Source organism: Talpa europaea, assembly GCF_964194135.1.
Source record: "Talpa europaea genome assembly, chromosome: 7".
NCBI classification, from domain to species: domain Eukaryota; kingdom Metazoa; phylum Chordata; class Mammalia; order Eulipotyphla; family Talpidae; genus Talpa; species Talpa europaea.
Window position 1 is genome coordinate 79,265,377 of NC_140074.1, and position 70,859 is coordinate 79,336,235.

The 70,859-nt window shown below is 52.8% G+C and overlaps 1 protein-coding gene across 1 annotated transcript; it reads right to left on the minus strand.

The window, feature by feature from the left end:
- Positions 1–6,029: 6,029 nt before the first annotated feature.
- TMEM132E (transmembrane protein 132E) lies at positions 6,030–56,974 on the minus strand (the record flags this gene model as incomplete). The annotated part of the gene is made up of 9 exons (XM_084238190.1): positions 6,030–7,085; positions 7,880–8,071; positions 9,283–9,571; positions 11,845–12,050; positions 14,422–14,565; positions 15,336–15,528; positions 15,792–15,938; positions 17,391–18,321; positions 56,911–56,974. The coding sequence occupies 9 exons, from the start codon at positions 56,972–56,974 to the stop codon at positions 6,030–6,032; spliced, it is 3,222 nt and encodes a 1,073-aa protein (XP_084094316.1).
- Positions 56,975–70,859: the final 13,885 nt, after the last annotated feature.

Here is a 70,859-nt window from a genome sequence, read left to right on the forward strand (position 1 = left end):
CTCCTTCCAGAAGGGACCCTGGTTGGCCTGGCTGGAATGTCCCTATCCTGAGGCACAGTGCCACTAGAGGTCCTGAGATCCAGGCCTGAGAGGAGGACATGAGTGGGAAGGTGAAGTGGGCAGCAGAGGCAGCTGGCCAGACAGTTCTGTCCTCACCAGCCTGTGAGCAGAGCCCAGAGGCGGGCCAGCAAGAGATAAGTACTCTGCCATCAGGCTGAGCCTTATCTTCCCCCTGCAGATACTCATCTCTGCCTGGCTGGATGCTGGCAACCCACAGTGGACTTTTGAACCCCATGTCAGTGCTGGTACTTGCTTGAGAAGCAGAGGCAGGGCGCTGTGTGGCCTGGCAAACCCCTGCCTGCCCTGCCTCAACCCCAGGCCTGCTTCTGTGAGCTGAGCGTTCTTGCCTTCAACTTCAGAGAGCTGCCCTATTGAAGCATTCCTACCTGATATGGTATCACTTGGACCAAGAAGATCAATGTACTGGCCCCTTTACATCTAAGACCCCCAGAAGATTCAGTTCAGGCCTATTAAGTTTAGAATAATTCCAAGGACTCTGCATAATGAATCTATATCAATGAAGATTTTAAATTTTTAGGCAGATGACCCCAGCGTGGAGTCAGATGTCATTTGGGTTGTCTGATTAATTGCTCGAACCTCTCCTGTTCCCAAATTAACAAAACCTCAACATTTTTCTTTGGGCAGCTACCAACCTCTCCTCTAAATCACTGCAGTTTCCCAGAGAGATGACTCAGTCCAAAGAGCATCTAAACACCAAGCCAAAAATAAATAAATAAACAAACAAATAAATAAATAGAATAAATTGGAGCTTCAGCTGGAGAATCAGATCAGATCTGTGTCACATCACTTGAGAAAATTCATCTTTCCTTGGAAAATGATACAATCATAGCTGGCATTTACTAAGGTGAGTTGTGGGCTGGACACTTTCTGTCATTCACATGCAATAACTCATTTAATCCTCACAAGTACCTTATGAGACCAGGGCTATTTTATCTCTGTTTCCTAGACAGGGAACTGAGCTCAGGGAGAAATCAATTCTGCTCCTGCCTTCCACGACCAGGCCAGATGAAGCCTGAGTCACCTGGGGACCTTTCCTTCCAGCCTCAGCCAGGACGCTCTCTCTCCATAGTACAGGTTTTAATACTCCCTCCAGGATCTCTGTCCCTGGCCTCCAGAAATCTTCTCGGTTTCCATGCAAAGAAGGCCAGCCCGGAGACCCAGGGCACACTGCTCCATGAAGACTTCTGGCTCCAGGTTCTACCTCACCAGGCCTGGGTCCAAAATAAATCATTTCATTAGACTTAATAACATAGTCCCTTTAACTGCAAAGTGTTTGCAAATAGTGGGCCCTCCAGTCTGCTTTAATGAACAGATAAGAATCTTTGTAATTAATTCAGAGATGGTTTGCATGTAAATGGGTATTCTTCTGAGTGTTCTGAGACGATTTATTGTTTTATATATGGGATAAATACGCTTCTGACCATCCCTCCCTCCAACAAACTCCTCTGCAATCAACAAGCCCTGAAGATTATTTTAGCAGAAGAATAGCAGCCCCTTTCTGCAGAGACCTCATGGCTATACCAGAGCCAGAGTGCTACCTATCTTACTCCAGCCTCTCTCCACTAGGCCCACCAACCTTCCCTCACAGCTCTGCCTGGACCTCTGCCCTCCCTCCAGAAGCAGAGATGCTGTGAGGCTTCAGCGCCATGTACGTTTCATATGGTATGGGGTGATAGGCCTCCAACTGCAGTGTGCATGCATAGTTTGTGTGCACAGTTGTACACGTGTGTGGGGGTGTAGAAGGGTGTGCCTGCCAGTTTGGCAGGTGTGTGGATGAACAGGGCAGCCCAGGGAGTGTGCATTTATGATGTGTATTCTGCATATGTGTAGGGAGTGTGTACATGTGTCTTCTGCTAGCCCTGGCTGCCCGCCAGAACCCAGTATCTTATCTTCTGACAAAGATGTCACTTTAATCACTGGTTGCACCTGGTGCTTTGTTGTGTTTGTTCCTGCAGTGGGTCTTTCTGGGATAGAGGGTCACCCTGTGGCTCTGGCACATCTGGAGACTTCCTCCAGGAACTGTGCTGCTGTAGTGTTCTTTGCTCCCCCTCACCTCCTCTTTCCCCTTCCTTGAGGGACATGGCTTTTGCCCAGTGGGCTAACCACAGTCCAGCTCCTCCGTCCTGTGCCCACCCCTTCCCTTATGGAGAGCCATCCCCCTAGGGGATGAATCTGGAGCTGTGCCTGGGGGGAGGGGAGCAGAGGGGAAGTGTGTGTCAGGTAGGAGCTCCCAACAGCAATAATGAATTGCATCCACTTTGGGTGGCCTCCGCTTTGCCACTTGGAGGGATGGAGATAGAGGTGGGGGATAAATAATGAAAAACAGAGAGGCCAGAGGAAAAAGGAACCCTTTACTTGCCCCCTCCACCCATCTGCCACCATTGCCCTCCTTCCTTCCTGGGTGTCTGCTGGTGGAATCCGTTTGGGGGACATGAGAGCTGGGTTGCAGTAAAGAGTGGACAGAGGTCCACTCTCCAGGCCTTGTTCACTTTCCCTTGGCTCCTGGTCACCTCTCCTAGCTGGTGAGACTCCTCCTGGTAGGAGAAGCTACAGGTTCATTGCCAGTAGCCTTGGCCTAGTACAAGTGGTAGAAGCCCTGTTGTAAAGGAGAAGAAAGTCATTCTAGAATTGTATATCAGGATGGGAAGGACACTTCCAGTCCCACAGTGGGACCAAAAAGAGGGAGGCTGCTTGAGGTCACACAGGGACCCAGGTCCTGCTGGCCTTATGCTTCCAGAAGGTTCTGTAGCTGTCTGCCCTGCCGGCTGGGAGCTCTACCAGGTGCTGAGGCTCATGCCAACTTCAGCCCTAATCCACACCCTGGGAGGGTTGATTTCTGTACTTGAATCCATGCTGCAGATGGGGTCACAAGTGCACACAGAGGATCAGTCTGAGGAGCACCCCCAGAAAACATCTCGTCTAGATTCACTGTCTCACAGGAAGGTCAGAAACTTATTAAAGTTATACTGGGGGTGTGGGCCTAGAGACCGGGTCTCTTGGCCCCATCTGGGCTCCTTCCTGTGTACTAGATTCCTCCTTCTGGCCTCGCCCATATCTAGACAGCAGAGGCATTTTCCTCTGCAGCCCAGAGACCCAGAACTCCTCAGGTTCACCTTTCCAGTGCTCTAAGCCTAGGGGAGGGTCACTTCCTTTCTCTCCCTATACCTGCTTCTTTCAGCCAGGCCCCTTCAGGGCTCCATTCTTGCTACCCAACCAAAAAAAAAAAAAAAATCCATCCCACCTCCTCAAACCTTTGTTTCTGACATCTCAGCCATCTGGTGGCCTTCCCTAAGGCTTCCCCTTAACACCACCTACAGACCTGTTCCAGCCTGCCTTTCTGGATGAACTGCCTGGCTTCCACATTTATTTCCTCTGCTCTGTGGGCTAAGTGCATACATATATTCTCTGCACTTTGCACTTGTTTATCTGAATGTATGAATGCTGTAGTCTGTCTTCCATCTTCTACATGGCCTAAGCAATAAATAGGGTCTCATAGCCTTGTCCCCATCACTGAGCACATCAAATACTTAGAGACCCTCTCGTTCCCTGTTCCACCACCATGTCTCTCAGCCTCATCCCCCTTTACTTGCTTTCAGTTGCTTCAGGATGTGGCAGGAAACAGGTAGTTTTGGAGCTGCCCACCAGCTCAGTTCTAAGCTGGAAATTGCAAGTTATTTGCCTTTGCTCTGTCCCTGTTCCTCATCTAGCAAATAGGTCTAGAAATTCCTCTCTTTTACTCCTGTTAGCAATACAGATGTTCAAACAGTGGGGCCTCTTCAAGGGTCTGTGGATTCTGCTGAGCAGTGATAATTTCCATGTCTGTATGCCCAGAGCTGCTGAGGTACTGGCTGAAGGTCACACAGCAAGGGCACTGACAGACCCCAGGAATCTCTGCCAACCTGTCGAAGGAAGTTTCAACCCTTTAAATGAGAGTTTCCAGCTCTAATCTATTATTGTATTTTCAATTTTCTCAACTTGGTCTCAAGACCTCTCTCCTCAACCTAGAGGACTTCTTTTAAGGGCAAGTGGAGAGGAGGTGGGGAGGGGACCCAGTGCCTGCATGTAGTAGGCACTTGTCGATATTTGTTGCAGACCAGCATGTAGGTGGATCCAGGGCTGGTGTGGAGAAAGATAGCAGTGTGGGGGTTGGGTCGGGGAGCTGAGCGCTAGGGTAGAGACAGACTCGGGGTGCTTTCTCTGCATCTCTTTGGCTGCCTTCTCCAGCCCTGGCTGTCTGAGACATCTCATTTTGCTAGCAAGCTGATTCATGGGCCTGGTTCCCCCAGTGCTCCCTGAGCAGCTCTCTGTCAATAACTATTCTTTACAAGGTCCCTCGATTCATTTTCGGGGTTGAAGACAAATTTTTAAAGAGGAGTTCAGTGCCAGGGCCATTCCAGAGGGGCTGTTAACTTAATGTCCCGCCTCATTCCTCTAAGCCTGCTCCCTCTTGAACTGCGTGAGGGTCAGGACTTGCCATTTCTAGAATTGCTTCTGAGTTCTTGGATTTGGACAGGAGGTGAGGGATGAAGAGACCAGGATGCAAATTATAGGACAGGGCAGTTGGTGGGATTCTGATTCTGTCATGGGTTTGTGATGTGCCTTTAAATATCACCCCCCCCCCCGCCCCCAAAACTTCCTTCCTTGCTTCCCTTTGTGTAGGCCTGGATGCTGGTGAACACCACCATGATAATATCCATTTCTTCTCTGGCCTGCTCACTGGGTTTTATTTGGAAGAGGCCTCGGCATTGTAGACTAGCATGTCTCCCTCCCCCGGCCTCCACGTGGGATAACACAGTTCTGCAGCTGAGAGCCACTGTCTGCACAGGCCGCTTCAGTGCGCCCACAGTGCAAGGTGTGTGCACACACATGAGGAAGACAGAGTCGGGTGCCATGTATTGTCTGTTCTCCAGGAGCTGCTGCTCCCACCCCATCTGGTCGCCTCCATTTATTTAAGAAAAATCCAACACAGTGGTGGGTAGAACCCGAGAGAGAAAAGTGGCTGTGGGATGGGTAGGGGAGACGCCCAACTCCCTCTGCCTTTGCCCATCCCAAGGTCCTTCACAGCATTCTCTGGTGCCCTCTCCCCCCCTCCCATCCAACAATACCATTTCCTGGGGGGTGGGGGTGGCTGCCCCTGCAGAGAGGGAAGGAGGGATCAGCAGAGTGGGAGGGGCAGCTAAGGCGTAGTGCTGATCTTGCTGTGGGCAGGCAAGAGGCACCCAGCCTCCCTGGGCTGGCCCAGGCCGTGATGCTCTGGAGTGTGGATGGAGGACTCCTGTTTGGCCCTGCCCACAGCCCTTGGAGGCAGAGAAGGGAGTCCTGAGGGCTCAGGAAGTACCTGGCTTGGTGCCAGGCCCCTCTGTAGAGTCAGCTCCCAGGTCCTGGGAAGGGGCAGGGGGCACCCAGAAGCCAACAGAAGCTCTAAGTGTCCCCTACCCCTCCAATGTTTTGTCCACAGCAAGATCCTTGGCAGGGCAGGCAGCCACTACCTCCCCACCCTGCAGGACAGAAATCCCTGAATAGTGGTTTGAGAAAAGTCTTTGTGCAGCTTGTGACACAAGACCCCCCCAGAGTCCCCCACACAGGGGAAAGATGGGGGACAAGGGAGGCAGGGGCGGGGCACAGTGTGGACCCACCTTGCCCCAAGCTTGGCCTCCGTGCCTCACTCTTGGGGTGGAGGGTTGCCTAGGATGGAAGGAGGTTTGGAAAGGGAACGCGGGCTGGGATTGCTCTCCTGCTTGCAGGCCCCAGGAGGAAGGAGCCTCCACCTGCAGGGGCAGGAGAGGGTAAGGTTGAGGCAAAGGGCCAGGAAGGAGCAGACGGGAGGTGGCCGCCTGCACAGAGCAGAGCTGCAGGGCAGGGAGTATAAAATCCACTTCAGCTGCCTGTCAGAGTGAGCAGGGGTCCTGGCTGTGTCCCACACAGAGCCCACCAGTAGGGAGATGCCTCTATGCGATCTCTTTGATTCTGCGCATGTAATTGTGCAGGTCTGGAGGGGGTGTAGGCCTCGTGGCGCCTGCCACATCTGGGCAGCCCCAACCAAGGTCCTCTTCATCCTCCTCATCCTCTTCCCCAGCAGGCACAGAGTCATAGGCCAGCTCCTCTGAGGGCAGTGTGGTGAAGGTGGTAAACTTGACGCGCTTGCGCTTGGACGTGGGAGAGCTGGCCGGGTCCTCTGCCTGGTCCCGGGCAGAGCCTCCGGAGGAGCCATCGCCCCGCCCGTGCACCTGGCTCTGGACGCTGGTCTGCGAGCTGCCACTGCTGTGGTGGTCGCCGTGGCAGCAGGCAGGCACTGTCTCCAGAGGGTTGCCAGTGGGCGGTGACAGCTCCCCCTGTACTCGTAGTGGTTGCCCGTTGCCCAGGAACACCCAGTGGTGAGAGTGGTCCATGCTGGTCTGGCCCTCGGGAGGGATGCGCTTGTGCCGGTAACGCAGCACGAAGACAATGCAGTTGATGAGGAAGACGAGGATGGCGAGGCAGAAGACCCCCAGGAGCGCATACATGCCAATCTCCAGGTCCGTCAGCCCACGCGGCATCTGCAGGAAGCCGGTGGGCAGAGGCAGGAAGTCTTCTGTGGGTGGCATGGCGGGGCTGGCAGTGCCCGGGCCTGGGGCCTCAGGTGGGGATATCGCCGTGCCTGGCGGGCCTGCACCCCGAGCCTCATCCTCACCTCCGCCAGGCCCTGGCTGGCTGGGACCCGGGTAGTCATAAGTGGGGTCCTCCTCATCCCGTCCAAAATGCACCCGGAGGCCCACGGGGGTCGTGGCCAGCACACTCTTGCGCTTGGTCTTCTGACAGCTCTCAGCAATGGTGAGCTCTGCACGGAGCAGCTCCCCGGCACCCTCGGCCTCGGCCACCACCAGGGGGAAGGCCCGATCCTGGGTCACTGTAGCCACCCTCTCATCCAGGCTGCTCACCAGCAGCCCATAGTCCCGTGGGCTGTAGAGGGAGAGTGGGGCCGTCGTGCCATCACTATAGGAGAGCCAGAGGCTCAGGAGGGCTTCCTGGAGGAGGAGAGGACAGGAGTCACAAAGCTAGTCCTGCTGCCTTCTCGGCTTGATCCTGATCTCTGTGAGGTCAAGATACTCTGACACCCTCTTGCGTTCCCAGTGCCAGAACTGTGACCTGTCCACTTCACCCTTCTCCCTTGAGAAGATGGAGGTAGGTTCTGCTACGGGTCTAACTCAAATCCCTCTGTTGCAGGAGTAACCCACATCTCCATGCTTGACCTAGGGTCAGCCCTATCAGACACTTGGAAATCAGGAATACATACCCCACCTCAGCCTTTTCCTCCATCTGTTCAATCCTTCTGAGAACTGCCCTCCCTGCAGAGGAGGGAGTAGGGCCAAGAGAGAAAGAACTGACCTGGGGTCACAGAGCAAGTTAGGGGCAGAGGATTCCCATGTCCTGACTCCTGGCTCCATGTTCCATGCCCGCTTTCTTACTCCCTGTGCTTCCACAGTGTCCTGTAGCCAGTGTCCTAGTGTATCTGTGGGGGGCTGTAGTTGGGCTCCAGAGAGGAGTGAGGATAATTCCTGGGGTGGCAGAGGTGATGGGTCCTCTGGGAATCTGAGAGAGGGAGCCCTCAGCAGGATCTCAGGGCAAGGGTGCAGAAAGCAAGACCTAGGTCAGATTCCCTGAACAGATGGCAGGGAGATGGGGTGGGGCAGGCATGCGGAGCATGAAGGGGAAACCATCCTCCATTATCCAAAATCCACAGATGGGGACGTATAGTGCAAGACCAGTTCTGCAAATTCTTCTTCCACACCTTAATTCCCTAGGCCGGGCATCCAGTTACCTGCTTGAGGAAGCTAAGGGTCTGCTGGGCAGCTGTAGTGGCCAAGATGGTATGGCTGCTCCCAGGGCTGGGTCGCAAAGAGAGGGCAAGACTGGCCACGACCTGGGCCTGTAGCTGTGTGATGCTGACCTTCTCCTCTGTCACTGTCAGCAGCGTCTCCCCTAGCACAGACTCCGTCAGTGGGGATACCACCTGAGGCAGAGCAGAGAAGGGATGGGCGATGGCTTATAAATCAGTACCCCCAGGGTCCCCAACTTGGGAGGAATCCTAATGTGGCCGCAAAAGAGGCTCAGAGGAGTGGGGGAGGCTGGGAGCCTGGATTACTAGGCATTACCTTAGGTCTGCAACCAGGAGTCAAGTTTAAGAGACCAAGCAAGGGCCAGAAGCTCAGGACCCAGGTAGGAGCACAGATAAGAGAGGTAGGTAGATTTTTTTTTTAAAAGATTTATTTATTTATGCATATAAGAACTGGGGTATGGGCCAGAGATGTAGGGGCGGGGTGAGAGGATTCACCAGAGAGAGTGGGGAACAGAACAGGCAGAATAACTGAAATATACTGTTGAGGGGAGCAACAGGTGAGTCAGGAGAGGTCTGCTATGCCATATGGGTAGCTCCCTGGCCAGGGATTGAACTTGTGCTTCAGTGGCTGCAGATAGCTTCATAGGTTGCATCCTAACCCCTTGTGCCACCAGGGAGGCCCAAGAGGTTGGTAGATTTTAAGGAAAACAGCAACCTCCACACAGTGACCAATAGCAACTAATGCTCAGTCTCAATGTCTGGGAGAAAAAAAGGGAGTGGTGGGGAGTATGGCAAATGGGAGTATGGCAAAGGGGGTACTAGTATTAACTTTGGCTGATTATTGCCAAGTGGGAATGTACATATAGTGTTGTCAGATTCATATTTTGTAAACCAGAAATCTAGATTAAAATAAAAATGAGAACATTCCCAATTTTTAAATGTTGACTGAATTATTTCCCAAATAAATACATTTGCAGGAAGATTCCAGCCCATAGGTCACACTATACAATCTCTTAGGTAGGTGATTTCTACTCAGGCACCTGATTATCAAGAAGGTCAAAGGTGAGCCTCCTAGATCCCCAAACCTCTCTTTCCTGGCCTCTATGTTGGCTGACCCCTTTCATCGCTCCCTCCGCTCATCCACACCTGTTCTCACACTGAGCCACATAGGAAAAAGGTTGATAAGTCTTCGAGTGAAACCCTTCACCAAAGTGAAGCTTTGATGGTGGAATTTTAAGCAGAGAGGCAGATTGCAAAGGAAGAATGTTTTGGGATCTAGCTGGACTATTCCCACAGGCTGAGGGCCCTGGGAGTCCTATCATAAAGACATCTGTGTTCTACCCCCACAGGTAAACAAGAATCCCAGCACTGCCCCTAGTGCCTACCTTGAAGGGCGTGGTGCCCGGTTCCAGGCCTGCCAGCGTGCTGCTGTCTACCATGCGCGCCACTCGGGGGTCGCCCACCCGCATGAAGTCACTGACCAGGTCGGTGACCTCCACCAGCCAGTCTGGGCCCAGCATGGTGACCACCTGGTCGGTGCCCTCGGACGAGGTGGTGTGGAACTGGGTGAAGACCTGCAAGGTGGCATGCTGGTACTGCAGGGTGCAGCCCCGGCTGGCGCTCTGCCGCCGCTCCTCCTCCTCCTCGTCATCATCCTCACTCTCCCGGGCAGACCTGGGGTGGGGAGGCACACGTCTTGGCTCCTCAGCCTGGCTCTGACAGGCACAGGTGACTCCATCACCCTTGGCTTGTTCCTCCTCAGTCAAACCCCCTTCTCCACTCCCTTCCGCCCCCAAAGAAGAAGCTGTGCAAAGGGCAAGCCTCCCCCCACCCCCCCACCCTGATTCCTTCCTTCTGTCTCTGACAAGCTTGAAGCCAAGAGTTCAGTCTTTTCTTCCTTAGAAAGGTATTGTCTTGATCTACCCTTGCTCCTGCCCTTCTGTGCTTGGCTTAACCCACGCCTGGCCATGGTTGGCATTGAATCCTAACAAGTGCTGCCTCTTTCAGCACTAAGCATGCACTGGCCCTGTTCTCAGCGCTGAGCTGGAACAAAGGCCATCCTGGTTGGCATGTCAGGAGCTGGGCTGAGCTGTGGCCTATGCTGTGTGACCAGCAGACTTGTAAATGATGAACTTATAAGTGATTAGCAGAGGAGGTTTCCAAAGTATGGTAGGTGCAACCTGGGTTCCTCTTGCTGCTCATAGTAAGATGTGAGATGAGAAAGAGACACATTGAGGGAAGAGGGTAACAAAAGGGAAACTGCCAAAGATCCACTACCAGGGAAGGGTCTCTGGAGAGAGTGAAGTGTGTGGGTTGTGCACTGCTTGAGTCTCAGAAGGACCAAACAACGAGAACATTTATTCACACACAGTGAATAACTGTGTTAACTAGTTGAGCCCTCACAACAATCCTATGAGGTGTTAATGTGCCCATTTTACAGATGAGGAAACTGAGGCACAGAGAGGTCACCCAACGAGTGAGCTGGGATTTAAATCCTGGCTGTCTGGTTTCAGAGTTCACTGTGCCCTCACTACCCAGCATCAGCATCACCTGGGAGCTGGTTGGAAATGCAGAATCAGACTCCATTCCGACCAAACCCCCTGGGTTTTAACAGGATCCTCAGGCGATTTATGTACACTTTGAATTTTGAGCAGCTCTGATCTACACTGCCTTGCTTTTCCAAATCGCTGCAGAACTGAACTGAGTCCAACTTCCACTTGGCTGCCTGCTTCTCTCCCCAGCCCCTCCCCTCTGGCTCTGAGCTGCCTGCCGCTCTCCCTTCTCTCCCCTGCTGGCTCTTCTCTCTAGCAGCCGTGAGTGGGTGAGTTGAGTGCTCTGAGAGCCCAAGCCCATGGCCCACAGATGTGCACAGCTGTGCGAATCATGTGTGCCTGGGTTGATGTGTGCTCCTGGTGTGCCTGCGCAAGTGCACGCATGTGTAGGTGTGCAAATTCTGGGTTGGCATGTCTGCTTCATCTTGCCTGCTGCCTGGGTGCTCTCTCAGCCTGTCTCTCAGTCAATGCCTTTTCACTTGTTCTTTAAGACTTAACTCAATAGTCATGTCTTCCAGGAAACCTGCTTTGATTTCTCCTGGAGAACTGGGTGGTTCTCTCCTTTGTGCCACTTGATTCCCTGCACACAGGGTTTACGTGTCCACCATACTCAGTGGCACGTACATGATAACCTGACTGGTCCAGCAGTCAGGCTATCATGTACATGCACCCGTCACATTCACCACACCTCTCAAGCATCTATCAGTGCCTGGCACACTGCAGCTACTCAATAAAAGCTTGTTGATTGCACAACCAACCTGCAGATTGTGTACAGTAAATCCTCACTTAACATTGCCAACAAGAACTTGGGAGCAGCGACTTTAAGTGAAAAGATGTATAATGAAACCAATTTTATAAACAAGAGTTAAAAGTTCCCGTGGCACATTTCTGATCACAAAATATCACTAAATTTCTAAAGAAATGCCCCGGATATTTCTAATATTAAACAATCATTCATACTCATTCATACATCCATTTTCCGACCTGCTTATTCCAGTTCAGGGTCTCAGGCAGGCTGGAGCTTATCCTGACAACCCAGGGGACCTAGGCTGGATGCACACAAATGCACATATGCACACACACGTGCATGAACACTCACACTCATTTACCCTGGGACAACTGAGTCACACCAATGATCCAACGTGCACATCTTTGGGAAGTGGGAGGAAACCCTCCAGGCATGGAGAGCATAAGCTCCACAGAGACAGAGGCCCTAGCTGGGGATGAGCCCCCTGCCCCCCACCAACAGTATAACAAAACGAAGTCAAACAACGGTGTTATTCAAGGACCTGCTAGACACCTAGGGCCTTATACACACATGCGGGTCAGACTGTGTGCTGGGGCTGGGTCCACCGCGAGCGTCCCGAGCATCCGCCATGTGCAGAGGGGCTGTACCTCCGGTCGGGGAGGATAGGTACCCTCCAGCCCTTCACTTGGCTGAGCCGGGCATCTGACAGCTCGATGTGCAGGGGCAGCTTGGGGACCCAGACTGTCATTTCCAAGGGGGCATTGAGGACGTCGTAGCGGAAGGTGACCCTGGCGTTCATGGACCCTCGAGACTCCTTTCCGCTCACAAACACGTAGTCGCAGCTGCTGGATACCTGGGGAGGTGGAGGGAGGTTGGTTGGCATGTGGGGCAGTACAGAGCACTTTAATCCAACTGGTGGGGCCAGGAGGGCCCCTGGAGACAGAAAGTGCCAGTCACTGGAGGCTAAAGGTGGGTGAAGGCGAAGTAATTAAATTCTGGGAGGAGTCAGCTTTGGGTATCCCTGCTTCCACTCTGCTTCTCCAGAGATCATCTCCCAGTGGCTACAGTCGGAGACTTCTGCTCCCTGGCAAGGTGCCAATGTGCAAATATTTTTACCAGGGGCTGCTTCTGATATGCCAAGTCTTACCTCAGGGAAGCCTCAGGCCAAGGGCCTCCAGGACTGACTCCCACCCCAGCCTGACTCGCCTGGCTCTGGAGCATGTAGAGTCCCCCACAGCACAGAGGGGCTGCTGGTCAACTGGGCAGGGAGGAGGGCAGGTCGAGGGGTGAGGAGTGAGGAGCAGGCCCCTGGCCCCTGGCCCCTGTTGCCTGGAGAGTGGGCAGTGGATAATTTCAGATAAGGGGGCTACTCTAGCCAAGGGTAGAGGTGAGGGAGGGGGAGAGGAAAAATGTGAATCAGAGAACCCTAAGCACAGCCCATGGGAGGTGGTCACCAATGGGTACAGCTTGTGCAAATGCACACCCACCTTGACCCCAAGCTGTTCCTAGAGGTGCTGCAATGGGCACATGCCTACTGAACACGTCTTGGTGTGCACCTGTGCCCACTCACAGAGATGTGATGCCAGCATTCAGGCTAGATGCAGATGGGAATGCATCACAGTGCCCACACACACACCTGGCACATCCTGGAGCAAATCCTGTGCTAGGCGTTTGGGTGCTCCTGCTGGCACACACCCATGGGCACACATCCTCGAGTCTCAGGGAGAGTAGGTCTGACAGCCCATGGGCTGATGACACTGTGAGGACCCTGGTGGGGGCTAGGAGGGTGCGGGGACTCTGGCTCATCTGTGGAGACGAGCTCTTGGACCATCCCAGATCCCTGCCAGCTCCCTTGATCATCTCCGAGGGGTGGGTGGAAGAAAGTGGGACAGCAGCCTTGCCAGAAATGTTCATTTCCCACCTGAGAAGGCAGACAATTCCATCTGAAGGCTGGCAAATTCCATTTAGAATGTTGGCAAACTCCATAAAGAACTGAGTGTGTTTCATTGAGAAAGGAAACAAATTCCATTTAGAATCTTCGCTAATTCCTTTTGGAATCGAAGCCGTCACAACTTTGTTCTGGGCTGCTCTGGGGCTGGGGTGGAGGAGTCGGAGGCAGAGGAAGGTACTGGGTGAGGGCTCTTGGGGCCAGGCTCATTTCTTCCCATCCCAGCTGCTAGCAGAGAACACCCCACTCCTGCCCTGCCCTCCCTCCCACAAGGTTTCCAATTTGCAGGAGATAATGGGGGTGTGGCACCAAGCCATCTGCTCAGGCTCACTTGGGGCATATTCCTCCCGGATAGGGGTGATGGATGAGGTGAGCCTCAGCCTTCCCAGACCTGGAAGGATCTAGGACAGAGCATGGTGAGAGAGAGAAGATAGGCTCTCCAGGTTGGCCCTGGCGAACGAGAGAGAAGGTTCCTACTCTCCTTCAAGCCCAGGAAGTTACAGGGACAGGCACATATTCAGTTGTCTAATCATCTGATTTTGGCACCTGCTGGGGCGGGCACTGCAAATAGCTCACCCACCCCACAGGTGTCGGGGCTGGGCACCCTCTCATACTGTTACATTCCACTGCTACATTCCTCTGACCACTGTCCACAGCCAGAAGGGTGAGATGGAGGCCTTCCTGGGGGGTGGCAAACTGGACTGTTTGAGTGAGACCAATGTTCTGTTTGCTGGGCCTTGAAGGACCTGGGGCGCAGAAAGAGTCTCGGGGTATGAGTCAGGAAGGGGTCTTCGGGAGTTGGAGGACATGGTGGGGGTGTGCCGGGAGGAGTCCTGGTCTAACTTACATGTTTCTGAAGGCTTCTTCCCTGAGCTGGGTCTTCTCCATTTGGTTCCCAGCACCCAGGTTTGGGGGCATGTCTGTGAGGGGCCGGCTTTCCCCCTATACCCCCTTGCCTTGTCTGTCACACAGCAGGGACTCAGTAATGATTTGCCAGAGTGGAATGAGTGCAATTCATTGTTGCCTTCTCACTAGGCCTGCCCCATCCTTCCAGAAAGCCCTTTGGGACTGGCCACAGTAATACTGGGGCTTTTTCCTCATCCAATTCAGGCTGGATATGGGATGCCCACACCTCTTCCCCAAACCTCCCCTATTTCTCTTCCTTTTGCCTAGCAAGAAGACCTTCCCCGGATGTGAATTCCCCTCTGGTTTGAGATTTTGGTCCCCTGAACATCTGAGGCCTTCTTTCTAGGGACCCCACCTCCAGGAAGCCCACCTTGATGATGTCCTCATTGTCAGACTCGCATTCCACTAGGGCAGAGACATCTAGGACAAGGCCGGTCACCTCGATGGCAATGACCTTGACAGGGATGGCCACTGTCCGGCCAGTAAGGATGGCCGTGTTGATGATTTCTGTGTCCTGTGGGAAGAAGAGAAGATTGGGGCCCTGCTAATGTAGGTGCTTGCATCCTCTTCTCTCCCAGGACAGGACGGGCAAGGCCCCGACTGCTGCTGCCCACTGCAGGGGACACCTGCAAGCAGAGAGGTGCATCCACCCAGGCTCATGCTCCTTAGACACTCTGCTCACTGCAGTGACCTTCCTGCCCACCTTACTCTGCTGCCAGCAAATGCTTCCCCTCGATACCTCCCCTACTTCTAGGGACTCACATCCCCCTGGCCACTGCAGATGCCATGGGATGGTCTCACTTGGTCATTCCACTCTCACCACCACAGTCTTCCTAAATTCATTGTTCCCTGGAACGAACTACTCATATGCCCATTGTCCCCTTTTGCCCACGTGAGCCCTGCCCAGCACACGCTCCTCATCTTCTCTAATGCCATGAGCCCTTCCTCCTGCATGACCCTCAAGGCTCAACTGCATGGCCACCTCCTCCAGGCAACTTCTCCCAAGGTGTGGTCCCTCTGTGACTGATTTCTTCCCCTCTGTGTCCCTCAGAATCTCTTCTACTCCAGCACCAGGTGCAGAGCACTGCCTGCCTCCTGTGCATGCACACATGTCCCTGTGCACATGGCACACTGGGGTGCAGGAGGCAGCTGCACACACACTCAGGCGCTGGTTCACAGGCACACAAGTGATGTTCCATAGACATACTCAGCACATTCCCGTCTCTCACACACGCACCCACGATAGACATGGCCATCGTGGGTCTGGTCGCATGCCCCGCTCACCATGGCCAGTGGCAGGATGGCTTGCACATCCCTCTGGATGACTGTCAGCTCGGTGACTGCCCGCTCCAGGTCAGGCAGGGCGCTATGTCCACGATAGTCGATGTGCCACATGATCCTCCGTTTGACCGACTGACTGGTAAAGTTCTCCATTTCAAAATCCAGCTGCAAGATCTCCAGGGGTCCCTGGCCCTCCCTGCAGGGTGGGAGAAGGAAGGAGTGCAGACGAAGGAAGAAGGGTTGGGAGCATCTCAGAAGCTCTGAAACCTCCCGTGGGACCTATGCCCTCCTTGGCAGCGCGCAGCTGCTTCTCCGGCCACCTGAAGTACCCCAGTCTGAACTTGACTTCTGGAAAACTAAGCCCCAGCCCTTCCACAAGCTTGGTCTCCATCATGAACTCCCCCATCCCTCCAAATGCTGTTCTACAAAGTGGTGGGCAGGGAGGCTGCCTCGGCTCACCAGGGGGGCAGGGGTGAGCCCTGTGCCCAGGACACATCCACAGTGGCTGTTGAGTGCTTTGCCCCAGTTAGCAGCTCCGAGGTGACGTGCCATTGGCTGCTCCGTGACTTGGTGCCCAGAAGGGTCACACCCTTCTTGGCTTTCACCCTGGGACAAAGGGAAGGAGGAAGAGGCGGAGATGGTCAGGCAAGAGCCCAGTGACTGCCCACCTGGACAATATCCCTAGGCAGGGACTGGAAGTAGGGGGAGCAGGTGAGTAAGTTACATGGAACCCCAGACTCAATGCTCAATCTGGCGAAACTGAAACCTCTGACCCCCAGTGGAAGCTGCAATGGCTTTTGCCACATCTCTGCCAAACTTGCCTAACCTCTACTTGCATACCTTAGTGGCAGGGGACTCACTACTTCTGTACATGTTGCATTCCATTTTCAGAAAACCTGAAAGGACTAGAAATGTTTCCTCTTCATTTAGCTGAAATGTAACCACTATGGGTTCTGGTGAGGCAAGAGAAAATAACTCTCCTCTACTTTAATTGTAACTATTCTTTAGATAGCTGAAAAGATAAGCCAGTGTCCTCTACGTCTTCTTTTTTCCAGACCCTAAAATCTCTAATTTCTCCAGTATTAACATTTTTACTATAGATTTAAGGTATTTTCTAGTTATCCCCCTCTGAATACTCTAAACACAGAGGTGTAGTAGCCTTTACTACACCTCAGTTACGCTCTCATTAACACTGACCAAAGCAGAATGATTATCACCTCCCTAACTCTACATATTCTTCTTCTGTTAATGCAGCCCAAGATCTCTGATGACTGATTTAATTCACATTCACATTCAGTATCATCACTGAATCAAGTCTGACTCTTTACAGAGATATTTGAACTTTAAGGTAGTATGCTCAGGAAAAAGAACAATACTTAGGAAGTTGGAGGCTCATCTTCCAAGCATGTGCTTGGGTTGGGGGAAGCATTTTATGGGGTCTTTCCTATGTTCTCACTCAATATGCCTCAAATCATGGATTTTTACTGTGAAACATTTTATTTTGGTGTGTGGGGGGATGTGATAGGATTTAAAACACTTAAGAATTTAGCAACTATAGCCTTCTCAGGGCATAGGAAGATCTGGGACCAAAATTTTTTCTCTCAACCCTAGGATTGGTAAATGTCAGGGAACATACACTCATGTTCATATTTTGGTTGGTTCCCAGAAGAGGAGCTGCTCTCTGATCTCTGTGTCTCCACTTTTACCTTAGCTCCTCATCTCTTAAAGGGGAGAGTTACCCCAGCTGATGTCTAAGGGCCCTTCCAGCCCCAATACTGTCATCCCGGACATTCACGCTGCTGAAAACGGACACTTGCCCTTCACATGACACCACTTCTGTGAGATACAAAGGTAAGGGCAGAAATTTTTGTTGTCCTTAGACAGATGAGAACACTGAGGTTCAGGTAAGTGGGGTGTCTTCCTGAGGCTGTTTACGTGATAAATGGAAGCACTAGGATTAGGGAGCTGGACAGATAGATGGGGGTGAGCCCCTACCGGGGGTCAGGTATTCATTTGACCTTGGCGGGGATGCCAGCCCCTGACCCACAACTCCCCTACCTGAGTGTGAAATGTTCCACGCTGGGGCTGGAGGGAGAGGAGGAGTTGGGGGCCAGGTAGAGGAGGATGCTGAGCACCTCTCCTGGCTTGAGGGGCCGATCCGGCAGGCGGATCATGAGGTTGCTGTCCAACCTGTGCTCCTGCAGTGTCCTCCTGGGGGGCGGGCGGAACAGGCTGATGCTCCCGATGCGCAGCAGAGGGTGCTGGGTAGGGCTCTCAGCCCGAGCCCCCAGCCCTGGCCCGGCCCCCCGGCGCATGGCCCCACAGCCCCCTGATGCATCTGGGGCATGGAGAGTGTAGTAGAGCTCAGCCTGCTGGCTCTCCCCTGTTGCCTCAGGCTCCAGCCCATCTGAAGACTTGTGGCGGGCGGTGGGTGGTGAGGCTGGGGCGGGGGGCCCAAACCAAGCCAGGGGCAGCTCTGCCCGCACCAGACAGGTGGCCAGGCCTCCGCTGAGGCGGCAGGAGCTCTTGACCTCCCGAGCATCACGGAAGGCGTGCAGACGGACGCAGGGCAGCCGCTCTGTGACACCAAAGTCATCCCAGTCCCGGCCGGCCACGTAGAACAACACCTGGGCCACGGGCTGTGAGGCAGGCACACGGGCACGGACAATGAAGGCCCGCACCTTCCAGTTGACGGTCAGGCGCTCCGGGATGTCCAGGGTGCTGGACGGCTGCAGGAGCTCTCGGGCCACCACCTGGCTGGTGCTGAAGGGCCCCAGGGAGACGTTGAGGACAGGTAGCTCCTTGGTCTGGAACACAACGAAGGGCTCAGAACGCTGCAGGGAGCCATTGGTGACGGCAGGTGGTGGGGGCCGAGCCTCTCGCAGAAAGAAGGCCAGTCTTGTGTGCGACAGGCGGTAGCTGACGGGCAGCACCGGGTTGGCCTGTGGCCCCGGTGGGCTGGGGCTGGCTGCATGGGAGTGGCCAGAAGCTGGGGACAGACAGAAGAAAGACCCCACAGTGATGAGGAGAGGCTGCTTGCAGATTCTAGGGCACCCCGGCTTCCCTCCCTCACAGAGGCCCTGCCACTCCCAGCAGGCAGTGCTCAGCCTGGCTCCATCCTTGTGTGGCCTGGGCTTCCTGGCCTCCAAGGTTGGCCCCCTCTTTGCTAGTGTTAATTCCCTCTCACTGCTGCTTCATTTCTTTATCTGCAACGTTGGGGAAAAGCTAATACCAGTGCAAAGCATTGTGAAGCTTTAAAGAGGTTTTACTCCCTGGTGTCCTCATCTGTAAAGTGAGTGTAGAAATTGTTTCTGCCTCAAAATGCAGTTGTGAGGGTTTACCAAAGTCGCCTGAGAGCGGAATGTGGAGCGGAGACGTACAACTCTTTCCGCTACTGTGCTCTCAGTCCTCGAAGTGCATTAGCTTGTTTGATACTCACATCGTCTTATTTCATCTCCATTGACTTAACTAGTTTTCTGTCAATAACTTCTCTTTGGAGAGCCTGTCCTTACATGTGGCAGAGAATGGTGATTGAGGAAGTTACCCAAGTCACACGAGAGAAGGTATTGGCAGCAGGATTTAAACCCGGGCCATTTGACTCTCAAACCCGTCTTCCACTGCTCCAGCTGCCTTGAATGGCACGGGGACCCAGGGATCCTATACTACCCCTCTGCCAGGTACTAGGTATCCTGGGAATTGGATCTTCAGTCCCCCAAATCCAATGTGGGCCTCTGGTTTGATTTCTTCCTCTTGACTTGCCCCATCTGTGTAGGATTCTGCCAAGTTCTAGAATTCTACCCACTGACTCATAGGTCTGTCCTGGCCTGCCCTTGTCCTCCATCCTCAGCTCTTGCCCCACCCCTGGCCTGACTCGTATTGTTATGACAATGCAACAGTGCCTAAGTGGGTCTTCCCTCTCCCTAGTCCCCTCACACCCCCTCTATCATCCTCTCCCCAACGTGGCAGCCAGAATGATTTGTTTTTCACAGACACAATTCAGACCTTTCTGGGCCTTCACTACGAGCTATATACCCACTGGACACAGTCAAGGAACAGAAGGCCCAAGACATGAAGGTTCAAAATTTGAGAACCAATTCTGGATCTCACCTTTCAAATCAGAGTAATAATCACTTGGTCTTGTAGGGGGTCGTGCTGTCATTTGTTTTGCTTTGAGAATCAATCAGAAAGAGCTCCATGAACCGTGCAATGCAATGTAAATGTGTGTGAGTATGATTAAAAAGCCTCTCCCTTCTGTTCACAAATAAAACTCAAACTCACTTTGTGCCTGAGAGTGACATTCGGGATCCTTTATAACAGGCATTTGGGCTGCCCTTCCCCAGGAATCTCCCCAAGCCCCACTACATAGCTGGGCAACTTTAGTGCTGAGGGGGTTTTCTAGTGACTTATCTCCCTGCCTCTGGTCCTGCTATGCCCTCAGTGTCAAACTGCCTCCTTTCCTATTTGCACATATCCAAATCTTAATCTTCCAGCAAGGTCCAGCTCCAATGCTACCTCCTCGGAGAAGCCCTTCAAGAGGTATCCTGGGACTTTCCTGAGAGCTTTGCCCTTCTCTGAGGGGACCTCAACCTTATGTGGGAGTTAGTCATCTACAAGGCCATGCACCTGCGCACATCTTCAACAAACCAAAGTTGTTCTACACGGAGTGATTCCCAGAGACCTGTGTCTCCAGGAGGACACTCATAATCAGGGCAATGGCAGTTACATGCAGTTTATGGCATTTATCATCTTACCACCATTAGTGAAGCTTGACAGTCCCACATTCACACCCAATTAAATGCGATGAACTAAAATTTCCTTGCTCTGAGGCTCTGGTATCTACATTTTATTTCTTTTTTTTAAAAAGATTTATTTATTTTATGCATTCAAGAACTGGGGTACAGGCCAGAGGTGCAGGAAGGTGAGAGAATTCACCAGAGATACAGAGCTGGGAGCAGAACAGGCGGAAGGACTGAAATACACCACCGAGAGGAGCAGTGGATGAGACAGGAGAGGTCTGCTGCGCCATGTGGGAATCTTCCTGGCCAGCCGGGAATCGAACTGGCATTGCAGAGGCTGTGGACAGCTTCACAGCGCTGCGCTCAACCCACTGTGCCACTGGGGAGGCCCTACATTTTATTTCTTTAAAGCTGTGGTTGAACATCCTCATTCAAAAAAATGAGACAATTGGCCTTAGGGCTCAGTCTTTTAAGAGGAGCAGCATCTGGACACACACATCTCAGCAGGGGCCCTCTCGAGCAGCCCTTGGGACCAGCTAGGGGACCACTGGCCCCTGGTCCTCTGCTCTTAGACCAGACAGCTCCCTCCGTTCCTGGAAGAACACTGCTCCCAGGCCACCCTTGCCCACTAGGTGCTCTGCAGCCCTGCCAGGGATGTGGCTGCTGATGGTGGGGTGCAGGTGGGCAGCAGAGTCCAAGATGAGCACAGGAAGATATCTGGAGAGCCTTCCTGGCTGGCCTGGAGACTCCTCCCGAGTGACCCCAGGAGTCTCAGAGGTGTCCCTGCCCCCGGCCACACATGTAATGGTCTGAGCCAGGTAATGGTCTGAGCCAGGACGTGGCAGCTAGTCAACTCTTTTGGAAGCAGGGGTTTTTGGGACTCAAGTTCAAGACTTTTCTCTGCAATAGACTCACTGGGCAAGTATTGGGTTGTCAGAAAAGTCATGACTCATTTTTGCTTGGAAAACATAGAAAAAAGATGTCATGATTTTGCCAACAACCCAATAAATTCCCATTCTGATTCTCAGTCTCCACCTCTAAAACTGAAGTGGTGGCATCAATCCCCTCAGAGGGACCTTGAGAGTAGCTAAAAGACCAAGGAGGGTGAGGAGCACCGCCACTTCACACGGTGGGATGTGCAGGGTCTGAGTCCTGGGTAGAGGCGGAAAGGGGCTGCCATGCTTGTCCTGAGGGAGGGGCAGCTGCAGTCAGCTGCATGTGCTTGCTGTCTAGGCCGGTGGCCAGGTGGGGATGTCAGGAAGTCAGAGCCACTGCTCTTTCCCTGCTTACTGTCCCCAGGAGACACCAGAGGCTGCTAAGTGCACTTAGTCCCTTTTGACCCCCTCTCACCTTCCCGACCTCACAGCTGGCCATCTGGAAAACATCGGGGGCAGGGCCACCAGATGGACAGCAGACTTAGAGAGCCGTGGAGGAAGGGATTGGAGAAATGTGTTTACATGTACCCCTCTGCCCTCAATAGATCTTTATGGAATGAATGGGATTCCCTGAATGAGCTCCCTAACCCTAGCCAGGATGTTGGGCGGGGGGTGGGGAGGCGCGAGAGTAATGAGTGCAACCGAGAGCCCGAATCTAACATGACCCATGTCCTACAGACGAGATCAGGACAGACACACATAGAGGGAAGACAGTGTGAAGACACGGGGAGGAGACAGTCATTTGCAAGCTAAGGAGAGAGACCTCAGAAAATACCAGCCCTGCCAACACTTTGATCTTGGACTTCCAGCTTCCAGAAATATAATACAGTACATTTCTGTTGCTTTAGCCATCCGGTCTATGGGACATGGTTATGGCCACCCTAGCAGACTAACATAATGGGTTGGGCTATTTCTGTTCCTCACAGTCTCAATTTCCTTGTTAAGATGTGGAGACACCATGTGAGGGAAGAAAGACAGGCTAGGATCATAGTTTCTGCATATAGGGATAATCATGGTGGCTGAGGCATTCCCAGGGTGGACCTAGCATGTGGCCTTTCCCAGCTGCACCAGCACTTTTCTCCCACAGTCCCCGGAGGGCATGTCCAGCTCTTTCAACACTGCTCCCACCTAGGAGGTGCTTTGCTGCTGCTTTGCTCTGTCCAGTTCTGCCTCTGATCAGGAGCTTGGCCCTGGTGCATGTAAGAGATTCAGATTCTCAGTGAGTTGGCTCATTAGTCACTTCCGGGAATGCCCCCTGGGGGGTATTCCCCCAGGCAAGTCCTCTCAAGCTACCTCTAGCTCCAGAGGGCATGATCTTGTTCATGCTTTTTTTTTTTTGTTCATGTCTTTCCAGCTGAATTAGGATATGGACTGACACTGGATCTGGACAGCTTTGCACAGTTCAAGGTGAGGCACACAGTGCAAGCTTAGCAAGTGTCACTTCTGCTCTTACAAAGATGGAGGCACCTACTTAGGGCAAATGGCTGAACAGAGGCCCTCTCGTTCCATCTCAGGTTGGTGTGACAAATCTGGGCCCACAGAGAGAACTTGCTCCCCTCCCAGATATCTTTGCACTTTCTCCAGATATCCAGCACAGAGACCAGCCCCCCTTTTCCACCTTACTGAATATATACATGTGTGTGTGTGTGTGTGTGTGTGTGTATAGATATACGAATCTGTGGAGTCTAGGGTCAGGTCAGCTGGGAGTGGGGGCGCCTCTGGCCATTTTCCTGATTCTAATCAAGATCAGATGCCTCTTGCTTCTACCTCTAATTGTCCCCAAATTAAAACTAATCACTTGCAAATCAGAAAAAAAAAAAAAAAGATTGCCATTAGCTTTGGTGAGTCTGAGGCTGTGGGGCACAGCAGGGCACACTGAGAGGGCCTGAGGGTGCTGGACTGTGCTAGGAGAGGGCTTGATCTGCTCTGTTGTATGTGCAAACATGCACGTGTGTGTGTATGTGTGTGTACAAGAGCCATACCAGTGTCAGTCATACAAGAACATGTCAGTGCTGGGGGATCTTTCAGCACTTTCTCCTGAGCTTGCCTGAATGTAAGAATCAGCCACTGGAGCAAACAGATAAATAGCAAACAGATTCTAGGGCAGGACCCTAAATTTATACAATCAAAATTTCCAGGGGAGAGACCTGGTGATCTGTATGTTTATCAAGCATCCCACGCATCATCATCGCAGAAGTCTGTAAGATACAGTGCAAAACAGGAAGGATTAGGAGATGCTAAAGGGGCTGTGACCTGCATGGCATAAGGTGGTATGGCTGAGAGTGAGTGAGGAAGTACCCAGGTCCTAGAACAGCATCTAGCACACACAGGTGCCAAGTCTACAAAGAGATGAATGAATGAGATGAATGAGAGGGCGCAGGAGCTATGGTGGATACAGGTAGCTGGTGGAGATCCTAGGGGCCATATAGTCCATGAGCAAAAGGCCAGGGATGATCTATGCATAGTGACTCCCCAACCTAGACCTCCAGGCCCACCAGAGTGGTGTGACCTATGGGGCAAAGGCCCCTGGAGTGGAAGCTCTCCACTCAGGGTGAGTGACGAAGGCTCTGCTAGGCAGAAGGGATGCCTGGTGTCAGTCCCACTCTTCCTTGGCTAATGGGCGAAACTGACCAAGGCAAGCACGTCATCTCTGCTCTCTGAGGCTGTTTTGCCATTGGCAAAATGGAATTATTAACCATGCAGCAGGAGGGGTATTGAAGTGGGAAAAAAATCTGTCTTGAGAAAGAATATTGTTTTAATTTTGATATTCAGTGTTAGCTAGGGTTTTAAGAACTGGGGCATTCACATGCCCTACTATCAGAGGGTAAACTGGGTAAGTTTTCTAGAAAGCAATGTCAAAATATGATTTAAAGGCCTGGAAACTGTTCATGCTCCTTGACATAGTAACTCCCCCCTCTGGGAATCTAATAGCAGAAATCTGCTCAAAGCTCTATATAGAAAGATAGTCACTGCAATGCTAGATTTACTGGTAATTAGAAGCAACCTGGATGTCTAGAAAAAGAGTATGGTGAAATAAAAGCAAGTGCCTAAGAATGGATACAGGCAGTCGATAAAGATCAAATTTTCAAAAAATATTTACTCAGATGGGAAAATGTTCACAAAATAGTTTGAGCCAAACAAAGCAGGGTGCAAAAGGGACTATATGGCATGATACCAATTTTATATGAAATAGGTAGATGCTGAGAGGAAATGCACCCAAGTGCTAATGGTGATTATCTTGGGGTGGGGGGTGGGGGGAAATCAAGGGTGATTGTTATTTTTTACTTTATGCTTTTATGTATTTCCCAGTTTCCTGCAATGAACATGGATTGTTTGTAAAATTAGAAAGGAAACAATAAATGTCATTAAAAATGAAGGAAAGTATTTGAAGCTATTCCAAGAATTTAAAAAAAAAATAAAAAACAAGAGAAAGGAAATTATCAAAAGAAAGAACCTGTATGGTTTTAAGGCATACAAATTTACATTCAAATCCCAGCTCTGATAATTCTGGGCTGTGTGACCTTGGACAAGTTACTTACCCTCTCTGAGCTTCAATTTTCATGCCCTTACAACAAGGATCATAAACCTATCTCATAGGACTAAATAAGCAAATTGCCTGCTTTAGGCTCTGGTACTGAGTTGGTGTTCAGTGTTCAGTCATTCATGCAACTTACTGGTTATTTAGTTGTCAGAGAAGGAAAGTGCTGACCTGGTTTTTGTTTTTGTTTTTTTTTTTTTGTTATTGTTGTTTTTTGCTTTGTTTTGTAGCACTTCCTACATTGTTTAGCTCAGGGCAGGGCCTCTGTCAACGTCTGTCAAGTTAAATAGGACAAGTACAGACATGACAGACGCATGAAGCAGAGAGTCCTAAGAACCTCAAAAGTAGCTCAAAAGCTGGAAGTAGTTGTTGGGGCCCCTGGGATTCAATCCACTGGAGTAGTGGTTAGAAGCTTTGCCCCTATCCCACTGTGTGACCTTGGACAATTTCCTCACCTCTCTAGGCCTGAGTTTTCTTATCTGGAAGAAGAGGATAATTCCTATCTTGCCTGTCACAGAGGAGCCTAGGGATGGACAGGGATTCCAAGGGCTTCTGGTCTAGGCAGGGCAGCTGCGTAAAGGAAGGTGACAGCGGACCCAGCAGTCCTCAAGCACTGCCCTCTCCACCCTCTAGGGCAGGGCCTCTGTGTATTGCTCAGACATTTGGTCTTGCACAAAGATACTGGAGCCAGCAGAGACTAACACCCAGTTCTGCTCATCAAGTCTGACCAGTACGGGGCTGTTTCTGTCTTCTTCCAAGCTGACAGAGATGCCCCTGTATAGGTTGGTCTATGCCCCCATCCCCCCAAGCCCAGGCTGAAGCTGTGAGAAGTCCAGAAGCCCAATGGAGGAATGGATTCCTTAAGCCTGGGACCTGAGAAAGATATCCACCCCACCCTGTCCCTGGTGTACCTTCCTCCTCCATCAGTTCCCTATGCCCCTTCATAAAGCAGGGCTGTGTCCCCCCATCACCCTGAGGCTCCCCTTCCCTGTGTGCCTGCAGCCTGAATTCCAGGGCCAGGACTTATATCCAGTGAATATGCAATAACTAACCACTCTCCTGGTGGGTGGTGGGTGTGGAGAAGGGCACTGAATCCACCAGCAGCCCCTGCCCCCAAGGCTCTGGCTGGCTTCCTTGGAGGCAGTAAATCCCCGTGAGGCAGCTTCCCAGTAAAGCCTACTCCCACCCTCTCCCTGACTGGAACATAATGTTGTAGCACATGAGCTTTGGGGAGGAGCTAGCAGGAGGGGCCCCTCCCACTGGGCCCTAAATCCCCCTCCCAAGAGGCCTCCTGCCAGCTCACTCCCAGCAACACTGCTGATTGGCTGGGTCAATCCCTGCCCTCTGCTTGGGATCTTCCTTTCTCCTGGCTTAGGGAAGTTCGGGTCTCTTCCACACACTTTAAAGAGAAAACCAAGGGCTTCCTCTAAATGGCTCTGCCATTTATTAGCTGTGTGATGTTGGGCGAGCAGCTTAGCAGTCCTTCACCTCAGTTTCCTAAAAGGTAAAATGAGGTGGCAGCTGCCCCTCTTTCTCTGGGTTTTCCTGAAAAGGAAAGGTACAGGCTAAGATGGCCTGTGCAGCGCTTCCACCATGCCTGGCACACAGGTAGCCCTCTTTAAAGATTAGCTATTGTTTGGGTATTCTTATCATTAGCACTGAGTGGGTCCCCACACAGCCTCCTAAGTCGGGCCCAGAGATCCTTTGAGACACAGTTACAGCTCCCCTCCCTGATACATATGAACCCCAACTCTCACCTTCTCGACTGACCTGGCCCTCAGGGCAGGGCCCTGTTGCTGTCTTTACCTCCCTGGCTCCCAGCCACAGAGTCACAAATGAATGAAAGAATGATAGGGGCGGCCCTGGGAGGTTGTGCTTGCTAACACACATGCACACACACACATTCACCGCTCACACGCTCACACAGGCACACACCCGCACAAACAGTCCTCCTCCTGCAGGCACCCCCTGGCTGGGACACCTGTCCTAATCTGGCCACTCCTTTTGTTCCCTCAGCCTAAACTCCTTCCTGCCGCCACAGCAGACATTGCTGCTCAGTCGCCACCTCTCATCTTTGAGAATAAGGGAGGAAATCAGGGTTGCAGGTGGAGGAAGAGAAGAGGGGGAGCAGTGAATATTGGTGAGTGAAAGAATGAACCAACCTCAGCTAATCTGGGGGCTAGGAATGCTCCCTGACAGCACTAGGGGGCAAAGTAGATAGGAGACCCCAGGAGGAAGCAGGGCTCTTGTTTCCTGGCTTCCTGCTGGTTGCAGGGGCACCTCCACGGAGGCCCTCAGAGCCTCACTCTCAGAGGGAAGTGATGGCAAGGGCAGAGTGAGGACTGGTTTCCTGGCCCCAAGAGGCCAGCCAGGCCAGGGTCACTCATTCCCCTCCAGACTGCTCTCGTGGGATGCTGTAGCTACACATGAACTGAGGCTGTGGAGCCTTGGGTCCAGGTTGGAGGGGGTAATGAGAAGGGGATGCCCGGGAGGAAGTGATGTCACCCTCTTGGGGGTAGGGACCTCAAGATGTAGAAGTCACGGGCCTCCCTGGTGGCACAGGGGGTTAAGATACAACCTATGAAGCTCTCCACAGCCACTGCAGTGCAGGTTTGATCCTGTTATAGGACGATGTTGGGCGCCAAGCTGTTATAGGACAGCCCTGATATTGAACGGGTTCCTGGCTGTGGGTCCTCACCCGCGTGCTTAAAAGGGACTTATTAATACTCCACTACAGGCACACACGAAAGGTTAATAAAAGGTTTATTTACAAGGGAAAAGGAAATCAGGAAAATGTACAACTCAGGGAGAAAATAGGGAAATAAAGTCTTTAATGTGTCCTACCCGATCCGCCGACCTGGAAACCCAAAGGCACTCTCAGAGCTGGCCGGACACTGCTAGCTGGCGGAGAGCCAAAATGGGGGACCCCCAAATCCCACGTGTCCCAGGCTTTATACCAACCTGGCTGCTTAACCCCACCCTCAGGTCCCAGCCACCTTCCCTTTGGTGGTGATGGGATTTGGAGTTCCCAGTGTCTTTGGCTTTGGCCTGGGGTGGGGGTGGAGTCCACAAAGCCTGTGTGGAATTAGCTTTAGGACATCCTTTCCCCTAACAATCCCAGCTACACACATGGTGCAGCAGACCTCTCTGGACTCGCCCACTGCTCCCCTCAGCAGTGTATTTCAGTCTGTTTGCCTGTTCCCCATCCTCCACACCTCTGGCCTGTACCCCAGTTCTTATGTGCATAAATAAATAAAAATTTTTAAAAAAAATTTATCTTTGGGAAAAAAAAAAAAAAAGATGTAGAAGTCGTGACGGCAGCCCTAGGAGGGGAACCTGGGGAATACACTCAGGGCTCCTGGGGAGAGAAGCCCAGGACAGAAGTGCTATCAGCTGTGGGGTCTGACACCCTGCCAAGGGATGCCCCTGGTGCCTGTTGTGTGAGCTGGCCCTAGGTGTCTGTCCATTAGTCTTTCTGCATCTGGGATCTCAGGATTGGGGCCAAGGCTCAAACAGGCTTGTGAGGATAAAAAGACCTTGTATTTCCAGGCCGCATCCCTTACCCCTGGAACAGCTCCTGAAAACTCATAGGGGACCCCCATCCTCCCCACTGTCCCCAGCAACAACTGACCCTAGAGCACAGTCTGCCCAGATTAATGGCCTGATATAAAATCTTATTATGTGGAAAGGGCAGGAAGGAGGCTCAGAGATGGAGGAATAGGAGTCAGGAGGTTTGTCTGTCACCACGCCTGGAGTCTACCAGTGGCTGTGAGGCTTGAGACAGTAGGAATCTGTTGGAATGGCTCTTTTGCTCTTAGAGGACTAATGGACACTCCCCGCCTGATCCAAGCCTCATGAGGCAGAGGGCTCTGCACTCCAGCCAGCCCTGTGGGAGCCCTAAGCTTCTCCAGACAATTAACCTCCTGTGGGGCCCTGTTCCTTGGATTTCAGGAAGACTGTGAGCAAATTGGGGAAGCGGGCCATGGAACCACACTGATGTGCTGTTGGGAAGGGCCTTCTGGAGACAAAGGCCTGCCTCTGCCAGCCCAGTCCTCCACCAGCACAAATGCTGGGGGCAGGGAAGAGGGGAGGCAGCAGCCTGCAGGGAGGTGGGCCTGGACCCTCCCACAGGGCCACATCAAAGACTGGAAAGCAGGCCTGACCGCCTCTGCTGGTCTGCCTAACCCCCCTCTACTGCAGGCTACAGTGGGGTTGAGGGGAGGCAGAGAGAAAGAGGGAAAAGTAGACAAGGATGAGGAAGCTGGTTGGGGGAGGGTGATAAAAGGAGAGAAAGAGAGGTGGAAGAAGGAGACAGAAAACAGGAGGTGAAAGTGGAGAGGGAGAAAGCAGGTAGGCGACACCATTCTGGTGGGGTGGCCAGTAGGATAGAAGGGTGAGGAGGAAGAGGTGTGTGGGGGGAGGGGAAGTAAGAGTAGGAGGGTGCCTAGGGTTGGGAGTGGTCCAGGGCTTTGGGGCTGTGCAAACCCTTTCAGCACTGGCCTGAGAGCTAAGTGAGCTGCAGCAGGAGCAGCGGGGGAGGGGCTGTTCTCTGAGTTACACTAAATGACTAATGTGCATTATCCTAATTATAGCGGAGCAAGCTGAGCCTTCCCACTGGCGCAGCCGCCTGCATCTCCTAATAAACAATTAGCTGCAAACAACGGAAAAAGAAAGAGTGTGTGTGTGTGTGTGTGTGTGTGTGTGTGTGTGTGTGTGTGTGTGTGTGAGAGAGAGAGAGAGAGAGAGAGAGGCCTATAGTGGGTGGGGGTAGATTTGGAAATGGGCCTTAGGAGGGGGAGCTCTGGGGACAGCCGGGAAACCATATCACCCCTCTAGCCCATGAAGCCCCTGGGCAACAGCAGGTCCCCAAAGGGGGAGGAGGGGCCAGCAGGGCCCCAGCTCCTATTTAGAGGCTGCCTGGGGATCTTGAGGTCCAGGCTGTGTCACACCTGTATGTCCAACCCCGGGGCAAATAGCATCTCTGTTTTTGCTCATGAAGGAACCACAGCTCAGGGGTCTAAGAGACTCTAGCACCCAAGGACACACACATAGCAGGGACTAGGCTCCTCGGCCTGGCCCTCCTGATTTCCCTGACCCTGGGCTCATTTCCCAGAACACTGGACGGAGCCTGGAAGTGGGACCAGATATATCGAGCAACTGAACTGGGTTTCTAGACCTGAAAGCAGCTGGGCGTGCCTGTGAACATAGATAGGGCTTTCTTGTGGGACACAGTGCACTGTTGACTAAGGGATTCCCCCACCTGAGGGCAGGTGAGTCCTCTGCTGGTCTCCATTTTAACTGAGGCCTAGGGAAGAAAAGGGATTTGTCCTGGAGATTTGGTGGCAGAGTGAATTTGGAACTCAGATGCTGGCCCCAAAGTGGGGCAGCCGGGACTGCACTGCACACCTGGGTCATGTGAGGTGAGCCCCCCTCAGGAAGTCTCCTGTTGGGGAGGAGAGAGTGAAGCAACCTGCTTAGGAGCACATTCCATGCAGGGTTGGGGTGTCTGGCTCTGGAAAAGGAGCCCATATTGTCCCGAGGTCTTGAGCCTGCTTCGTGCAGTTTCCCTGACTCAGTTACAAGTGATCTCAAGTCTTCATGGGACTCTTCAGTGGGCCCAGCTCAGGCCAGGCCGTGGGAAGCCTTGAGAACCGGGCGCTTGGGAAAGGGAGGCCTCAGGCTGCAAGGTGCGTGTGCCTTGTGGGATGGCATAGACTTGGGGACTAGGGCTCTGTGCCCTGTGAGGGGTGATCTGGACTTTGGTCAACCACATATGGAATGTGGAGTACCAACTTGTCCTGGTTTGCTCAGGCCTGTCACACACTTAATGCTGAAAGTCCCTCACCCTCACCCCAGCAGACTGGGACAGTGGGAGCCAGAAGAAGGCTAACAACCCCTTCGCTTTCTGGCCCACAAGTTGGTGATGGGACCTAAACAAGAGAATTGTAAGGTACACAGATGACTATGAGGCTTGGGCCAGTTTCCCAAGTAGGGAGGTGGGAGATGGGAGGCTCTGGAGGGTGAGATCTGTCAGTTGGGGACAGACTCAGAGGATCAAAATCATGGCCTCAGATTCAAGTTCTTGATCTTTGAGCCTCAACTTCCTCAACATACCCTCCTTCACATGGGTGTTGTAAAGAGCAAATGTGGGAATTCCCTCTCCCCAACCCATGGAGCCCTCCCTCATTGGCTCTGCCCTGCTCTAAGGGCCCCTCAAAGCCTGGGCCCTACTGTTCTTAGTCTCTCTTGGCACTGCAGTGATTGGCTAGAAGTTGTCTGGCTGATGCCCCACTGGCATCTCTAAATCAGTGCTGGAAAGGGGACTTCAAACCACACAATTATTGATGAAAAGACTGAGGTTCAGAGAAGGAAAAATCCTGTTCAAGATCTCACAGCTCCCTCTTCCCTCATGTAACCCATTTTGCCTCTTTGCAGCTCGTTCCTCTTCTCCATGGGATGTTTCCCTTCACCCTTCCCCATTTAATATTCCCATAAGTTTTCTTCCTCTCATAGTGTCTGGAATTATCTGCCCCTTCCTGCTCTTGAGCCATCTCCTCCTACTCCCCGGCCCCTATCTCTGGCCATGTCCCCCCTGTCATCTGTGCCTTTGTACCCTCTGTTCCCTCTGTCTGCTGTGCTATTCCTCACGTACTCTGCCTGGCAGGAGTCAATTCTCTGACTTCTCTCAGGTGACACCTCCCCTAGGAAGCCTCCTTTGACCATCCCTAAGCTGGTTTCTAGCACTGACTTCTGAGGTGCTCAGATCCATCATTCTGTACTTTTTCTCTGTATCACAATTAATCAATTTGCATATTTTGTTTTCTTTCAGACCAAAGTCTTGCTGAGGGCAGGGACCAGGCCTTTACCATGCAACCTGATTACCTAGTACAATACTAGGACTTGTAACCAATACTCAATAAAGGTATCCAACAAATAAATATTTATTTAGCCCCTTCTGTGTTCAAGCCACTGCTGGGAGCTGCCAGGGAGACAAAGATAAAGAAGACAGTTTCTGCCCTTAAGGAATTTACCGGCTAACAGGGAGACCAGACAAGTACATAAATAACCACAGTAAAAGGTAGGAAGTGCTGTGAGGTTTGGAGGAGAGGGAGGCTCCCTGGGTGTTCTAAGAGGCAGATGCCTGCACCAGAAACTTGTGGAGGTGGAGAAGAGATTTGAGCAGTAGGGTCTTGAAGAACAGGTGGAAATTCAACAGCAGACAGGGAATGATGGGATCTAGGCAGGGTGAAGGGCCTTTCAGGTGAAGAGTCAGTGGCAAGTGGGGCCAGGGATTGAATTCAGCTTTGGACTGCAGGGTGCGTAACAGGGAGAGATGCGACTGGATGGATAGGGTGGCACCAGGGGGTGGGGGAAAGGGCTTCAGATGCCAGGTGGAGGTGTCTGGATGTTCTCCTATGGTTTTTCAGACTGTGCTCCTTGGAGGTGAGGGATCACAGGGATCCAGAGCAGCTTTCATAGTCATAGATTTCCACAGTCTTTCCCTCAAATAATAAAGAGCCCCTAGGCCTTTAAAAGTGTGCCTGTCAGGCCTTGGGTGACAGGGAGCAACAGGGAGCCACGACTGAAAGATGCCATGAGGTGGTACCTGATTTTGACCCCTGCCTCCCTGATCCCCTCCCTCACCACATGCACTTGGACAGCAGGGTGGATGCGGGGAAGATAGAAGAAGCTATTGCTTCGTGGGGCGGATGCATAGTGTGAGAAGCAAGTTCTATAATTAATTTCCTGGGCTTATGTTATCTCAACAGCCTGTCAGGGTGATGGAGCCCAGCTGGAGCGGAAAGTGATCGCTGCCCTAGGCTCAGCTCCTGGAAGCCTGAGGTGAAGGGACAGGAGCCCTGGCAGGTGCTTCCCACCAAATTCTACCTCACCCAGCAGGCTGGCCCTTTCTGCTCACAGTTGTATTCCTTGCTCTCCTTCTCCCATGCCCATTTGACTCCACTTGAGTCCACCTCATTCCCTTTCTCACATTTCTTCCCCTCCTCTGCCTTACCCAAGCAGAGCAGGTGGGGAGGTGTCTCTTCTGGGCCACATGCAGAACTCAGCATGGATGATGCCCAGAAAACCCCCAAATTCCACACCTAGGACCTACTCTCCATACTTCTGCTCACTGTGATTCACCCACCATTTAAAAAGATCCTGAAATCCCGCCTCCCCCAGGAGGCATGTCTGGATTGCTGTAGAGCCAGGCTAGTCAAGGGATCCTTATCTTTTCTGTCAAGGGGTTGAGTTGAGACTGAATCTGAAGCTGAGGCCACACTGCGGGAGGCTCATGATTGATGGAATGACGTCGGCTGTGAGTGTGGGATGGGGAAATAGTGGCTTCTCCAGGAGATCTTGACTTTACTCCGAGCATTAGATGGGGTATTCAACTAGACATTTTTGAGGTTCCCTATAGCTCTGAAAGAGACCACATAAGAGCAGATGTTATTCTCTTCAAAGCTCAGGCCACCTGCTCCCTCCTCTCTGCTGAAAAGATGCTCTAACTCGTGTGTGGTCAGGATGCCCACAGCTGGGTCTCTCGCCGGTTCTCATTTCTGAGAGGAAGCGACAGGAGACAGAGAACAGAGTGACATTCCCAACTGTTCTTTGCTGACTCCTAGTTGAGGGCAGGTGGAAAGTCCTGATCTGAAGGTCAGCGTTTTAATGTTGTGAGTGCAGATGTGCTAAATGCTAATTCCATCTTGGGGTGCGCAATTAACAACACTAACGACACTGCCATTGTTGAGCTCCCATGTGCCAAGTGCTTTATGTATTCTACCTTCCATTCTCCCACGAGACTGTGCATCCATTATTCCAATTTTATACAGAGGACGCTGCAGCCTAGCCACATCCAAGGTCGCAGCTAATAGATGAAGGATCTGGAATTCAAACCCAGGTGTGGCCAGAACCAAAGCTTTCACAGGCATCCTGGGGAAGAGATCTGTTGGCTGTCCCAGAAAGGTCAGCTGTCCTTACCAGGACAACTACAGTCCCCCCACCTGAGCACCTGTCCCCTCACATCCTTGTCTGCCTACCCTGTGGTCTGTGGCCACTTGGGGATGTGGGCAATGACTGATCTCTGTATCTCCAGCCCCTGAGGGACACAGTGTTTCCCCTGAACATTGGTTGAACTAAGAGCAGTGAATTTGGGGGAGGAAGATGTGGAACTGAAAATGAGTTGGTAATTTCTTAGCATCAGTCAGACCTGCATAGCAATAAAAGGCTGTCTCATGGGATAGTGAGCTCCCTGTCCCTGGAAGGATCCAAGCCCCCTGAGGCTGACCAATGTCCATCAGGGACACGGCACAGGGACTTCTGCACAGGCAGACAGTGGGCCTGGAAGATCTTCCAACTGTGAGATTCTGTGAGCTGCCGTTCTTAGAAACTGCCTACTATGTGGAAGGTGGAGGAGAGGAAGAAGGCAAAGAAAGAACAGAGGTTGGAGAGAGCAGGAAATACCGAGGTGGAAGTACTGAGGAGGGCCCCTGTGCTGTCTTGCTAGCCAGGGAGGTGCAGCCAGAGAGGGCAGATGGGGTTGCGGTAGAGAAACTCAAAGTACATGTCTGCCTGTGGGGTACGGCATGAAAGCATGTGGCTCACTGCCCCCAGCACAGATGGCCAGTCCTTCCCCCAGGCCAGGGTCTCCAGCATTAACTAAGGTCTGGGCGCCCCTTTCCCAGGGACCTGCCCCCAGAAGTTCCTGAGGGTGAAGAAGGAGCAGGGCTGGGAGGCAGAACAAACCTTGGGCCCTGAGCACGCATGTCTGCTTTCTGCTCTGCCAGCCCTGGCTGTGTGGTGGGGCACATCCCGTGCCCTCCCCGGGCCTCCCCTTCTGGCGCTGACTCTGGACCACTCTCTCCCCATGGGGACGATGGAATTATTGGCATAACACAGCCAATAACTGTATGTGCCAGGTCAGACACATGCCTGCCACGGCCTGATGGTGGGTATATTTGGGGGAGGCTGGATCAATGGGGTCTGCTCTGGATGGAGGAAGGACCCTTAGAGATAGCAGTTGGCTTAGAAGGGGTCACCCCTCCAGCCCAATCCCACCCACAGAGGTGAGGATGATGCTACGCACTTCTGAGCCTCTGATTCCAAAAGGAGACCTTCCAGGTCCAGCTCAGAGGAACTATGTGGTTCTGGGTTGAGTTGAGCCTCGCTCATCATACAGTTCATGCTCGGAGGGCCCCAATTGCCCGTGTGACTGTCAGGGACAAGGGACCTGAGTCTGCTCACTTAGGGCTTCACGGCTGATTACAGCAGGAAGTGCAGCAACTTGTTAGGCAGAGGAGGAAGGCATGTCCCCCTCAGTGCTGCCTAAGCATCCACTGCCCCCACCCCTGGGCTGCAGGGTCAGACGGCAGAGGTCTGCCAGCTTAGGTTCTGGACTAGATAACTGCTTCTTTCCAGCTGTGTGACCCTGAGCAGTTGCTTGACTTCACTGAGCCTCAGCCACTTGTTCCTTAAAGTGCTGACAACGGCCACAGACACTTCGTGGGGCTGCCGTGAGGATAAAACGTCAGTGCTTCTAATAGAGCCTGGCACAGAATAAGTGTTCGGTAATAAATGTGAGTGATTGCTATTAATAATAAAGCATTCTCATTAGGCTTAGGACTTTATCTTCCCCAGAATGCATTCCATTTTTCCCCCCATCCTTCAAGGGCTTTCCGTGTGCCAGGAAAACAGAGAGGTCATGATTGGTCTCTGAGGGGGCAGACCCACGGGCAGCTGGTCACAATGCTCTGCAGACGCCTGGGGCGCCCAGCTCACCCCTTGGTTGACAGTGAGTAGGAGTGTGTCAGGAGAGCAAGGGGCTGGGGCATGAGGATGGCGCCTGGGCGGCGGGGGGTGGGGTGGGGAAAGGAGATCAGAGAGATGGGTGATGACACAGGAGCATGGCGATGGCAGATTCTGGGGGCCTTGGACTGCCCTGTGAGCAGCTCAGAGGATTCCACCTATGCACAGGAATGGGAGATGGAGCTATTAAAGGCGAAGCAGGTGGTAGTGAGGAGGCCAGATTTCATTTTGAAATGAAAGGTGGTCTGCAGGAGAGAGCCTGGGCCAGGCAGTGTTTCAGGGGAGAGATTGCGGGGTGGGGGTAGGGGGGGTGGGGGAGGGGAGCGGGAATGTCTGAGTGAGGGGAGGTGGTGGTGGCGAGGAAGCAGAGACTCTTCTGAGAAGCACATAGTCCAGGGCCTATCTGCCTGTGCCTAATGCCGGCTCCACACTTACCAGAAGCTGTGTGGCCCTGGGCAAGTTACCACCCTCCCTGGAACTGTATCCTTGCCAGCCAAGTGGAGACAGCACTGGTACCCACTCAAAGGGTTGTGAGGATTAAACAAGCTACTACTGTGTGCAAAGCCCTTAAAGAAATGCCTGGTATTGGGTAAGCACCGGTAAGTGCCGACTAAGCTGTTGTTACTTGAAAGCCAAGACTCCAAGGCCAGTTGCAGGGGGAGGAGGTGGGAAAGGGAGACCTGGCTGGCAGGCAGCTCTCCCACTTTGGCCTCTGGGTGGAAGGAGGACAGTGCCACTGAGTGAGGCAAGGGGACAGGAAGGGCCCACTGGTGGGGGGCCATGGCAAGGAAGCCACGGGCTATCCAAAGGAGACAGTGTCTGTGTGGCCAGATCTGGGGCTTGGGGCTCTGAGCACGGCTGCAACAGTGCATGGGGAGGCCTCCACAGGGCCCCACAGCACAGGGCTGTGCATGCTGAAGAGGAGCCACAGTGAGGCTGAGACAGCAGAGCAAGCAGCATGGGACACCCCTGGGAAAGAGCTGGTCAGGGAAGTGTGCCCACAGCACACCCAGGGAAGTATGGCCCTGGAGGGCTCTCTCCAGGGTCCAGGTCCGGCCCACTGGGTGTCACCACCACCATCACTGTGTGCCCTGTTTGCTGGCTGCCTGTGCAGAACAGCACACATCTTCTCTTCCTGGCACCTGGCATGGCATGGAGGTTTAGTTAAAAAGATCATGGGAGGAACATCTAGCTGAGCCTGGGAGGCACAGCCTCCTGTGCTTGCTCCAGAGCACAAAGACCCATGTCCTACAGGGCCTGCTCCACGGTGGCATTCCTGTCCCTTCAAGAAGATGGTGTTCTTTCCTTGGCTAGGAGGTCAGTCAAAGACAATTGATTGGATTTTCTCTGAAGATATCAATTTTTGTGCCTGACTCCTTTTTCTTATGTAAGGTGGAATCTGAGGAGGCGAGGAAGTGGTTTCCAAACTGTGTTCCTAGGATCCCCTCAGGGGACCCTGACAGCACAGTTTCTCTGGGGCCAACTACAAACCAAATGCCTTGAGGAACTGTAGAGTCCAGGAGTACAGGACCAGGGCTCCCATCCTGTGTCTTGCACTAACTTGGAGGACTCATGTCGCTCATCTATGGAAGGGGGATCAACCCTGCCTGAGGGATCTCAGAGGCAGCTGCAGGCACAACAGCTGTGGACACCCTTGGGCAGTGCAGTGGGGAGGGTCACAAGGTTCAGGAAAGTCCCCAGCCTGGGGCTTTGGGATGGGGGGGTGGGAGAGAGGAAGCTTATAGCCTGGGATTGCTTCCTCTCACTTCCTTCCTCGGAGGCCCCACAGGGGCCTGAGCCATTACAGGGAAGGGACTTCAAGTCGACAAAGACAAATTGGCTTAATTGACCCAAATTAGCAGCAGGAAGGGCCCGATGGCCCAGCTGCTGGTACATTTAATCACTGTCACCCTGTGTGGTCATGGACAGCCCCCCTCCCTCAAGGCCATCGGGGTCATCTCCCCTGTGAATGGCTGCCTCTCTGGAGTCCTCTGTCAATAAGAAGCAGGGCTGGAACGCTGGGGACAAAGACAGCCTCTGGCTGGAGGTCAGGGCGCTCTGTAGACCTGAGCCTGCTTTCAGGAGAGAGCCTGGTCTGGGGTGGGACAGACGCTAGGTGGTGAAGGTCCCAAACCCTTCATTCTAAACTCAAGGGCCACCATTTGGCAAGTGAGGGATGCACTAGGGCTAAAAAGTGGGCAAGCTGACCTTTGAATCTCCTGGGAAACACTCAGGGAAGGGCGGCTCTATCCAGCTCCAGATGTGCTACGGACACCGGATGGTCAAATCAGGGTCTTCTTGAAAATTTTGGATGGTGTGACCCAAAGCCCTCTTTGGTCTCCTATAACACTCCCCAGGATTCCTGTCAGCTGTTACAGCCTAAACTCCACACTAGGAGATGGCAGGACGGTCATCCGGTTCCCTTCCAGTTTCTCTCTGTTCCCTGGTGGGCACAATGCCTTCCCCTCCCACAACAAGCACTGATAGAGCATCCACTGTGACCAAGCCTGGGTCTGGGGACTGCCTATCAGCTGCTCCCTTGACCTCATGGCCTCCCCTTCACAGTTTCCTTCTGCGGCTGCTTCTGTCTTTTTTCTGCTTGGAGTCTTTGATCTGCCAGAGCTGCCCTTGCATGCTTGGCCTGTGAAAAATTCTCTGGCACTTCATGGCTCCATCCTGGCTCCCCAGTTCTGCCTAGGCCACATAGCAGTTCTAGCCCTTCCTGTCCCCATTCTGCCTGCCCTGGACACATCAGTCCTTCTTACTGGCTGTTCCCTGCTGCTTGTCTCCTCTCCACCACTCTGGTTCTCCTCTTCTTCCTTTCTGCCATCTCCTCAGATGTCCCAGGGGGTTCAGTCTAGGTGCTGACATTACTCCCCCATTCCTGGGACAGTCCACATGAGATTCATTGAGAACAGAAAACATCTCTCTCTCTCTCTCTCTCTCTCTCAGTTACTCACTTGTAAGTGGGCTACTTATCAAAAGTTCATAGGAAATTAGCCATTAGAACTTGGAGACACATGGTAATACCTTTCGCTATAGAAATAATACGAACAATAGCATTACATTCTCTGGCTAGTCCACCAAACAGCTTTTACCTGTAATTCATTCAATAATTATGTATTGAACACTTACATTGTGTATAATGAGACTAAACAGTGTTTCTAAGAGTATTACCTTGAATTCTGGGTCCTGGAACAGAGAATTAAATGTGTGAGAGAGAAAGGAGATAGAAATTTTTTAAAAGATTCTTTTTAAATTGTTTAAAAAGAGGCCAAGTTCCTCTTCCACACCCTTTCTACACTTCTCCCTTGGTTGCCTCTCCTTACCTGGGGCCCCAGCATAGGGGCACCCCCTGGAGGCCTGGCCCAACCCTAGGGAGTTTTATAAAATGCAGCTCCCAACACCCTGCCCAGCCCTCCTAACTCAGAAGGTCTGCCTGGGCCCTGAGAAGTGAGTCTTGCCCCACGCCCATATGACTAGGAAACCCTGCACCAGAGTGAGACTCCATCTCTGCTTCCTTGTGGAATCACCTGCGATCCCAGGTTGCACCCCAGATGAGTGCAATCAGAATTCTAGGACTGGCACTCAATGCACCAATATCTATTTAAAAAAAAAAAAGAAAGAAAAACCTCCTTTAAAGAACTGCCAAGACCAGGAATTTCTGCCTGAGTTGTTCTATTTCTCGCAAAAATTTTCCCTTTCCCTGCACCTGAATCCACAGAGCACCGAAACACATACCAGCCCCCCGTCCTTCCTCCTACCCTCTGCACTGCACAGAACACCCTCAGCTGTTCACTTTGTGGACATCACCAATGAGGTTTTTACACCCTAACCTAAAAGCCCCAGCGCAGGGGCCACCATCACACAAACTCCCCTGACGGTGAGGACAGTTTGCCCTCGATGCCCACAGAACTGACCACTGGCCCTAGGACATGGTCACGTGGACACCTGTGTTGGGTGTGCCTTATGCAGACTTCCAGAAAATGCTTCTAATGTGAGCAATTCATCATCCCTGCTCTGATTCACCCTCCATACTCTTGATGGAGAAACCCCCATCTTTGTTTTTGAGGAGACCCAAAAGCCCCAGGAACTTCACCCCTGCCCCTTCTTAAAAGTTTTTGCCTAAGGCTGTCAATGCTCCACTCAGCTGCCTCTCTGTCTCTCCTTGAAACATGTCTGGGCCTCGACTGTGACACTTATTTCCATCTGCCTGGACTTGAGAGAGCAAGAGTCTGTGGGTTCTGGGATGGGGCGTCCACATTGTGGCTCCGGAAAGTCTGCTTGAACTGACTCCTTGAGGCTGGGAGCCAGAGCCTGTGCTGTGGCTGCAGGGCAGGACAGGGTTACCCTACACCTCTTCCAGCTGGGGTGTCAGCTGAAAGTTTAGGAACCTCTAAACTACCAGGCAGGGGCTGGTCCCAGTCTGGGTGCCTCTGGCGGAGGAAGGTGATTTCACATTTGTAACAATTATTCACCTAATTGGGTTCCAATTAAATCCGAAAGGAAACGGAGGGTTGTGTCTGTGTTCTCCTCCCTCCTCCTGCACATCAAAGGGAGTACAGGGAGGATGACAAACCGGCTTTATCTCATCTGGAACAATCCTACCTTCTGCAGGGACTGGCAGGGCTGGCTGGGGTTGGCCCCACCTGCTGCCTTGCCTTCTGAGCCGCTGTCTTGCCAGCGTTCTAATCAGAGGCTGGGTTCAATTGAGGACCCTAGGGGTGCTGGGTGCCCAGTTAAGAGCCAGTGCTTCTCATGGGCTTCACCCCGCCCCACTGGTAAACCAAGTAGAATGCCAGGGAACAGGGAGCAGAGAGGTGAAGAGACCCCCCCATCACCCCCATCAAGCAACCCATGGCAGAGTAGAAGGGCCTTGGGTATGGATTGGGTGGACTTGTCAGCTGAATTCATTGGGGGGTGTCTCCAGGGTTGCCACAGGGTAATAGGGGAAAGTGGGGAACCACCACTATTCTCTCTTCAACCAGCAGTTCTGCTTTGATCTGCATCTTATACTATCTGAACTATATAGACTACATATTATATGTTATAATGAATTATCTATCATATATATCATATAGTTTCCCTGGTCAAAAAGAGAAAATCATTGAGTTTAATTCTGTCACATCTCAGAAATGGAAACTGAGGCTCAGAAAGGAAAAGGAACTTGCTCAAGGTCATACCGCCATTTTAGGGGCTAGTGGCTAAAACAAAAGCCCCCAGTAGCCAGGAGATAGTAGAGTTCCAAGGGTATGAAATGAAGAAGGGTCACTGGGGGGAGGTTATAGCTGAGAGGGGGGACCAGGCTAGGGTCTCATAGTGACATTTCCTTAGAGATGGTGGAGCCCTACCTCCGCTGACCTCTGCCTCCCCCTGGCCCACACTAAAAAGAGGCCAGGAGGTCATGATGGTGACCAGGGGCTGAGGCTGAGTTCAAGTTTATGGGGGATGTTGCCCGACCCTACCCTTTGGCTAGATGCCCTAACCCAGGGAAAACCTGTCCATGTCTGGAGCAGGAACTGATGACAGGAGTGCCTCAAAGGGAACAACTCTGCAGGGTACATGTCTAGCCAGTGTCTGGCACACAGTAGATATTCAAGAAAGCTTTATAGAACGAATCAATGAATGATAGCTTGATTAACTCAACAGAATAGATCCCAGTGTAGGAATTAGGATCCAGATTTCTACTTTGGAGTGAATGAAATAAGGTTCTGTAAAATGACTGGTTGCAGAAAAAGGAAAATTTGAATCAGGGGTTTCTGAGTGACCCCCATGGTTGTGCCCAGAGAGAGTCCTCTGTCTGAGACGACAGGCATAGTCTTTCGTGGGGAAGGCCTTCATCTGATAAAAGAGGCACAGTCTTTTCTGGAGGAACCCCAAACTGAAGAGGGGGGCACAGCTCTCCCAGAGGAGAGTCCTCTGTCTGATGGGGGTTGTGGGAGAGGAAAGACTGCCCTGAGGAGCTCTCTGTCTGCTGGGGGCAGCACCCTGACTCTAGCAGCCTCCTGCCCAGGGTGGGGAGGGGGAGGCAAATCTGGGTCTCATGGGCAAACCGCTCCTGCTTCCTGGGCTGAGCCGAGGGGCCATGTGTCTGAGTGCCCAGCAGAAAGGAGCTGGGAGCTGCGGCCAGGCAGGAGAGCCATCGACATTCTGGTCAGGCAGCCAGCCGCTGAGTTATTATTATTTCTTTTTTTCTTTCTTTTTTTTTTTTTTTTGGAGCTACTTAGAGCAATTTACAGAAATCATTTAGGGGCCGTTTAGGGAGAAGAGAAAAGATGGAGACTTTTAAAGGCAGGGCCTGGGGATGGTTTTATGCAGATCAGCTTTGCAGGGATCTGGAGAGGGAAAATCTAGATTCTGAAGGGTGTTGGGGGTGGGGGGTGCTGCAAGGCTCTGGTCTGACAAACCAGGCTGTCAGACTGGGAGGCAGCAGGCAGGGATCGATGAAAAGAGATGGGTGGGGAACGTTTGTTGAGGAGAGGGCTGAGACACCGGGAAGAGGGAAGCTGGCACCAGTGGATGAGCTACTGTGCCTCAGCTTGCCTTGTTGTAACTGGGGCGCCTGCATGGGTGAGCTTACAGCACTGGGACCAAGGTGGATGGGTGTGACCCTTCCTCTATGACATTGGGGTCTGGAGGAGGGCCTTGGGCTCTAGAACCACAGAGTCAGGAGGTTAAGGGCTTGGGGTGGGGCTGCGGAATGCAAAACAGTTTCTGGAACCAGGGTTCCACTCCCCTTCTTTCTGTTGACCTGAGCTAGTCACCTCCCCTTTCCTAACCTAAGCTTCCTTATCCATATAATGGGGACCAAGATTACCAATTTCACATATGAGGATTACCTATGAAAATTTGATAAAGTGTGACAAGGTGCGTGGTAGCCACTTCTGAACTGCCAAGGGCTCCACACTTGCTAATCATGGTGAAGGATGGTGGGGAACCCTCAGATATTCCCAGCTCTCCCACCCACACCCCAGGAAGGAGCGATTGCTCTTGTAAGTCGAGACAAGACATAACTGACCTTAACTGGGCTGGGGTCAGATGCCTGAGCCAGGTATCTGGGGAATGCAGGCTATGTGTGTGAGTGAGTGTGTGTGTGTGTGCGTGCATGTGCACACTTGAGTGTACATGCATATGTGGGTATAATGTGGGAGGGAGAGCAGTGGGATCCTACAGAAGGGACTGTAAGGAAAATAAGCCTTTCTATTCCCAACCAAACACACATTTAGCAAACATTCCCTATGGCTCCATTTCATGCTGTCTGTGATGTGATTATCAGAGAAGGGATCCGGTTGCTTTGTGTAAACATCAGGTCTGCCTAGGCACATCTCCCAGAGACCACCCCTGGGGATGCTGGGGCGAAGGGTGCCCCATTTGTGACCAACCAGCTTCCACCAGTGATTGCTGGTCATGTTACGCAGCCCCCTACCTCTAACACCTTCATGCAAAATGTCTGAAGACATGATCACAAGTCCGCTGGAGTGGGCCTCAGGGAGCAGAGACTGCTGTGTGAGCTGGGTTAAGATCTTTCCCCTTCTGGACCTTACTCTGGATTGGCCTGAACTCCCATCTTGCTCCCCTGACCTAAGTTTCTTTGACTTTAAGTATCTTCCTGTGCTGAGCAACCCCTCTGTGACACAGTCCAGGGAGGGCTTCAGAGTGCAAACCAGCTTTCAGTGCATTCTACAGGCACTAGTGGAGTTCCAGCCACACACAGGGCACTGGTAAGAAGATCCATACCTGTTTCTCTGCTCTTTGACTACTACAGGAATATGGGGGTAAAATAGCATCTCCTGTCTAGTACCCAGGTAATACTGGGCTCTTTACATGCATGAGTTCATTGAATCCCCATGATGTAAAAGGCAGGTTATCAGCCCCCTTTACAGAGAGGAACACTGAGGCTTAGGGAACAGAAGTGCCCCCCCAAGGTTGGTGACAGCTGAGGTTCTCTAACTCTGGGCTGTACTCTTTCCAGAATACTGCAGCAGCTGGGTAGGCAAGGCTCCGGACAAAATGGTCACTCCATGGTGCAGCTGGAACAAAACTCAGCAGTCCACATAGATTTTGGCAGTGGTTGCTGCAAAATGACAGGAAGCCACATCTGTCCTCTCCAAAGTCCAGGTGAGGCCAGTGTCTGTTCTGCACCTCAGCCACATGGGCATTGTTTATGCTGCAAATATTTGCATCCTTGTCCACATCAGCTGGTGACAGTTTGTGCATTGCTGCAAGTTCAGTGTTTGTCATAGTGTTTAGTGTGGAGTAGGGTTTAAAAATATGCACTGGGGCCTCCCTGGCGGCTCAGGGGTTAAGGTCTCAGTGCTATCAAGCAATCGCCAGTCACTGAGGCATAAGTTCAATCCCTGGCCAGGGAGCTAACCCACATAGCGCAGCAGACCTCTCCTGTCTTGCTCGCTAATTCCCTCAGCAGTGTATTTCAGTGGATCTGCTTGTTCTGCTCCCTACTCTGTCTCTGGTGAATCCTTTCACCACCCCCCACACCTTTGGCCTATACCCCGGTTCTTGTACGCATAAATAAACAAAAATAAATTAAAAAATAAAAACAAGCACTGAATGAAATCCTAGCTACCATTTACTGAGCACTGACTACAAACCAGGCACTGCTCCAAGCACATTACATGTATCAATTTGTTTATTATAACAACCTTAAGAAGAAAATACTCTGATCATCCCATTTTATAGATGCAAAAACTGAGCCACAGAGCAGTAACTTAAATCCCAAGACCATAAAGTAGGATATGATAGACGAGTTTATGAATGAATGAATGAATGAATCTTCCCCTCTGGTGCCTACCACCCCTTTTAGCTCCCAGATCTCACTTCCTAGTGGCCCCCTTGTTGGAAAGGGTGAGGGGAGGGGAAGGGGCAATCTTTTGGCTTACTCATTCCACAAATCTGTACTGAGCATCTCCTCTGTGCCAGCCGAGGGTCCAGGTGCTGAGGGTACAGCAGTGAACTAAAGAGTATGCCCCCTGCTCTAAGGGGCTTCCGTCCTAATGGCTCGTCTCAGTGTGTGCACAAGACATATAGCTACACCGTCTATCAGGTGAAAGAAATGGAGCAGGGTGAGGGGCCAGAGGGAAGCGGACAGGGCTTTTTTGGATGGGGGGGTGGTCACTCTGTCAAGGTGCATTTGACTGGGACCTGCGGGAGGCAGGGGAATGAGTCATGCTTGTTTAGGGGAAAGGCCAGGCAGAGCGGCAGGGGCAGCGAGGCTCATGTCTGAGGCTTGGGGCCTGGCAATCTGGAGCCAAGCAGGTGAGAAGGGAAGACAGGGTCAGAGGCAGGCGGTGTAGCGGAAAGGATGAGATTATGCTGACCTAGCAGCTGGGGGAGGACTCTGGCTTACACTGGCAGCGAGGCAGAGGGTTCTGAGCAAGAAGTGACGTGATGGGACCTGTGGTATAAGGCTCTCCTGGCACGGGGAGGAGGAAAGTGGCCCTGCGAGGCAGGTTGGAACTGCTGCTTCTGCTGGACAAAGCCTCCTGGCCAGGTCTCAGGCAGGGCTGAGCAGACACTCAGAACAAGGGCTGTCACCAGTCCCCAGAGCAGAAGTGCTGAGGGAATTAGGATGGAGCGGGGAGGGGCACAAACACCTCCTCCCCTCTGAGGAAGTACTTGCTGGGGGAGCGGCTCCCCCTGCCTATCTGGAAGGCTGCCACTCTCCAAGCGCGGGGCTACTAAGGGCTGCCAGGGGGAAGCTGGAATTGAGATGTGCTGCTGCACGTGCAAACTGCTCAGGGGATTTCGAAGATTTAAAACAAAAAGAAAAAACAAGAATATAAAATACCTCATTAATCATATTTATACTGATTTACATGTTGAAATGCAAATCTTTGGGGTATATTGGTTAAAATACATCCCTGTTTCTTTTTACCATTTCTCATGGGATAACTAGAAATATTTAAATTACATAAATCTAATATGCAGGGCTGCTACATTTCTGGTTGGACAGCACAGAAACCTTGATCTCTAACAGAGGGAGGGGGAGAAAGGATTTGTCCCAGGGGTGCACTGTTGGCTGAGACTGGCCATGGAGAGAGAAGACCCAGGAGGGGAAGAAGGTGCTGAGCAGAGGAGGGGCCCTCTGTGTTATTCCTGGTGACTCCTCAGGGCTCCGGATGAATAATAACAAAAGGTTACAGCAACCCCATACCGAGTCCTGTCTGTGCCAGGGGACTGTCACCCTAACCCCCAAACCCCTACAAGATGGGTTTGCTTTTCTTCCTATTGTTTGCAGGTGAGGGGGCTGAGATTAAGGAGTGAGCACAAGAGGCAGTTCTAAGGTCTGAGACTTGGACAGCTTTTCGGCTGCAGGGTGCCTCAGAGTTAGTGTTTTAGGGAGGCCTGGGAGCTTGTCAGAAACAACTCTAAACCCCTAGACTTGGCAGAGGTGTGCCTGTCCTGGAGGTGTGCAGACAGCCTTTAAGCCACCTTTAGGATAAATAATGCAAATGTTGGAAAGCTGTGGCCTTGCCAGCTAGGTACAACCCTGACGCTGTGGTGGGGTCCAGCTGCCAGACCCAGCTGTGCCTCCTTCCTGCCATGAGAGAGGCAGTGGGAATGGGGGACAGTCCTGGGATGGAAGGAAGGAAGAAAGGCAGAGGAGTGGGGTGGGCAGCAGCTGCGGCTGCTGTTTTTAAAACAAGCAGCATGTTGCTAGGAGGCATCAAGGGCAAAAAAAAGTAAGACCCCAAACAAAACAAAACAAAAAATCCAACCACCAGCAGACAGCTCTCCGGGAAGTCTTTGGCACTGTCTTAAACGTGCTTCCCAGCAGTGAAGTCTGGCTCCCGGCAAGGAAGGAAGGAAACAAATCGACTGACAGTGTTTGCAAGCCCCTCCAGCAGGCACACTGATGTTGTTGTGGGCACTTCCACAAGCTGAGGTATCTCATCCTTACAGCAGCCCAGCCTGAGAGGGAGCACGTTATCACCCCATTTTGCAGATGGGGAAGCTGAGACTCAGGGAGACAAAGCAGGCAAATGCCCCCAAGTCACCCCAATACCCTGCAACAGGGCAAAGACTGAACCCTGTCTGCATGACTCCACAACCCACCACCTTTCTCTGACATGACTGGCTTTTTCAGAGGCTTCCCTGGAGCCCAGACATTGATAGTAACTCCTGGGCAGAACTGCCCCCTGAGCCAGGGTGGGTAGACATAAGAAGGGCAGCTAGGCCTCTCTTTGTTAAAAATAGGGAGACCTTGTCTGTCTTAGTTCTGCCACTTGGCCACTTACCCCAGGTCTCTTACTGGACCTTAAAGTAAAGACACTCTGTCCGCACCCAACGGTCATAGGCTGTGAGGCATAAGCAAGTGCTCCTGCTCTCTGGGGTTTAGCTGCTAAAGCAATGAAGACAGCTCCAATACTGAGCCTTCCACCGAGGGCTGTGGAACTCACACGTGCCCTCCAGTCTACAGACATGGGCACCAAGGAGCAGAGACGCGAGGTCAGGCTGCTGGCAAGTGGCAGAGCTGGCACCCACACTCAGACGCTTCTCCCTGGTTCTCACAGTGGATTTTTTTGCCATGTGGTGCTGCCTCCAATGACTTCTAGTCATTACCTATCCCAATATGCCTCACTCCCAGACCAGCTGCTGCAACAGCTTCCTTCAACATTGCTGCCATCTGAATTGCTCCTGACCAAGGTAATGCTGTGCATCCGCTTCGACCATGTCACTGCCTCACTCCACAACTCTCAATAGCTCCAGTACTCCATGAAATATAAGGTCACAGTTCTGAGAGCTCTGAAGAGACCACCTAGAATGACCCTGAATCCTGCCTCTAGCCTGCCAATCCCTCACAGGAGGCCTTGGCTCTCATCCCCTCCACTCAGAGCTGGTCGGCCAATATTGATTTTGTCCTGTGTTTCTGTCTTCCCAGGATAGCAGATGCTGACTGGCTAGTCTTCAGAGGCAGAATCCTCACATGGCACCTCCTCCATGAAGCTTCTCCCGATCTCTCAAAAGTTATGAGTTTCTCCCTCTACTTTGTATCCCTTCCAACATGTCTATGATGGCATTTTATCAGAATCTGTACAAACGTGGCTCATCTCCCCAGGACACTACCTTTGAAAAGCCTTATGGGACACACACCGTATTTTCATTTTTATACTTACCACAGTGTCTGGCGTGTGCTAACGGTAGTTAGAACACTAATATTGACAGCTATCATTTTGAGACACTTACCATGTGCTAGTTACTCTTCTAAGTATTTGCCATGGTATAATGACTCATTTAATCATCACAACAACCCTTTAAATTGGGTATTTTTATAGACCTTTGCAGATAAGGAAACTGAGGTGCAAAGTGGTTAAATAACTTGCCCCAAATTGCATAGGAAGATGTGGAGACTGGTAGTTTGATTTCAGAGCAGAATATAGAGAAAGGGAGAAGGGGAGGAAGACAGCTATCAGCACCAAGACAAACCAGAACAGAGTTGACGGGTTGGCTCTGAGAGAATGAGCCCTGCTGCCCTGCCCAGGGCACGGAACACAGTAGATGCTCAGTTAATAGAAGTGATGCTTAAGATGACTAGACAGTTCAATAGCTGTTCGGACATAGGGGTAGGGTCAGTGAGGGCTGGGGTGGGGAAATACTCGCAGGTGGGAGAGTTGCAGTCCCTCGGGGGGAGACCAGCCTGTTCTATGCCAGCCACCCTGCTTCTCAACCTCAGCTTTTTTTTTTTTAAAGATTTATTTATTTATTTATTTATACAAGCACTGGGTACAGTCAGAAGCGCGGGTGGGTGAGAGAATTCACCAGAGCCAGAGCGGGGAGCAGAGCAGGCAGAAGGACCAAAGTACACTGCTGAGGGGAGCAGCGGGCGGCAGGAGAGGTCTGCGCGCCATGTGGGACCTTCACCATGTGGGACCCTCGCTGGTGGCCGGGGATCAAACCGGTGCTGCAGAGGCTGCGGGCAGCTTTGCAGCCCAGCGCTCAACCACTGCGCCACCAGGGGAGGCCCTCAACCTCATCTTAACCTCAACACCTTTCCCAGATCTAGCCTCCTTTTCCTGGTATGTCAGACCTCTCCTGCATGTGGCTGGTGGCTGATAGTTTTTCTCCTGCCGAGAACAGCCACAGAAAATTGAGATCATTTCTCCGCTATGTTAGCAGCTGAGAAAATGGCAATTTTTTTTCTATTTCCAATCCAAAAGTCCCTTCCTATTGGACAAAGGCCCCATATGCCTGTCTCTCCCTAGGAGGACAGGGCAGGGATGAGTGTAGGTCATCTTGGGGCAGGTCACCTCCTTGGCTAAGAAGCATGGGTTGCAGTGGCCAGACTGACAGGGAACTGGTAGTGGGAGGAGAGGTTCTGATGGAGCAGTTGCAGATACAAACAGCTACAGTTAGAGAGATCAAAGCCACAGGTAACTTGGAGTTGCTGTGGGTCACCCAGCGATCCAGGAAAATCAGGGTTTTCATTCTCTGAACACAGGGCCTGCAGACATCCTAGCTATCATATTCCCTGCATCAGACTGTCCAAACAAGTGCTGGTGATCCCCTTCGCCCCCAGCAAAGTTGTTGTAAAGGCAGATAATTAGTTTAAAAGTCAGAATCTTTGCTGAGCATCCTAAATGCCCCAGCAGAGAGAGGCCACAGGCATTTGGCTTCTATCACAGAGGTGATGGTGAGGTCTTGAGCAGCCAAAGCTATGGAGGCAGCTGATGCTGAACCCTATTTTACAGAAAGGAGTTGGGAGCCCAGGGGAAGACCTGGGTGGCTCTATAGTTAGCTTAGCCGGAGAGGTCTGAAAAACAGCCTTTCGAGTCCCTGTCTGGTCTCTGCTGCTATGCAGTCTGTTCTCTACACATCCTGGTCTGCCTTTACTATGGCTGTGGGATTAGGTGGCAGGACAGCCACAGCCAGAAATATGAGGGGCAGGGGTTAGAGAGAAGGTCCCACAGGGGGCCAGTGCCTTATCCCTACAGGTTCTGGAGTTCTGCAAGCCTGCAGCTGCAGGTCAGTTCAGGTCACTCCTGCTCCAAACCCTGCCATGGCTCCCCACGTCACTCAGCCTACAGGTCCATGTTCCCCCAAGGACCTTCCTTCTCCACTCCAGCCCCCGTCATCCCGTCCCACACTGTGCTCTAGCCTTTCTGGCCTCCTTGATGTTTTCTGAATGGTCAAGTACACTCCTGCCCTAAGACTGGTCCTTTTAGTCTGCTTAATGATACTTTATGGAATGATCATTAATTTTAATACTGCATAAGCCCTCCCCCCACACACACACAGCCTTAGAGTTTCTAATTCCCCTTACCTTACTTTTTTCTTATTTCCTTAGCACTTGTTGGTTTCTAACATATTATAATGCACTTATTTAATATATTTATTATTTACTGTCTGCTCTCCCCCATCCCCACAAAATAGAGACACTGTAAGTATGGGTTGATTTTTTTTTCTTTTTTGTATTCACAGGTTAAGACTGTGACTATGGCAGCCTAGAACACAGCACGAGGCATAAACTGAATATCTGAGTGACAAGGAAGGTGTCTATGTGTACGTGCTTGTCCACAAGTGTGCCTTGAAGGTTTCACTTGGCAAATCATTAAATGCCTACTTTATGCCAGAGATCATGATAGACCCCAGGAATACAGAGTCAGGGAAAAGGTCACATGCCTCCTAGGTCCACTGGAGTTCCTGGCGAGCAGGAAAGTCAAGCAGCCTTGTTACAAACAGGACAAATTGTAGATGAGTTTCAGGGGGTAGTGGGCCTTTGTTCATGTGAGAATCAGGGTGGGCTTCCAACGTGGCTACACTCTGGCCTGACAGCTAAGTAGAAGATATGGGTGGAAGAGTGTTGCGATCAGAGAGAACAGCAGGTACAGAGGCTCTGACATAGAAAAGAGCAGGATTCATCTGAGGGACTAGAAGGTAGACAGCAAGGAGGAAGGGACTCCGGAGATTGGAGAGATCAGCAGGGTCAGGTGGGGTGGGCCTCCCTCAGGTGTATGGGTCTGTGTGTCTGTCCATGTCTGTGCTTGTTCTCTGCATGCACAAGGCAGAGAGGAACCCCTAGAAGACCTCCAACCTCAGGGTCAGAAAACCTGATGCAAAGGATGGTGTGGCCAGGACTCCATTGAGCCTTGGCTTAGCATTCAGTAAAATGGTGATCATAATTGCTGCCTTCACTTAGTGGTCACTGAGAGTCAAATGAGGTCATGATCTGTGATCCCTTGAACCTCGAGCATGTTGGTGTGTGCCACCACTGTGCAGGTGAGTGCCACTGGGGAAGCTGGTTTCCACCGCACTGCTCTGCCATGACAAGTCTGCTGCATTGTCTGTACTGGGCTACCAAAAATACACTCACTTCTGGTCCAGAGCCAGAGGCCGGGGGACGGAGCGGGAGGCCTGCAAGGTGGGGTCTTACAGTCCTTGGGCAAAAAGCAGACACCTTGTCGCTCCCTGTCAGACCCTTGCAATGCAAGGGGACAAAGGTCACATCTGAAGGTTGGGGCTATGCACCCTTTGTCAGATTGAAGCCTTTTTGAAGATGAAACTGAGTGCTCCTTGTCAAACTGGACATCCCCCTGGGGATGGAAACCATTTCCCTCCTCCCCTTTTCTCCCTCAGAGAAGCAGAGAGGTTGTCACTCAATGAGACTGTGGCTGATTCGTGTTCAGGGAAGGGTGTTGGGCTGCCTGTTCTCACCCAGGCCAGAGCCTGCCCTGTAGGGTCTTGCTGTTCCAACCTGGGTTCTTGGACAGGGATGCCTATGGCACCAGTTTGCATGTGCACCCTGGACCATTCTCAGTGCCCTGCTATCTATCCAGGTGACCCTGGGCTCAGCACTCTCCTAGCTCTGAGGCTCCAGAAAGATGAACCCAGAAAACAGAGATGAGCATCACCCAGCACAAAGAGCGCCCACTGCCCCAGCTTGACCTGGATGGGAAGTCATTCAGGAGAAGAGAGTAACCAGTTACTTATCTTCACAGGTCAAAAAGGTGTGGGCCAGAATCCAGCAGGAAGGATTCAAATGTGATAAAAAGCAGAACTTTCCAAAGGCAGATGATTATCTAGATAATTTAGGCAAAGAGGGATTTTCTTTAATTCCTTTTTCTACCCTTTTCTGCATGGAATTATTCCTTCTTGCATTCATTCAATCGTGCAACAAGCATTGAATAATCCAGGTAATTGTTTTTATTTTCTACTTCACCCTGCTGGGTTGTCTGCCAGCCAGCAGGGCCTGGGGTGGAGGTGGGTAGGAGGAAGAGCTGAAAGGGGCATACAGGAAAGGAGAGAATGCCTGCTGGACTGAACTCTCAGCTGCTGTGTCTTGACCCGGGCTTGCCCCTGCTCCATCACCACACTGGCCTTGCTGTCTCAGCCTCCCTCCGCTAGCCATCCATTTGTCCTTCAGAGACTGGTGCAGCAACTAGCAGAGTGTTGGCGCTCCCTGAAACACTGCCCCATTCGTTGGGACTGCCGGAATATGGCACAGCCAGCTGAATTGATGATAAGAAGGCCTACTTTTCATTTAAAAAGACAGAGCAGGAAAATAGAGAAAGAAATTTATTTAAAAAAAAAATCCCCCACAACTGGTTCATTAATCTCTTATTAAAATTCTGTGCTGAGCACTGGCAGGGAAGAAGTAAGGAAGACCCTGGGGAGGGAGTGGGGAGGAAGAATCGCATCCATGTGGTAGCATCTGATGTGGGCATCCGTGGAGGGAGGTATGGGCATGCAGGGAAAATAGATGGGGAGGGACAGCGCCTGCTCCATCACAGAAAGAGCGTGAGAGTCAGAAGGGGGTGTAGGGCATCTCCTCTCTTGTTTGGCAGAGGAGGAAAACAGGAGTCAGAGGTGGAATGACTTCCTGTGGCTACACAGCAGGCTGATGGCAAAGTCAGAATCTGAGGCATTCTCCTGAGGACTCTGGTTTCAAACTGCCTTGAATTTTAGAATCAAGACTTTTTTCTCATCTCCCCAACTGAACTTCGAGCTCATGAAAGGGAGCTAAAATCGGGTCTCCACTCACTGCGCGTTCCCTCTGTAGTGCTTGGCAAGGTTGATTAACGCTACTGGTGATTGATTATCTTCACTGCTAGAGGCTAGAGGCTAGCTGGAGGCCAGAAGCCCAACTTTGGAAGAAGCCACAGAGAAAGGATAACAGAGGTGTTGAAATCTCTGCCCAGGGGCCTGGAGCAGACTGTCAATGCAGGGTTCTGTTGCCAGCCCCTATTCCAGAACAAACCGGCAGAATAACCAGGGCCAGTCCTTTTCTTTCCTCATCCACATGAGGGCTGGACTTGGTGATTCTGGGATATCTTTCACTTTCAGCATTATGGATGAACAGCATTTTGCTCAGGGCAACAAAGCCAGACCCCCCTCTCCTCAACACTTGGCCCCCTGCCCAAGTGGGTGGGCAAACCCTGGAGGCTGGAGTTGGTGCCTCTCAAGGTCTCAATTTCTGCACTTCATGAGCATTCACTACAAATCTCCAGCCTGGGGTCCATCAGTTCCAGACAGCAGCCCCTCCACCAGCCAGGGCCTGGGAGATGCCTGGCTCCCACTCTGCTCTGGAATTCCAAAGTGGCCTTACCTCCCACCGCCAAGCACTGAGCCATCCTCAGAATGGATTCCTATGAAGCTCATTTTCTGCCACCAAGTTTATAACACATCCCCACCTACTGGTCTTAAACATTAACAGGACTGTGTGGCATAGGGATCCATGTGGCCAGGAAGAAGATGGGTGTGTGAGGGGTGGGCCAGCATCTCCTCAGAGCCAGCAAGGCCCTCACCCCCATGGGCTCTGTCCTCCTGCTGCATCCCTCCTGCATCTCCAAAGGATGGAGAAGCATTAGCTAAGGCTTGGGGACCTTGAGGAGTGGCAAGGTGGGGAGAAGTGTAGACACAATCAGGAAGTCCCTGGGCTGGGGACGGTGGAGACAGACACCCACATTTGAGAGCATGCATTCAGAGCATCAGGGGACACGTCCTTCACATGCTGTGGAACTGTGTTACTGCCAGGCACCCAGGCACATGCATCCTGTATGTACCACCCAAGGAGTACGGCATGGCTCTGCCCCTTGTACCTCCTCATATTCTTCCTGGTGTCTCTGCCTGTCTCCTCCACCTCCCCTCTTCTGCCCTACACCTGAGTTGCTTTTCAATTGAAACGGGGAAGTTACCCATACAGATTTTTCTTCCCATCCCATTCATTTCATTTCTTCTGAGCACCTACCATATGTCAAACACAGAAGAGTAGGGCAAAAACAAAGAAGACATGGCTCCTGACATAAATGTAAGAATGTGGGGATAAAGAGAGGTACATACATAAATATGCCCGTGCTCTCCCTTCACATATTCTGCAGCTGGTGAGGAGTGCTGGAAAGGCAGCGTGAGGAGCCACGTGATCACTGGAAAAAGATCAGTGACTTCTGTTGGGGAGCAGGAGAGCTGTTGTGAGAAACCAATGAGTAATCTAGGTAGACTCCCTGGAAGAGGTGATGTTTGCACTGGGCTTCTTGGAGACATGATATATGGTAAAGATATATGGTAAAGGACCCTGGAGATGTATGGAGGAGCTGTGGGTGCAAAAGCAGAAAAGAGCAAAGTGAGAACAATACTCCCTAAGGTACATGGAGGAAGGAGGGACGGCAGTAGCCTAGAAGTTGAGAAGTACATTGAGATAAGATCGTAAAGGGGGCTTACAGGGGGCAAAGAGTATATCCTTGATCCTATTAGCAATAGGGAGCTCTGAAGATTACTGAGTAGGAGATGGACATAACCAGCTGTCTAATCAATTTAACCACCATCCTGCTCCCCCAAAGTCCTCTTCAAAGTAAAATTGGAACTGAAAACCTTCCCAAAGACCAGCTGCAGAAGAATGGCCTTCGTTGATATTTCCTGGCAGAAGGTTTGAGTGTGGGAGCAAAGAGACTGATCATAGGCAGAGCCGGGGTTCTGTTCACCCAGTAGTCCTGGTATCTGTCCAGCAGTCCTATCAGAAAGTGAGCAGGGAGGGATAGGCCACAGGCTGCATTGCTTGTGGAAGTTGGGGAACACGAGGGAGGCAATCCAAGGTCACCCTGCTGGATGGTGCCACAGTCAGGCAGAAATCCAGGCTGTTTGGCTCCCAGTCTGGCTGTGTGGTCAGAAGCCTGTGGCCTCAGTAGCCACAAAAATCTGCTACCCCCCAAACCTCCCGACACACAGCATCTTTGAAGAGCCCAGAAATCCCAACCAAGAGTTAACTTGAAGTGAGACTAACCCCACATATCCTTTCCTGACAGAGGGCCAGTTGGGGGACTAAGTGTTGGGCTGTCTTGGAGCAGGAAGGATGAGGGGAGGTGGGGTTTAGGGGGCAGGAATGTCTGTGATTCTGGCCTTATCCATCTTGGGGGTCCCCAACCATTGAGCATTTGAGGAAGTCCCCGTGTGAGGATAGGGGACTGAGATATGGAATGGGAAAGACTTCAGGATTCAGGGAAGGAGCTTGGCAAGGGAGCCAGAGAGATGATCAATCAGGAGGGGGAAATGCCTGCTCAGTGGGGCATCCCATCCCACTTCCACAAATATCTTCTGATCCCCAGCCAACCCTGGACCCTGCAGATAAGGGCACTGGGCTAAGCACTGGCTGCGTGGGGGACAGAGCAGACTAAGCCGGCAGTTCTGCTTGTATCACTCCAGGACTAGCAGGGCATCAAGACAACATCTAAGGAAAAAAGGAAGCTGGTCTTTAAAGTCCCAAGAGCAGAGCCAGGACAGCAAGGCCCCACTGGAGCTGGCTCTTACAAAGCAGGCAAGATTCTGGCAGGCCAGGGAGAAGAAAGGATCTTAATACCTGGCAGAGGGGTCAGGAGGATGGCAGCTGGAACCTAATAAGAGGACCTGAGCTCCAGGAAGGAGGCTGGGCTTTGAGAAGGGAACTCTGGCAGCAAGATGCGGGAGCTGGATGAACCACGCCTAGACCCAGGTCTGAGCTTCTCCATTTCTCCGCTAGGCTCCCAAGCCCCCTCTGCTCCAGGACAGGGTCACCAGAGCAGGCCTGCAGCTCCAGTGCTCAGACATGAAAAGCCCACCTCCTCACCCCCTCCTGGTGAGCCCAGATTTCTGGTTTCCTGCTACACTCTTCCTGCCCTCCCTGCGCTGCCTTGCCCATTCTTTTGATAAAGAACTAAGGTTGTCTGGCTAAAGAACTGAATACAGAACAGCCCCCAGCAGAGAAGACCCAATCCACCCCTTGGGAGAGATCAGAGGTCCTCCTCCCTTTTGCCACCCCTCCCCCATCACGTCCTCCCCACCCTGGCCTCGGGGACCCTGGATTCCCAGGGTCCATTTCTTCTCCTAGTCTTTCAACCTTGAGGAGTGCACCTTGGGCAGGGGAAGAGAGGCTGCTGGTTAGAGATCTGGGTGTGCTCAAAACGGTTTGGACAGATTCCTAGGCCAGGGCAGATGTGGGCAAAAGCTGAGCTCAATACGCAGAGTCCTCTGCCAAAGCAAAGAGCCCACCTCCCCTCCATGTAAGCCCTTCTCCCTTCCATGTACGCCTGTCCGAGGCTGAGGCTCACCCCTCCGCGTGGGGCAACCAATCTCCCCCTCCCCTGCCCCCGCAGGGAATGTGTTCCAGGCCTCCAGGTTTCAGGTTATAAGGGACAGAGAGCCTCTCTTCTCCATTCTCCTCCCCTCCAGCTCTCTCCCTCCCCCCTCTGTCAGCGCCCCTCGCCTCCTGGAGCGCCTCCAGCTTGCGCAAGACCCGCCGCAGCCTCCTCCCGTCGGTCAGAGTTCCCACTCTAGGGGTGTCCAGCACCCGTACCCTGCGGTCCCACTGCAAAGCATGCCACCCCCCGGCCCCTCCCTCTCCCACTCCCTTCCTCGGGGAGCCCGGGGCGAACCTGGGGAACAGACGCAACAGATTGCAGAACGCTGGAGCTCGAAGCCCGCTCCTTCCAGAGCCGCCTGCGCCCCAGCCTGCACCCGCCGCCTAGACCCCGCCTTTCCGGCCCTGCTAAGGCTGCGATTTAGATGCAGCTCACAGGACGGCGGGCGGGCAGCCGCCGCTGCTCCCCGGCCCCTGTCAGTCCACTTCCCTTCCCGGGGACCGCCGCAGGCAGCGAGACAGCGGGCAGCGCCGCCGCGCACCAGCCCGCGCGCCAGGGGCGGGGAAGACACGGTCCCAGCGGATCGCGACCGCCCCGGCCCCTGCGGCTGCGGTGGGAGAAGTGGCAGGAGGGGCTGCGGGGCGCGATCCGGGGGATCCCTCAGATCCCGCTAGATCCCCGTGGGCGGTCACGCCCCCGGACTCTCGGGTTTGGAGCCTTTTTTCCAACCAGGAGAGGACCGGAGTGACACCAGCAGCAGCACCACACACACTCCCTTTTCTTGGACCTGGACCGGACCCCAGGGCGGGGCTCGCGGCTTCCCTCCCAAGGAACGGCTGCAGGGGACCGTGGGTGACTCGAGCTGCGGCCGAGCTGCCGAGCAGGAGCGGGTGCTGCAAGTGTGTGTGTGTGGGGGGGGGGGGGTCGCCTTTCTCCAGCCTCCTCTTTGCCCCTCCAGCCCGGCGGCGCCGCCGCATCTCCCTCGGGTTCCGCCGCGACACTTACCGTGGGCGAGCAGCGCCGAGAGGCAGAGCAGGGCGGCGCCGCGGCCCGGCATCCCCGGGGCCATGGCCGATGCGGGAACGGGAGGGAGCCGAGGGGGCCACAGACGTCGACGACTCAGCCCCAGGCTGGGCTTTGTCACATCCAATTCAGGGTGTCCGTGGGGTCTGGCCGTCTCTGGGGAGGCGTTGGGGGCCAGGAAGTGCAATTCGGGGACACTTTGAGCGGAGGGGGCGTCCCGGGCGCGGCGGCTACCCCCTCGGAGCTGGTGGGGGCGCCGCTCTGGTCGGGAGGCGCCTCCACCTCGCCGGGCTGGTGCCCCCTGCAGGATCTGTGCCGCGAGGGGGGAGCCGCACGTGCGGTCCCGGAGGCCACGGACGTCTCCCGGGCGCCGAGGGCCAAGCGCTCGATCTCGCAGCCCCGCGGCCCGGCTCGGCTCCGAACTCGCTCGAGGCTGCAGACGCCCAAGGCAAGCCCCGGTGTCCTCGGGCTCGGCAGTCACCCTGCACGGAGCGCGCGGCTTCCTTCTCCCGGCGCCCTGCAGCAGCTCCAGCATAAAAATCCCGGGCTAGGTGCACACGAACGATTTCTTTCGCAAAGAGAAAATCCAGGCAACTTTAATCCATCCGGAGAAGGAAAAGTTTCCGTGCAGCGCCGAGACCGGCGACGCGGGTCGCCACCACCCCAGGCGGCTGGGACGGAAGACCCGAGGCCGGCGGCCGGCCCTTCGCGCGCGCGCTCCCCGGCTCCGGAGCGCTCCCCGGCCTCCGCCAGGGCCCGGGCGCCACACAGGCCGGCTCAGCGCAGCCTGCGCGGGCGGCGGCCCCGCGGCTGGGGCAACGGTGCCGGGGCCAGAACGCGCTGCCCCATGGAGAGGGGGCTTGGAGAAGAGGGGGCCGGCGAGCGGGCGAGGGCGCCGGACGGGAGCCTCGCTGGCCCCGGGCGCCGACTCCAGCCTCGGGTCGTCCGCGCAGGGGCTGGAGAGGGGCTCGCCCAGCCCGCGGCAGCCCCGGGTCGCCCCTCGCTCGCGCAGGTCTCGCCGTCTGAGCACAGAGAGGGGCGCGCTGCTCCGCCTCGCCCCCTGTTTTCTTTGGAGGAGACCTTACAAACCTTGAACTTTTCCGGGGTTCAGCGTCTCCGACGCCTCCTGCTCCCCGCCGCCCCCACCTGCCCCGAGCGCCGCTAGCTGGTGGTCTCCGCGCGCGCGGGCACGGGCTGTCGCCCTCCCAGAGTCCGCGCGGGCGAGCGGAGCCCCGCGCCCAGCCCCGGCTGCGGGCGGCGAGAGGCGGGCGCCGCGCCAGGTGCCGGGGCACCCGGCGCCCGCGCAGCCCGCGGCCACAGAGGCGGCAGCTGGTGCCTACCGGGCCGAACCGAGAGGAGGTGCCGGCGGGGGGGCCGGCACCCCATGGACGTGTGTGCGGGGGAGAGGGAGAATCAAGGAGCAAAGAGGAATAGAAGGTGGGGGAGCCACCGTGGCACGAAGCAGCCGCCGCCTCCTCGCGCTCGCGCCGGCTGCTCCGCCGTAAATGACTCGAGAGAGACACACACTCGCGCTCGCCCGCCCTCCTCCCCCGTCCCGACTCCGCGCCCACCCCGGCAGCCGCGGGCGCCGAGCCCTGCGCGCCCGCCCCCGCCCCGCCCCGCCCCTCCCCGCGCAGAGTCCCCGTGATCACGTGGCCGGAGCGCGCGGCCCGCGACTCGCGCGCGGCGGAGACACCCCGAGCCTGCGTCTCCCCCTCCCCTGTCCACGTGTCCATCCCGCATTCCCAGCCTGGGGGCGCGCGCCGCTCCTTAATGAGAAGCTGGCGAGGGCCGACCTCGCGATTCCGCCCGGCCCTGTTTGAGGTTTTCTCTCCCTCCCCGCTGCAGGCCGGCGCGGGGCCCAGGCCGGCGGGCTGGCGGCGGCGGCTGCGTTTCTCCCCGCTGGACGCCAGCGCAGCCGCCGAAGTTCCGTTTCAAAGGATGCACTCTCCCCGCGGAGGTGTTTCACAGCTGCTTTCCAGAGGCGCGGGGAGGGGGCACCCTCCCTTCACCCCCAGAGCCTGCGTGGAGCTCTCGGGGCCACGGGGTGGGAGTCAGCGGAGCTTCCGCGCCCTGGCCCTCTCCGGCCTTCCAGAACTGACCTGCTCAGCTCGTTTGGGGATAAGTCCCAGGTGCAAGGAGGAGAAAGCTTGCTGCTGCTGCCGCTGGGGGTGGGGCGGAGAAGAAGGACGTCCCTTCCTACAGGTTGTTTTGCAAACCTTTATTGGGGAATGAAGTGGGGGTTGGAAATACCCCTCTTGCATCTCACTCAGGCTCCTGCCGTCTAGGGGGAGGAGGGACGGGGTGGCCTTCTTTCCCACCCGCAGGCCTTTCCGTTGGAGCCCAACCCAGCTCAGACCCGACAAGTCAACCATCAACCTTCAGCCAGGCATTGGATCAATGGCCGTAAATTTATAGCGTCTTTGGGTATAAAGCTCCAGCCCCCTCCCCCGCCCCCCCAGGGCGGGGACTTACTTCCCCTCTGCTCTGGAGGGGTAGGTACGTCACTCCTATGAACATAGCTCCTAGGGGAGGAAGGGACTGTGCATCTGGAGGGTCAGCCCCCATACTTCAGCATTCAGCCAGACTGAGTGTGGGGAAAGGTGGGTCACAGTGAGGCCAGACAGGGTGCTCCATCTCTGTCCCCTGTCTGCCTGTCTTGGTCCTAGACCTCTTGACCCTGAGTTTCCCTCTCATCCAGAAAAGTGATATTTTCTTTTTGGAAGATAGACTTGAACCATTCTTGGAAGCCTCCCTCCTCCAGCTGCTAGCTGTTGCTGCCTCCGCTTCTCCTGGGGCCTGGGGAGAGTATTTTCAGTCCTTCCCCATTCCACATCTGTCTGGAACTGGAGGTGCAGTTTGGGGAGAGATTGGCCAGGCTTTCAATGGCCCTGGGGATCCAAGGTGCTGGAGTTGTCAAGGAAGGTGATTCTCATTAGGTCCCTAATGCCTGATAGCAATTAATGTCACCCAAGGGTTTAGTAACCATCCATGGAGAAGCAAGCCAGCCATCAGACTCTGTGTGTGGGAGATAGGGGGAAAGAAGCTGCCTCCTGAGACAGAAGGGCTTCAGGAAGAGGAGGAGGGAAATAGGGTGGTCTTTCCAACCTGCCCACCCACCCAAATGGAATGGCGTGGGGCCTTGTAAAGAGTGAGTGCAGAAGAGAGAGACATTTGTTTTTCTGAACTGAGGACCCACTGCCCAATGATATAAACTCACCTCTCCTGTCCACACATGTCTGTGGCTGACATGGGGTCTGAGGATCAGCAATTCCAGCCCCTTCTCTGAGCCTTCTCTAGAAATCAGCCCAGACTTCTGGCTCTTCTCTCCACCCGCCTCCTGTAGTCTCTAGGTGACAGGAAAATAGGCCTCCCTTTGCCTACTCAGTTTCCTCTCCTGCCTTCCTCCCTTCACAACAGTTTAGTGAGTATTTCCAGTATTGCAGACACAAGTGTGCAAGACAGACCTAGCTGGTCTCCATGGAACTTACATTCTAGAGGGTAGACAGACACTAAACTGATAATTGGCTAACTGGGATAAAGTTATGAGGCAGCTTACATTTTTGCTTATCCTATGGAGAAGACTGAGACCCAGGGCCAGGAAGGCGGGGTGAGGGCAGCCTACTGTCTTTAGAGAATACAACTTCAGCCCCGGGTTCTTCCAGTACTTCCTATGTGGGTCTACCCTTCATGGACCAGAGCCTTCTGTCAGGTCAGTATATCAAACCATGCTCTGATCCTGCAAATGGCAGATCTTCCTCCCTGTTGGAGAGAAACACAGGACTGTCGATAGTCCACCCGGGAATTAAATGCCCATGTGACTCCAACTCCAGTGCCCTGTGGACCTGTTACTCTGGGCAATGCCAGTTCTAGGGCTCAGGGAGAAAGCAACTGACATGATGTAGACCCAGCCAGCTGCCCCAGCTCTTCCAATTCCACATGTCATTTTCCTGGGCAAGGGCTCATACCTTCCCTTGACCTTTCTTCCCACAACTGTGGGCTGCTCTGAAGTGACCTGTGAGACCTGGGTCATGGTTTCCCAACTGGCAATGAATACTGGAATCTGGGTAGGGGAGGCTAGAGGAGCCATCCCAGGCTAGCGCAGGTACCTGGCAGGTATGTATTCTTCTGCCCCAAATAGCACTGTGTTAATTAAAGCAGTGGCATCTCCTTTCTGCTTTTCCAGTTTTTTTGGGTCCAAGCATATTTCTTTCTTTTATTTTTAAAAAAGATTTATTTATTTATTTATACAAGCACTGGGCACAGTAAGAAGCGCAGGAGGGTGAGAGAATTCACCAGAGTTAGAGCAGAGAGCAGAGCAGGCAGACCGACAAAGTACACTGCTGAGGGGAGCAGTGGGTGGCAGGAGAGGGTCTGCGTGCCATGTGGGACCCTCGCAGGCGAACCGCTGCGCCACCGGGGAGGCCCTCCAAATATATTTCTCACTAGAGGACTGGCAGTGGTTGGAGGTTTCCTCATTTCTGAGCTCCTAGATGGCGCTTGAACAGCCCCAGCCTTCTGCCTGGCAGCCGGGCAGCAAGTGGACTCTGTCTAAGACCCTCGGCCTTGCATGGATGCCTCTCAAAAACCCACATGGAAACTGGCACCTACTTCCTCCTCTGTCTGCCCGCACCCTACTATCACAGCGGACCCAGTGACATCTGCCTTGTCAGTACATTCCTGTTTTTCAGGATGCCTGCCAATAGAAGATGATAGGAAAGGTCAATGTGGGCATCAGGAAGGGGACCTCACCATTTTAGAGGCTCTCAGGGCCACCTAGGATTCCTAGTCTGGCTCGGTGGAAGAGGGGCTCAGAGATTCCCTAAGCTAGCCTGCCCCCTCATTTTTACAGGGGCAAAAAGTGAGACTTGTTCATTCTGTCATTTTATTAAATACTTTCACTTTCTTATTGAACTCCAATTATGTAGGAAGCACTGTACGAGCTGCTAGTACATATAGGTTGAATGAGAGAGGCAAGACCCAGAAGGGGAAGTGCAAGATCTTCACTCCACAAACGCATGTTGAGCACCCACTATTAAGAGCTTTTTATGTGCCAGGCATTGTGCTGGGCATTTTGCATGCATTTTCTGGGTCCCCACTATCGTATCCATCCTGTTAAGTAGATCTATTATTCTTGCTACTTTCCAGATGAGATTCAGAGAAGGTGAGTTCCTGGCCTAGGGTCACACAGCTAGAAAGCAGACCAACGCTCAAAACCAGATGTATGTGATTCCAAAATCCAGGTATATAACCCACTTAACCACTTTTACTATGACTTTTACAGTCAGTGGGTGCAGCAGGCAAAACCAGGCCATTGCAGGCAGGGAGGACAGTGGTGTGAAGGAGGCCTACATGGGTGCTCCAGGAGCACAGGGCCCCTACCAGAGAGTGCTGTTCTGTCTGCAACACCAAACTGAGCAATTCAGCCTCTCACCGCCCTCCTACAGCACCCAAACTCACACTTACATGCTGTTAGACACACACTCATTTTAATACACAGTTATACATATATGTGGTGATTATAATGATTCCCCCTTTCGTTGCTGGCCAGGATGCCCAGCGCTCCCCCCCCCCCCCGCCCCGGCCCCTGCAGGCTGATCCTTAAGAGGGAGAATGTCAGCAACTAAAAGCAGTTGATCAGGGCCTCTGCATCCAGGCTGGGCAGTGACCTGCAGTGAACAGGAGTCAATGCTGCCTGCACTGCATGGTGACAGTGTGTGGTTTTGCAAGCAGAGGCACAGGTTCCAGTCCCATAAAGTGGCTGTACTTGTTTGCTAGGGCTGCCAAAACAAAATACTGTAGATGGGGGTGTTTAAACAATAACAAAAAAAATTATTTTCTTAAATGTCTGGAGGCTGGAAGTCCAAGATCAAGGTGCTGGCAGAACTGGTTTCCTCGGAGGCTGACATGGCTGACTTGCTGTGTTGTCACATGGTCTTTTCTCATATCCCTGCATCTCTCAGAAGGATATCAGGCAGATCAGATTAGGGCTCTACCCAATCTGCCTGATTTTAACTTAACCACCTCTTTCAAGACCTTACTTCCAAATACATTTGTATTTTGAGTTATTTGGGGTCGGGACTTCAACATATGAATTTAAGGGAGGCCAATTCAGCACACAACAGTGACCAAATAATTTGTGATCCAAAAGGGGAATTTTTGAGAGGAAAAGGGGGTGCTATTAATAACTGTCTTGGGACAGCAGTCTTACACATACCACCTAGTGCAAATGCAGAATATGGCCTCCGAGCTACTCTGGCCCAAACACCCATTCTGCAGCCTTGCTGTAAACCCCTCACTTCTCTGACCCTCATCCTCATCTGTTCAACGTGGATAATCACACCAACCTTCCAGTCTTTTTAAATACCAGTTAATGTGCGCTGCTTACCCAATTAATGGTGACCTTGGATTTGGGAACAAATTCTCTCTTTCACATGGGGAACGAGGTTCCCCAGGTCATGATTTCAGGCTTTCAACCCTGATTCAGTGTGACTGCTGGTTCATCTCAGACCTTGAACTCCAGCTCTTCAAACCTTGAACTCTCAGTTGCATTTATGTATTCCGTCAGTTATGCTGCCTCACTCTGAACAATCCTTACCCTCCGAAGCCTTCCCTGATACTACCCACACCCCATCCCTATTTTGTGCACCTGTAAGTCCCGTTTCCTGCGATCAAGCTTGCATTTCCTCCTATAGAGGGGAGATCCAGGATGGCAGGTCCCGTGTCTGTGTTGTGCCCATTGTATCAGGCCCCTTGGCTGATCTCTGTTGGGTGCCCAATTAATAGCTATTAATAAATAAGTTGTTTCCCAACCACCATGAGTCTGGAGCTATGCTAGTTGAATAAGGTAGTGCCTGCTGTCGTGTGGGTGAGGAGACTGGGCAGACACAGATTACGTTGCAGGATGTGAGTGCTGGAGGAAAGCACAGGGCAGTGGGGGCTGGAGGAAGGGAAGCCTAACTCAACTGGGGTGATAGGTTTTACAGCTGATGGGAGGGTTTCCTAGAGAAGGTAAGCTTTGAGTTGCATGGAAGCAAAGACAGTGGTGTGGGCTAGAAAAGAGGATGGGGAGAGGAGAGGAGAGGCTTGTAGGAAAAGCAAGCAGCTTTTGTAAGAGCCTGGAGTCTGGGGGGGATACAGTGTGATCAAAAGACTGAGTGTCTCGGGGTGGCTGGAGCGTGGAGAGCTGGGCTGGATCTGGAAGCGAGAGTGGGGAGGCCAGCAGGCATAGCACTCCACACGGGTGTCTGCCTGTGACCCCATGATTACTGTGGCCGCTCACACACACCGTCACATGGCATGCTTATAAAGACTGGGATGCTTATAGAGCATCTTATCAGTGTGTGAGTATGTGTACAGCCACACACATAAACACACACAGACACACCCTAACTACAAAATGAGGTGCCCTCCCAAGTGTTTGTTTATGGGGTATACTGCTTTTATTTCCCTAGAGCACTCCACCTCTTGCTCTTGTCAGGCAGGGTACTCCCTCCATCCCCCCACTCTCTGCAAAACCCTGACTCCAGTCAACTCCTTTCCCTTCCTCTCTGGCACATGCAGAGAGTAAGCTAAGCTAGGACCACCCCTGGGCACCCAGCCAAGGGAAGATTTGGACTCTGGCCATGAGGGCTGTGCTGTGCTCTCCTGTCCTTTTTTCCCCACCCCCACTTCACTTAATTCCAGAACAAAGCTGTGGTCAATGTGAAGGAGAGAGAGAGAGAGAGAGAGAGAGAGAGAGAGAGAGAGAGAGAGAGAGAGAGGGGGAGAGAGGAGGGGAGAGGAAGGAGGGGGGAGGGGGAGGGAGGGAGAGAGGGTGCTTTGTGTTCGCCACTGCCCGCAAGGTGTATGAATGGCAGTAAACTCTCAATGTTGCTACAACTTTCTTAGTTTCTCTTGTTAGCCAACTTATCTGCTAAGGTGCGGATGGAAGAAGAATCAGGGGCCCACATTCTCTTTAAAACCTCCTGAACTGCTGCCTGTTTCCCTACAGAGTTGTTGAGCCAGCTCTGGGACTGGCAGTGCCCAGGATTCCTTTCAGGGGAGAATGGCAGGCTGGGCTGCCTGGAAGGTGACAGAGGTGAGCCAGGATCCAGGAGCAAGCTGGGGTCTGCTGTGAAGTAGGAAGACCTCACACCATAGACTGATAAGGCTGCTAGAGGCCAGTCTGGGAAATCCACAAGTGTTAAAGGTAGCAGTGTGCGACCCAGAGCTTGAGACAATTTACTTGATTCCCCACAGAGAGCCCTTTTCAGAGTTGGGATCAAAACCCAGCTTCTCCTTCCTACTCTCTTAAGATGGGAATCTTTACTTCAGTTTCCCATCCCCCTTCTCAAATGTGATTTTTAGCTTCCCTATGTCTCACTCTTGCTATAAAGCCATCTATGGCTCCCCACTGCCTACAGGATTGACTCCAGTTCCCTCAGCTTCAGAGTTAGTGCATGACACTAATTCAGAGTCAGTTCAGCATTTGTGCATGCCACACACCTTCTCCCCGCTTCAGCCACTATGTCCCTCACCAGTTATATCCTTCTTTGCCTTGGTGCCTTTGGCCATGCTGTTTTCTTTTTTGGAATACTTGTTTCTCCTTCCTGGCCTCCTCATAGAGCCTTATTCATCACTCCAGATGGACTCAATCACTTCAAATTAGAATTCACCAGCTCTCTTAGCTCCCCCTACTCACCTCGAGAATCCCTAAGGACAAAGATTATGTCTTACTCTAGATAGCCCGCAACACTGATTGCAGCTCCACACAGGCATTAAGTGTCAATAATGTTACTGAATGAATGAATGAATGAATGAATGAATGAATGAATGACAGAAGAGGTGATAGTTTGGACTCCAGTGTCCTGAAGTGTCTCAGGTACTCCCTATCCATTTCCTCTTTGAATCTTTGCTATAATCCCAGTTGCCATGTAAATATTTTCTCCATTTAGTGATAAGAAAACTGAGGCTCAGAGCAACAGGAATGTGCTCCCAGCTACAGAGATAGAAGTTTGAAGCTGAGACTGGGTCCCAGTCTATGTGCCCCCAAAGCCTATGTTCATCTCCTCTGCTTAGAGCACCTCTGACTAAGGGTCCTCTGAAGCTGATCTCCCCAGGACTTCCCCTGCCCACCTCAAAATCTATCAGCAGGGGATATTTACAGAGTCTGGGGTTACTGCATTGTTATCCCCACTTGTACACCCCTATCCCTGCTCAGATTAAGTGAAGGCAGCCTTATTCCACCTCTCACCTCTCTCTCAGATCCTTGCAAGGGTCACTAGGGACCAGAGGCTGGCCCAGAGCCTGATTCCTGGAGCCAGACTTCCTGGGCTCAATCCCAGTTGTGCTGTTTAGTAGCTGTGTGACCTTGGTCAACCTGCTTAACCTCTCTGTGCCAGTTCCACATCTGTAAAATGTGGATGTTGGTAACACCTACCCCACAGTGTTGCTGAGCCCTTTGGAGCAGTGACCAGATCACAGTAAAGACTGTGTGTGTGTTTGCTATCGTTGTAATCCACATCATGGTCCTCTGACAAGCAAACCCCAAAGGGCTGACTTTCTCCCTTCTCCTTCTGAGCACAGTGGTCTTCTCCAGTTTGTCCTGTGTGCTCTGGTCAGGTCCCTAGCTTCCCCAGGCTTCCAGTGTAAGACAAGGGAGCAAAATTGAGCAGGGAGAATAGCTACAAGGAAAGCCAAATCAAAGTGACTTTTGTGGTGACAAATGCTTAATAATAACTTTACAAATCCAGTCGAATTACTATGAATAACAGCCTTTTTTTTTTTTTTTTTTTGTATGGATACTGCTCCCGTCTCCCAGAGAGCACACAGCTACAACCCTGAAATCCACCCAAAAGAATCATTACTGGGAAAATAAGCTAAAAATAACCCCAAAGGAAGCAGTGCCAACTGAAAAGCAGTTCTTTGGAGGTGGTGCATCCAAGGAACCTCTTGTGTTGCCTCTGGGATAATAGATTGTAATTTTTTAAGCTGGAGTCGCTTTGGGCAAGTGGTACTCTCCACTTGTCCTCGCCAGGGGCCCAGGATTATTCCAGTATGCTCCCTGGGCATCTGACCTTGTTCCATCTTCTGGTGCCCCAAGGAGGGCTGTGGCAAGTTGGAGCCCCACTCCTGGCCTCCTGGTCCCACTGCTGGCATGGTGACTTCCCTGTGGGAATGAGGTTCCCTTTCCCCCCTACAAGGTCAGTCCCCTCATGTTGCTGGGGCCATCTGTCTCTCTGTAAGTTGGCCTGACCTCTGTGTCAGACACTCTGCTGGCTCAGCCTCACTTTCTCCTCAAGGCAGGTTCCATTTTCCAGGTAAAGAAAGGAGGCTCAGAGAAGCTGAGTCACTGGTTCAAGAACACACAGGACAGAAGGTATAGAGTTGGAATCTGAACTCAGGTCAGGCCTACCTGATGCAAAGGTCACAAGCATTTATTTAGGAAGCCCTGACTGGAGATACTCCCCTTCACCGGGGGAGGAGATCCAGAGGGGCTGCTCCCCACAGGACAGAGACCCTGTTCTCCCTTTGCTGGAGCTCCCCAAGGCAGGTTCTTGGTCTCTACCACCAGGAAAGGGCTGTATCTCCCCTTGAAGCTGGAGGGTGGGAGAATGCCCTGGCTGGGGGCTCTGTCTCTTACACTGCGATTTCCACATGGCACGGCTCTTCCTTTCCCATTACAAAGGGAATCTATTATCGCTCAGTCTGGGGCTTCCCCAGATAAGATGGTCTCCCATCAGTCTGGTGGAAGCCCCAGAGCCAAGGCTGTTTCTTCCTTTTCAGATTGGGGAATGTCTCACGAGGCCCCAAATTTGCCCTAACAGTCAAGGGCTTTCCAACAGGGTCATCACCCTCCTCAACCCAGTTCCACCAGATGCTGCCCTTGGCTCCCCTCCCTTAGCCCGCCACAGCCCCAGGATTCCAGGGTTCTGGCCGACCAGTGGCAGCCTGACTTATGGGAAGGGCCATCTCTGAACACGGGGCTCCCCTTGGTGGGGACTGACACTATTTTCTCCTCCCTCGAAGATGAATGCTTGTCCCCAGGAAAGCTGACGGTTCTTCTTCCTGAGCACGCTGCCGTTCCTCTTGATTGAAATGTGTCCCTGTGGTGATGAGGCCTGCTTCGGGGACGGGGGTTTTGGTTTCTCCTGACTGGCCAGTAGGCTTCGGCCGTCTGGGGAAGATAGATGACGTTATTCCAAGCCGAGATGATGCAACCAAGGTCAGAGTGAAGTGTTTAATTGGAATGTCAGGGGCCGAGGCCTGGCTCTGCTGGGATGATTGATTTCTGAGCCGTGCTTGTCAGAGGCACAGCCAAAGCGGGGGGAGGAGGTGCAGGGAGTTTGTGAGTGACCCTGGAGAGGCCAGGGTGGTGGGAGGCTGCCAGCTCTTGTCCACTTCTGTAGTGAGGGTAACCAGTGTGTTTCTGCATCTGTCAGTGACTATGCTTCCTGCAAAAGGGAAACTGAGTTGCAGGAGAGGGTGATATGATGGGAGGGGACATTGGAATAAGGAGGCAGGAACTCCAAACCTCCCCCTTCAACTCTGAGACTCTGTTTCCCTCAGGCTCTTAATCCCTTCTGACCCCGCAGTGATCCTGACCCTTTGTGTGCTGAGAGGATGGGTTTGGAAGAGGGTGTGATGGTTGCAGGACACAGACAGGACATGGTCCACCCTACAGACTTCCCTTCTCTGCAGACTGCCACTGCCAGGGTGGCAGCAGAGTTTAGAGGCCACTCACCCTCATCTATGCCAGGCAGGAAAGTCTCCTCATAGTCGCCAAAGACTAAGGAATCCCTCCCATGTGGGGGAAACTGAGGCAGAGAACTGTGCATGGTGCTATCTCATGAGCAGCATCCCTCATGGACCAGTTCTGGGGCTGAGGCAGAATGCGGGGTGGGAAGCAGGCAGAGTCTGTCATCCTGCCTCCCAGCCTTGAGCACCAACTGCAGGGCAGTGATACATGGACAGGGGCCAAGGCAGGGGAAACGTGAGGTGCTCCTGTGTATAAATAGCAACAGTGAGTGTGCTCGCTGCTCTCCTTGCCTGGGCATAGGAGGGAGTCGAAGGAAAGAACAGGCTGGGGAGGTGGCCAGGGAAGGGGAGCTGAGTCTGCAGCGAGCAGGATGATGCATGGGCTCAGGATGGAGTGCCACCTGCAGGGGAGGGGCTGGAGGAGCTGAAAGGTAGAGGGCCTGAAGCTGGCTCTGGTTTGGGGCGATGCAAGGGAAAGGTGGGATTGGAGGTCTGGGTTGGCAAGGGATGGAGAGAAGTCCTTGGGTATGAGGTGGGGAGCGGGCACTGCTTGTCTCCATCACATACCCATCACATACTGTTTCACCTCTCAGTCTCAAAGGCTGGATCCAGAGCACTGAACATTACATTTTGTTATTGTGAACATGATCACCATGGTCATCATCATCACCATCAGCACCATCAGCAGCATCAGCATCATCATCATCATCATCACCACTGTTACCATCATCCTCACCACTGTTACCATCATCAGCACCATCGCTGTCATGGCTATCGTCACCACTGTCATCACACCATCCCCATTGTCATCATCATCACAACTCTCATCAGCATCACTGTTGTCACCATCACCACCCCTTCTATCACCCTCATTACCCTTAGCATTGTCACCACCATCACTGGTGGTGCATCACACCATCCCTCCATCACCCCCATTGCTATCATCATCGGGCCATCTTTATCACCAATCTTCAGTTCTTGTCCTTGTCTTGTCCTCCACTCCTGTCTGATGCTTTATAATTTATTCCAAAGCTCTTCCACATACTTCCTCTTATAAGAAATTGATCAGAGACTTGTGCAGTAGACAGGATTGCTATGATTATACCCACTTCACAACAAAGGAAACTGAGGCTCAGACATGGCAAGTGACATGCCCAGGGCTAAACAGCTACTCGTGAACAAGCAATTGTTCACTGGTCCAGAGCTCTTCCTCCACACACTGCCTTTTCTCGTCCGCCCCTTCTCCTGTTGGCATTGGTATGAAGTGGCAGAGAGGCCTGTAGCTTTGATAAAACAAGAAAGGCTTTAGCCATAGTAGCACAGAGTCTATATGCACACCCCTTCCCCTCCAGGGCTCCGCTTCCTCATTTCCGCAAGCACAGGTTTGGGCCTGATGAAGGCTCTTTCTACTCTGCTAGTCTTTGATGGTTCCACAGAAAAAAGAGTCATAGAAACAGAAAAAAGACAGTGAGACAGAGGCATACACACCTACTCTAGGAGTGGAGAGACCCGGGAAGATGTAGCCAAAAAACTCATTAAAATGTGGGAAGATAGAAAAACAGCCCCAGACAAAGGCAGGATCAAGAAAGAGATGTCAGGGAAGATTTAGTCTCCTGTCCATGAAAAGAGGGGAGACTAGAGGAGCTTTGCCTTCTGTGAATGGACTTCTTTAATGACTGGCTCCTATCAGTGCACTCTGTGCCCCCAAACCCTTGATATGGGCAGTCAAGCCAGGGCTGCCACTACACTGAGTGTGCCCCAGGCCCTACGCTGCCAAGCCCTCAGTGGGGCCACCCCTTATGGTTGCTGTCTCTGCAGCACCCTCTGTGTGCCAGGTGTGGTCACAGAAACAATACAGCTGCTATCTCCTTGACATCCTTTCTAGTAGGAAACTTACCCTGCTTTACAGAGATTCTGGGGAGAGGCACATGCCCCACAGTCACATGGCATTAAGTGGCAGAGCCACCGATCAAAGCCTGGCCTCTGGACCCCACATCCATGTCCATCCTGGAACGTCACACCAGGAGGGACTGCTTCACAGGACTGGGCACACTTGCAATGTAGGTGCACCCGGGAGTTGTGGCTGAGGGGCGTGGTACACTTGATGTTGCCATGCCCCGCTTCTTTCCTCCTGTGATCGTTAGTTGTGTCCAGCTGTGCCCAGCTGTCCTGTCCTACATGGTAGGAGTGCA